At 34.6% G+C, this 55,372-nt stretch overlaps 2 protein-coding genes across 2 annotated transcripts; one reads left to right on the plus strand and one right to left on the minus strand.

The window, feature by feature from the left end:
* Positions 1-280: 280 nt before the first annotated feature.
* On the plus strand, positions 281-21,525 carry LOC149479021 (fatty acid synthase-like). Its single transcript, XM_089708807.1, has 39 exons — positions 281-409; positions 828-1,020; positions 1,918-2,038; positions 2,367-2,570; positions 3,066-3,182; positions 4,146-4,324; positions 4,585-4,727; positions 5,084-5,287; positions 5,468-5,654; positions 5,846-6,008; positions 6,444-6,613; positions 7,411-7,562; positions 7,819-8,002; positions 8,646-8,794; positions 9,366-9,547; positions 10,970-11,089; positions 11,419-11,528; positions 11,634-11,824; positions 12,780-12,943; positions 13,267-13,512; positions 13,754-13,871; positions 13,951-14,193; positions 14,374-14,790; positions 14,905-15,054; positions 15,349-15,461; positions 15,663-15,813; positions 16,081-16,252; positions 16,416-16,528; positions 16,667-16,831; positions 16,997-17,169; positions 17,423-17,572; positions 17,753-17,959; positions 18,142-18,250; positions 18,563-18,701; positions 18,783-18,933; positions 19,141-19,288; positions 19,732-19,905; positions 20,640-20,739; positions 20,936-21,525. The coding sequence occupies exons 1-39, from the start codon at positions 281-283 to the stop codon at positions 21,523-21,525; spliced, it is 6,891 nt and encodes a 2,296-aa protein (XP_089564933.1).
* A 2,411-nt stretch (positions 21,526-23,936) lies between these two features.
* Positions 23,937-54,997, minus strand: LOC149479022 (fatty acid synthase-like). Its single transcript, XM_089709092.1, has 40 exons — positions 54,949-54,997; positions 48,616-48,758; positions 48,091-48,283; positions 47,652-47,775; positions 47,183-47,386; positions 46,777-46,893; positions 46,429-46,607; positions 46,093-46,235; positions 45,794-45,997; positions 45,194-45,380; positions 44,911-45,073; positions 44,593-44,762; positions 44,319-44,470; positions 43,862-44,045; positions 43,619-43,767; positions 43,285-43,466; positions 42,579-42,698; positions 42,255-42,364; positions 41,892-42,082; positions 41,546-41,706; positions 41,068-41,310; positions 39,573-39,690; positions 39,254-39,496; positions 38,737-39,162; positions 38,277-38,426; positions 38,001-38,116; positions 32,345-32,495; positions 31,882-32,053; positions 31,519-31,631; positions 31,099-31,263; positions 30,622-30,794; positions 30,342-30,491; positions 29,976-30,185; positions 29,622-29,730; positions 29,269-29,419; positions 26,722-26,872; positions 25,886-26,033; positions 25,535-25,714; positions 24,836-24,938; positions 23,937-24,554 (listed from the first exon to the last, which is right to left on the minus strand). Exons 2-40 carry the CDS (start codon positions 48,751-48,753, stop codon positions 23,977-23,979), a joined length of 6,921 nt encoding a protein of 2,306 aa, XP_089565218.1. The 5' UTR covers positions 48,754-48,758; positions 54,949-54,997; the 3' UTR covers positions 23,937-23,976.
* Between the last annotated feature and the right edge of the window lie 375 nt (positions 54,998-55,372).

Genomic DNA, 55,372 nt, shown 5'->3' on the forward strand with positions numbered 1-55,372 from the left:
CTTTGCATCATCATCTAATATTTGTTCATACTTCTGAGAAAGTAATTACATATGCTTGTGCCATCATTCACCATGCTGGCCCAGTATGGGCCATCGGGTCATTGAAAATGATTTTTGGGCATGCTCTTTCCCCACGACATTTTCCTTTAACGATACGAACAGTGGTGAAATGGATTTTAATACAATTTCATTTTTTCTACGTCCATCCACATTCAGACCTTCTTAATACCTTCTTAAACTGTTTAAATATATACGATTTATAACTTTTATGCCTAGAAACATGTCGCCCAAACCTCAGAATGGTTCTCCGGATGAAATATCGGCTAATGCCATCGTTATCAGCGGGGTGGCTGGACTCTATCCGCAGTCGCAAAATGTGAAGGATTTCCGTGACATACTCTATAATAAGGTTCGTAGCTTTTTTCTAATAAAATAATGTTTTTAACGTACAACATAAGCGTACATATTTTCCTATTGAATTATAATATCTTAAAACTAAAATCTCTGAATTAAGTTTTTAGGTTGTTATGGAAAGATAATATTATTATGGACTCTATATTAGAAAATTCATAAAAAAATACATATCGTATGATGAAAATTAATTATAGCTAGCAAGTTTTACCTAAAAACACCAGAGTTTTATCTGGAATTGTCAATTTTTTTTAAGAGATTCTAAATGATCTAAAATTATAATAAAAAAGAACAACTCGAACTAATCTTTACATAATATAGAGACACAATTATTTTTTTAGCGATGGTTCATAGAATCAATAAGTTCTCAGTAACTACGAGCTTAATAATTTAAATTACAAATATCAATTCTAAAGGTAAATCCAGTAACATCTGAGGATTGTCGCTGGAAGTATGACCACCCTGAAGTTGCGCAATTTACTGGAAAAGTGCCCGGATTGGCCTTATTCGATGCCCAGTTCTTCAAGGTCCACTACCGTTTGGGCAATACCATGGATTCCATGTCTAGAAAAATGCTTGAACAGGCATTTCAAGCTATTTATGATGCTGGTTAGTATGTTCTTTCTGTGTTTAGAATCTTATGATTCACAAGGACTATAACGAATGTCACGAATCTATACTATACTAATATTATAAAATCTGAAGAGTTTGTTTTAACGCGCTAATCTCAGGAACAGGTCCGATTTAAAAAAAATATTTCGGTGTTGAATGGTTCGGTGTAGCCCATTTATCGAGGAAGGCTATAGGCTATATTATATCATCACGCTAAGACCAACAGGAGCCGAGCAATGCGGGTAAAACGGCGGGGCGCAGCTAGTTAATTATATAAACTCAACATTGTTATATTTTGTAACATTTATTCAGAATAGATAATAGCGTTGTAATAAACATCAGTCAGGGTCATTGTTTTTAATATTATTCAAAGGTTAAAAAAAAATTGGTTGTCTGTAATTAAGTCGGTTTACTGACGATAGTTGAACGTGACAACGTCCGATTGTGCTTCTTTGTCGCTCGTCCCGCGCTCTCGCTTGCACTTCAAGCCTTATTTATTACATGGAACGCCTCAGAGCGAGGTAACGCCGCATGAGTCATGTTTTTTCGTGCGTGCAACCGGCTCTATCGAATTATAAGACGTTGTCACGTCAAAAACAATGTATGTACATGGAAAATTTTAGGTATGAGTTACAATAATATTGTCAGTGTCGTAATGCAATCAATTAATATTTATATATCCTACATACATAATACCATATCCTACATTGTGTGTCTTATAATTTTAAACTTCAATCGACAAGCAAATGTTTAATTCGTGCTTTAAATTATTTGATCAGGAAATGAGAATTTTGAAGAATAGAAAAAAATCAATCACGAGGTGCGGCAGAAAGACGAGGGTTCGAATCCAGCCTCGAATAATGTTCTTATTTATTTATTGCATATAAATTATAGGTGTGAACTCCGATCAGCTAAGCGGCAAAAAAGTTGGCGTATACGTTGGATCAGGCTTGTCAGAGACGGAAAAATATGTCCTCTACATTGCCAATTCGTCAACTGGTTTAGGTATTATGGGGTACGTTAAACATTTTACATAAGAGAATTACAAAATAATAATTTTAATTAGAACATTATATTTTCTCATTAGAAAATATTTAAAATGGTATATTTTGTTAATCTTCTTCATTGATACATCTATATTTTTATCCCACACTGCATTTAACTTTAAAAATGTTTATTTTATCAAATATAATTGAATTTTCCTGTCCATTAAGATTGATTCATTCTCGTCCAGTATTGAAGTATGTTTAAATTGATATTTTACTGATCCTGCGACGGAATCCAATAATATTATTACTAACTCCATCAAGTAAATCATCCATAAATTAAACAATTATTTACAGATCCAGCAAAAGTATGTTTGCCAATCGGGTCTCCTACTGGCTGAATGCGAAGGGTCCGTCGATGTCCATAGACCAGTCCTGCTGCAGCTCTGTACTTGCTCTAGAGCTGGCGTATCAAGCGATGAACCGTGGGGATGTGGATGCAGCTTTAGTTGGAGGCACTAGTTTGTGCTTGCTTCCACAGTCTGCTGTGCATTTGAGAAGGTATAAGATAACATCTGACTGACCGGTTGGCTTGGTTAGTGACCCTGCCTTCTAAGCCAGAGGTCGTGGATTCGATTCCCACCCAGGGCAAATATTTGAATGATGAACATAGTTTTTTGCTCTGTGTATAGGAGTTAATTATCTATATATAAGTATTAATTTAAAATTATATATGTATGTTTATCAGCCATCTGGTTTCCATAACACAAGCGAAAGCTTAGTATGGGATCAGATCGTGCCCTGTGTGAAAATTGTCCTGAAAATATTTATTTATTATCTGCTTTGTTTGAATTTATTGCTTTGTGGAATACTAGTTAGTGTTCTATGTCATGATGTTATTTCCTACCTTGCCCGATAAAATCTAACACACAAATAATCTTCGAATCTTATGTTCCTGCGAAGCACCTTCAAGCAAAAAACTCTTCAGCAGTAAACATAAGCATTTTACTCTATTTTAAGTTATCTAAAAATTCTAAAACGGTTTTTTTTCTTAAGAGTGATGCTGATGAATAGAGACGGAAAGACAAGATCTTTTGATAAGAACGCGTGTGGATGCGCCAAATCTGAAGCTATCAATGTGTTATTCTTACAGAAAGCGAAAGAGGCTCGTAGGTAAGTTAAAAACAATACACACATCGTTTTCACCTCTAACCTACTTCGTTTAATGTAAACTTAGTGTAACAATATTTTGGGGCTTCTTCTTTCTTGGCTACATTATTATAAAATTTTTAATATCCTACTATACAGGGTGTAATCGTTAAGTGTGCACAAGCGATTATTCCGAAACTATTGCAGATATCAAAAAACTTTAAACTTATATCGAAATAACCTAATGAGTAAAATGGCCATAATAATTTTTTTTAAATAAAACGAGAAATATCCAAAAGTGTTAAGCCTTGTTTCCACTTGAGCATGCTCAGGCGAATGAGCGGCTCATTTGACCGAGTCGCTCAAGTGGAGAAGACTGAGCACGCGCGGCCCGAGCATGCTCAGGCGTCTCCACTTGAGCGGCTCGGCCAAATGAGCCGCTCATTCGCCTGAGCATGCTCAAGTGGATACAAGGCTTTACATTAAACGCTCCCATAATATATTGATTTCCCATATATTCTGTATTCATAGCAGATTTTCGACGTGACGCAATACAATACTCTATTTACAGTTTCTAAATGAACTTCCCTTCAAATTTGCGAAGTAATTAAAGCAGAAAAAAAAGAGAAAGCTAAAGTCTTTCATATTACATATAACATGGAATACCTATTCATATCTCATACTAAATGTAAGGGAGGGTTTAAAGATATTTTTTTAAATATTTCTCGTTTTATTTTTAAAAATTTATTATGGCCATTTTATTCATTAGGTTAAGTACTTTCGATATCAGTTTAAAGTTTTTTGTTATCTGTAATAGTTACGGAACAATCGCCTGTGCACACTTAACTATTACACCCTGCATTTAAGATTGTCACCTAGTGTTAGATAATTATAAGCAAAACAGTCAACTACACAAGACTATTTTTATCTGAACCGTATCAAATATTCTACTGATACTATACTGATTCAAAAATTATTCCTCTGTAGAATCTACGCCGAAGTAGTCTACGTAAAATCTGAGTTCTCTGGATTTGTGATCGGACAGAACGGCCCCAGGTACGGTTTCTACCGGGAACCAGAGAAGTTGGAAGGCTACTTGAAACAGTTCTATAAAGAAGCCCAGGTTGACCCGAAAGAAGTTCAATATGTGGAGGCTGTTGGTTCTGGTACGATGGAACATATTTATTTTATCTATTATCATTTTAGATTTTTCTGTTATTTTTTTGTTTCTATAGCTTAATGTTCAATTTATTTCTTTCTTTCACAATAACTCTTCTACTAGTTTGTGACTGATTATGATAATTACGTTATAAATTTACACAAATAAATTAATATCGTGACAATAAAAAATCAGTCTACTTTGGCCAATATTATACTATTTATACTATTAATATTAAATATTTATTTGATAAACTTTCCTAAACAGCGACACCGGAAGCAGATAAAACTGAATTAGAAGCAATCGATAGAGTATTCTGCAAGAACAGAACTAATCCTCTTTATGTTGGAAGCGTGATGTCTAACATTGGATACGGTGAAGCAGCATCTGGTGTATCTGCTATTACTAAGGTTATCTTATTTTTTGGACTATTGCTTATGAAAGTTCAAGAATTTGAGGAATATTTATTTACTATCCACAATCTAGTCATAAATAATATGTTAGTAAAGTAGAATAGAGAGTCGCGGTGTTTTTAACCCGAATAGGACCCGCTTAGCAAAAGACAGAAATACATGGAGTTCTTTAGAGGAAGTCTTTGTCGACAGACAAGCTGTTCCTTATAAACATCCTGTTGCCGATAGTGTAAATAAAAATTAGAATAAGTAGAATTAACTTAGTTTTTAAAAAATTGGCAAGTAATACTTAAGAAAAGTAACAGCAATAAAGGCTAATTTATTTTATTTTATAATGTAGAATAATGTATTAGGTGCTCCTTGGTTACGAGACAGGACTACTAGCATCAAACCTCCACTGTGACAATCTGAGAGACGACGTAGAAGGAATACAGAAGGGAGTCATGCGCTTTGTGACCGACCACCAGCCTTTCGGTCGTGGATACACTGCTATCAACAACTTATCCGTCACTGGTGTTAACGCTCATGTTCTTCTTAAGGGCCATTACAAACCAAAGGTATATTTACTAGCTAAAATTTTCTTTCACGTTTTTTTACCTCCCCATTAATTGATAGTGACTCATTTATTCAGTAAGTATTAGTATTAGTCACTGAATAAAACTGAATCAACCATGCATAACATATTGAGACTACAATGTAGGATTGATGAAAAAGTGTGATGTGTGTGACCTTTCTAGGATCTGAACAGATACAAATCTAACATACCTCATTTAGTCACGATATCTGGAAGGCAACAATCTTCAGTGGAGAAGATATTAAATGACTTGAAGTCCCGTCCCGTTGACCCTGAAGAAATAACACTCCTTCATAGCATTCACCAGAATAAAATTTCTGGACATATGGGAAGAGGATATGTTATTCTCGGTATGTATTTTTTTAATAAGAAATAACGTTTATATATTGTGGTAGACAGTAAAAACTCAAGAATTCAAAAGGAAGATTATGAGTTCAAATCAAATAAAGCGAAAATGATTGAACCTTAAGCATTTGCGCTTACGAAAGTTGAAGATAGTATCTTCAACCGTCATTGTATAAAACTTTTTCTTGTTTTCTAGATACCAATGAAAACAATGAAACTATCACTGTAACAGAAAAGGCAGACTATTTCGACGATGTTACGAACCCGCTATGGTTCGTGTACAGCGGGATGGGTTCGCAGTGGCCCGGGATGGGAGCCGAACTCATGCGCATACCTGTCTTTGCTAAGGCTATACAACGGTGTGTATTTGTCATACTTATTATTTTTCAAAAGCGATTACAGTATTGTAAACATGGTCACAGGTCAGTGTTGGATAATTTTTTGTGTTTTTGAAGTGAAAACTTCTTTAGCGGCGTTAGCACTTTTTCTGTAATGGGTATAAAATCTTAAACTCGCGTCAGGACACGTGACCTGATCGAAAAAGCGTAAGACGGATGGATATCAAACATGCTCAACGTTAATAATCAAGTTTTCACTTCTGCCGGCACTCCCGGAGTGCAACCCGTCTTTTTTTTGTCTAGTATTTCACTTAATGCTTCAGTATTCCTATCAAATTGCAAGTTTCTGGTACAAAAGAGTTTCTAACGGTAATAGAGAGATTGATAAAATATTGATGAACGTCTCTATATTTTCCCTACTCTGAGATTATTTTTACCAAACTTTTTTGCTTTTAGTTGTCACGAAGTGTTGAAGCCCAAAGGAGTGGACCTTATCAATATAATAACTTCATCAGACAAGGCAATCTTTGAGAACATTCTGCATTCCTTCGTCGGAAATGCCGCCGTTCAAATCGGTCTCACAGATGTTCTCACGGCGTTAGGAATTGTTCCTGACAAAATAATAGGTATTTTTAATCTATACAAATATTATAAAGAGGAAAGGTTTGATTTTTTGTTTGTTTGTTTGTTTGTATGAATTGAATAGGCTCCGAAACTACTTGGCAGATTTGAAAAATTCTTTCACTGTTGGAAAGCTACATCATTTCTGAGTGACATAGGCTAGGTTTTATCCCGGAAATCCCACGGGAACGGGAACTATGCGGGTTTTTTTTGAAAACGCGGGCGAAGCCGCAGGCGGAAAGCTAGTTTAGTATACTTAAAGAAGTAGTTGTACAAAATAGTAACAGTGAAATAAATCCTGAAAACTTAATTTTTATTCGCATTCGTTCATTATTATACTCTTTTGATATTCCATTCTTAATACTATTATAAAGGCGAAAGTTTGTAAGAATGGATGTATGGATGTATGGATGTTTGTTACTCTTTCACGTAAAAACTACTGAATGGATTTGAATGAAACTTTACCACAATATAGCTTATACATCAGAATAACATACACATAGGATAGGTTTTATCCCGGAAATCCCACGGGAACGGGAACTATGCGGGTTTTCCTTTGAAAACGCGGGCGAAGCCGCGGGCGGAAATCTAGTTACCTATATTTATGCCATCTTGTATGTTGATTAATTTAACTCTCTTATTGATTCAAACAGTCTTTACTGAATTACAACATTTTTCTTAGAACATAAATATATATTATCCATTTTTTTACTTTATTTATTTATTTTTTACTCTCGACGCTGAGGCGTTTGGCGTATCGTAATTTAGTAGTTTATTAAATGTAGACAATTTAATTTTCTAGGTCATAGTGTAGGCGAGCTGGGATGCGCGTACGCAGACGGTTGCCTCACAGCGGAAGAGATGATCCTCTCCGCGTACAGCCGCGGGCTCGTGTCTGTACAGACACCGTTTATTAAGGGATCTATGGCGGCTGTTGGTTTAGGTTATTCAAAGGTATACATTTTACGTGCTAATATTTGGCTGACGTACATGGGTTTATTAAAAAATCGTTTGCTGTATTCGAAAATAATCAGAAACAATAAAAATCTGGAAGAAAATTGTGCTCTTAGACTACCAATACAAGAGAATGTAGATTATGATATACTGCGTCGACGATTAAATTTGTATGGTATTTATTTGGGCATATTTCAACTTTGCTGTTTCAATTTTATGCTTAATAATTTTAATAAAATGCGTTTTAATGGTTCAGGTTGTCAAGATGTGCCCTCCAGAAATCGAAATCGCGTGCCACAATAGTTCTGAGTCCGCTACAATATCTGGACCAGCCGAAATTATGCAGGAGTTTGTTCAATCTCTCACTGCAAAGGGTATATTCGCTAAAGAAGTGCCTTGTTCCAACATAGCTTACCACTCAAGATATATTGCAGAAGCAGGTAAGAATTTAATTTTAACTTAAATTAATTAACTGAACATGAAATACTTTGACGTTTCATTTTATTTTATTAAGGGCCGATTTTTCAATCCTTGGTTAAAATTTATCCGTCCAATAAAGTATTTATTACACGAATATTTTAGAATGTCATCTGTAAACTGTCTTATACGGACAATTAGAATACACTTTTGAAATGGTAGTTTAATACGTTATTGGATGAATAAGTTTTAACCAAGGATTGAAAAATCAGCCCTTATAATAATATAGTATTCACTGCTTTTTTCACATTTTAAGACATGGTCGATCATTGTGATCAATTAATCATATCAATGTTATTAGAAACTCTTAACAAAAAGCTACGGAGAGTGTCTGAGAGTGGTGAATCTAGAGACTCAAAAAGGAGTAGAGAAAAATCGATAACTAGGTATATCTTACAGATAGTTGTGCCATGTGATATGCCGAAAGACGTAAATACAAATCTTGCCTTTTGGTATACTACCAGGCAAATACAAACATTTATATTTAACGTATAAAACTAATGGTCACTTAACGTGAAAAATAAGTAGTAATAAACTTTTTACACACGTAAATTAAATTTAATGTGCTCTACTTCTATTGCATTAATATAATTCGTATGTTTATAGGTCCTGGTCTATTGAAATGCCTAAAGGAAGTTATTAAGACGCCTGTGGCTCGCTCTAACCGCTGGGTATCCACCTCTATACCACAAGACAAATGGGACTCGCCGGTAGCCAAATATTCTTCAGCTGAATATCACACCAACAACTTACTTGTTAGTATTTGTATTAAATGAAATATAAAAAGAAACAAAAAAGACGTGTGGCACTCGGGGACTGCCGCGGTAAAGCTATTGTATGCTATGCCTTCAAAGTTCAAGCCACACCTCCGCGCCCGTCGGAGTGGGGAGCGTGAGGTTTTTCGTTACTAAATTTCTGGATTCGGTCCCCGCGCTCAAGGCCCGCAATAGAAGCTATGCAATAGCTTAAAAAATTACTTAACAAAACCACATAATATTTACTGTGGCCAAACACGACTATGTTCCTATTTTGTTCGTTGTTTCTGTGTTCGTTTGAAAAACTAATGAAATTATTTTCAATTCGCAGAGATTTATTTTAAAATCTAGAACTATTTATAATAAATAGCGCATGGAAGTTAAGATTATTTTTTTCGGTCTCTAATGACTATGATAGAATATATACAGTAGAATAATAATATATAGTATAATATATAGTAGAATTACGTGAAATATTTTGTTGGTCTATCTATCTATATCTTATGTTCTGAATGGATTCAAACCAAATCGTTTTGCAGTTAAATATAGAAGGTTATCATATCATTAACAGAAGCCAGTGCTATTCGAAGAAACATCAGCGCTGATCCCAGCCAACGCGGTGCTGGTCGAGGTGGCGCCGCACGGGCTGCTGCAGGCGATCCTCAAGCGGTCCCTCACAAGCTGCGTCAACATCCCGCTGACCAACCGTGGGCATAAGGACAATGCGGCGTTTATGCTTGATGCTATTGGCAAGTTAGTACTGGTTTTTATTATTTGGAGTACTGAGAACTTTATTCACAATCTTATTGGTTAAATATTACTAACTCGAAATAGCATCGTCACTGAGAATGCACATTTTATGCCTATATTACATACTAGCGACCCACCCCGGCTTCGCACGGGTGCAATGCTGATACTAAATACACTACAGAAAAACTGTGAACGTTGTATATAAAAACATAGCGGCCCGCTCCGGCTTCGAACGGGGATAAAATATATAGCCGGGCGGCCGGCCGGTACCGCCGCAAACGCTACGTTCCGCAATTTTTAAATCTGTAATATCTTCGAAAATATTCACTTAAATCATACGGTGTAAAGGGCCATATAGATCTATATTAAATGAACAATGTATTCAAGGTATTTAATTGGTTAAGGATTAATGCTGTATTGGTTAAAATCGCTTCGAAAATTAGCCATTATTTGTCGTAAAAAATATTTTTTTTTTTTGATGTTACATATCTGCAATCAGTCAGAAAAACTGTAAGCAGATCGGTTGAAATGTGTGGACGATTGGGCGAAGCTAAGGCCAGTGCCTTAGTTCGTCTTAATTAGCACGTCGGCTCTCTTCAGTCTTTGTATAGCTTTAGGCTGTAGGAGTATGTGTGATAGTGGGTTTGGATGGGATGTCAAACGATCTTTGTATTTAGTTGTAAAGCGATTTGCGTATTGCGGGCGTACCATGGAGCAGCAGATATCACTCTGTGTTCTTTGTAGGCAGTTTATATTTGATTTGCTGGCTGATGACAAAAAAAAGTAAAAAGTAAATGACAAAAAAAAGTTATTGTGGGTTATTCATAAGAGATAGACATATACCATCACGGACTTTTCTGTAGACCTTTTCAATGTGTACAATATTTAGTACATTATTTTGATAAAACTCGTAGGGTTCAGCCTGCGTTTGCAATGTAAGCGTAAAAAATGTAATTATTTACGACATCACATTAGAAACCTCAAAAATAACAGTACTTCTCTACTATTTAATGGATGTTATTATACATATAAACCTTCCTCTTGAATCACTCTATCTATTAAAAAAAAACCGCATCAAAATCCGTTGCGTAGTTTCAAAGATTTAAGCATACAAAGGGACATAGGGACAGAGAAAGCGACTTTGTTTTATACTATGTACTATACTATGTAGTGATTTGCTGGACAATAGCTGTTGATAAACTATGTTGCTAGAAACTTTGTTTTAAAGTTGTCGCTCCCCGGACGAGAACATTTCAACATGTGTTGCCAACAACGGGTTGATTATATCTCTAAATATTGGAATATTTTGGAAATAATGAAACAATAGAAATAAACAGTGTTTGCATTAACTAAAGTTTGAATTTGCAAAGTAATATTAACATAAAATTTGTCTGTACGTTTCTGTATCTTTGGCTTTTTTTACAGATTGTACATGAAAGGATACAATCCAAAGATTCAAGCATTATACCCTAAAGTGGAGTTCCCGGTATCCACTGGCACCCCCATGTTGGGACATTTGATTGAATGGGAACACAGTGAGAAATGGTAAGCAATAATTAAAAAAACTAACAGTAACTGTTACAGTTTTTACAAATTTTTAGTATGTAAAAATATGACACAAACAGGATCATACTCTATTGTCATGAATGACAAATGCACAAAAAACCGAAAGCGAAGAATAAATTCCATTGCTAAGACGAGATCACGAGTAGCTGAGAGACTAGGCGTTGCCCCGGGTTGGAAAAAGTTGCGGGTTCGAATCGGGATCGAATTTTTCTATTCTTTAAAAAAATGTCTCATTTAGAAAGCAAAGTTATAAACAAAAGCTTTAAAACTAAATATTAAATGATTGATGTGCTACTCTACCTTAACAGGGCAGTACCTGTGTACATAGCAGCCTCGATTAAGACAGCTGCTGCATGCAACTTTACTTTATCTCTACATGACGATGAACACAATTTTTTACGAGGACACGTTGTTAAAGGTAAATTTTGAAAAAAAGAATAAAATAAAATAATATGATCTAAAACAAAATTCTTAGATATTATGAATCTTGTCTGTTAATCATATTATGAATGATATCTTATAGGAAAGAACGTATATCCATACTCCGCCGTTCTTATGGCAGTATGGGACACATTCGCTATGAGTCTCAATAACAAGAGAAAGGGTGTCTCCGTACAATTCAAAGACGTCCATCTTTTTGTCCAACCGAGACTGCACGATAAACGACCCTTGAAACTTAGCGTCAGTCTCCATCGAGGAAGTGGAGTTTTTGAGGTAAAGCATAACTCTTAAGAAATATCTAATTTAAGTAATGTTCAAGCAATTAATAATTGAATTTATAATTTAAAATTCTGAATGTCTTTGTTGTCAGGTCCGTAAAAATGTGTACTTAATACATTAACACTAATTAAAGAAATAATAATTAGATTTTTAAGAAATCAGTTCATTCATTTTTTACGTTGAAAAGAGGAAGAACACGAAATTTTATAATTATAAGATTATAAGAGATTTCATTATTCAGAGATTTTTTACAATGTCAGGTACATTCGTAATAGACTACAGGCCCGTGTTGAAAAAATTATGGGTCATTTGACCCACCAGGTGACCTATCTAGAACGATATAAGAGCATAAAATAATAAAATTCAGCACTATGATGTCACTTGTAAGCTGTCCACCTGAGTGCAGATGAGAATTCGAAGGTTCAGGTAGAGATTTTCTCCCCTTGTCTCCATGATTTTTGTACGGCGTTGCGGAATAATTGATTAAAAGTAGTATAGAAATAGTATGACACAGATGCCGTACAAAATCAAATGACCAAATTTACCCCGGCAACTGTCGAAAAATAAAAATAAATTCCGACTTTGTGGACCACCATTTTTGTACGGCATCTGTGTCATACTATTTCTATACTGCTTTTAAGCCATTATTCCGCAACGCCGTACAAAAATCATGGAGACAAGGGGAGAAAATCTCTACCTGAACTTTCGAATTCTCATCTGCACTCAGGTGGACAGCTTACGAGTGACGTCATAGTGCTGAATCTTATTATTTTATGCTCTTATATCATTCTAGATAGGTCAGGTGGTGGGTCAAATGACCCATAATTTTTTCAACATGGGCCTGTAGTCTATAACCTTTATGTTTATACCGTCAGTATCTTTCATTAGTGTAATATAAATAATGTAATATGTAGTAATATAAATAAATTAATAAAGCGATTATCCACAGGTAGCAAATGACGATATTATAGTAGCTAAAGGAACGATATCTTTAAGTGAAAAGAGCAATGACATCAATCGTCTCTTAGGGTTCCCAATTAAACATGAAGATACGATAACACTAAAATCTGACGACATCTACAAATTGCTCTACGCCCGTGGTTATATCTATAGGTTGGTTTATTTATTTTATCATCAAAAATTCAAATATGGAGTTCAATTTAAGTATGTCGAAGTATGTCGTTCTTTTATACTGGGCCATTTATATTTGCTACACGTGAAGTGGTGAAATTCATAGGGTTGCTGGTCAGAATTCGCGACAGCGAACCTAAGACCAGACTCAATGGCGTGCCATAGAAGAGACCAATGTCCAGTAGCGAACAATTATAGGCTGTAAAAGATGATGATTTCTGCTTGCTCATAAAAGCCAAGTTTGAGTTATAAAAGCAAAATGCAACAATCATTCTTATGAAGGTACATCCTTTAATTATTTTCAGTGGTGAATTCCAATCTCTGCAAGGATGTAACGATAGACTCAATGAAGCTGATGTGACGTGGCAAAATAATTGGATTGCTTTTATTGATGGATTGATACAACTTAATATATTACGCCAATCTGGTGATGAAATTTTGTATCCAGATTACATAAGACGGTTAACCATTGATATTGAAAAACATAAAATCGAAAGCGATGGGGTTGATGTCTTAAAAGCTGCTTATATGGACACATTTGATTACACAAGGTTGGTTTAAATTCAAACATTTATTCACTCAACTTAACTTCTAAAAGAAGCGCTTTTCGATTGTCGTAATAATAATATTTAGCACCGGTTAGGGTAGCAATTTGTACAGAATATGCCGGATAGAATTATATAATTTTAATTTAAAATGGTTATTAATGAGAATAATTATTGTTTAATTAATATATTATTCATTGTATTTTGTACAGTAACGTTATAATATTAAATTTAATTATTTTTTCAGATGCGGAGGAGTGATCGTAGAAAACGTCAAATTCCGCGAATTGTCTGTTTTGAAAAATAATAGCATGTCTTTAAAAGCATTGCAGTTTGTACCCCATTTCCCAAATGATCGAACTGATGTAAGTTCTTGTACATCTTTTATCATATTATTTACATTTTCTTATTTTTGTATACAATTATTAATCTACACATTTTTAGGAAACAACGGCGCTTTACATTTATCTTCAAATCATTAATGAGAACATTAATAAAGAAAAAATATCCGTGCTTGAATGTGTTGACGAAGTTACTTGTAAATCGAAGTTCAGTGGTGTTGACAAAATCATAGAAGACATTCCAAAACTCAAGTCTAAATATTCCGTATTACAAGAAGAAAATATGCCTGAAGATTTGGACAACATTGATGTTATCTTCGTGAACGATTTATATTCAAACGAGAAGGTTATATTATATTTCAAATTTATAATTTTTTATTAATCCTTAATAAGATCACGGACAAAATAAAGAAGCGACAATATTATATGAACATATTTTATAAACAGTTCAATATTTAACATAATTTGCAATAACAAACTCTCAAATTATTAAGAACACAAATTAAACTCCTTTAACGTTTTACAGCTACGTGCTGCATTGGGTAAAAAATTACTACCGAATACATTCATCATCAATAAGGAATTTATCAAACCCATCAAGCAAATATCACCCCTATTTACCGTCATTTGTAATTATGACATTGGAAATCAATACATCCAATTATTTCAATGGAATCCAAAAGCAACTGATACTGCTGGAACGAGTGTTTACACACTTGAAAGGGAATCGGATGTAGAACATCTGTACTCTACTATTAACATGCTGCCAGTCCAGCAAAGGATCCTTCTGATAGCGTCATATCCAACTATATCGAACTTGGATAATGCAGCAGAAAACATACGCAAGACTGGACGCTCTGTTAACGTGATAGTGATCAATGATGAACTGAAGGGCACTGAAGAATTCCCGAAGTGTAATTTAGCTAAAGTTATGCTCAATCACGTAAGTTATTTAATAGTAGCAGTACCTAACGCAAATGGTTTTAAAGCCAAAGGTTGATTGTTTAAGTTCGCTCTTATAATTGTATAAAATAACTTTTATATTCTATGTTTTCAGGGTGAATGGGGTGGCCTATATTATTTACCAATAAACGAGTTACCCGAAGCAAATAATAACGTGATGCTGCAAAGTGCACAAATAGGAGACATAAATTCACTAGAGTGGGTTGAAGCACCTGAACCGACGGGTGCCGGAATTAATGTAAACGTAAGTTTTGATAATATTCTTTAAAATATAATTTTTGAAGTGAAAACTTCTTTAGCGGCGTTGGGTATAAAATCTTAAACTCGCGTCAGGACACGTGGCCTGATCGAAAAAGCGTAAGACGGATTTTTTTTTAGCCCTTATATTCCATGCGTAAGACGGATACCATTCCAAAATATCAAACATGCTGAACGTTAATAATCAAGTTTTCACTTCTGCCGGCACTCCCGGAGTGCAACCCGTCTTTTTTTTAAAGCAGAAATAGTAATGAAAGAAATATTATATCGCTTTTCAAAGGTACATTATGCTGGTATTAATGATATTGATATCAAGAGGGCATCAGGTGAAGTTAGTTATGCAAATGTAAAGAAGAATTGTTACGGAATGGACTTCAGTGGTGTAACAGATAAGTAAGTTAAATTAAAAGGATCCCTAATAAAGACAACAATAATAATAGTAGCCACAGAGCAAGTAATATATTATATAGTACTAGTGGTGTTTTACGTCGATCAGTTGATGATGAAGTTATATCGATTTAAAAAATACCTGTAATAAATTTCAGTTATATAGAAATGTAAACAGTGTGTATTAACTATTCATATTTCGTCCAGAGGTGTACGCGTAATGGGGTTAATAGAGGGTGGAGCTATCAGAATAAGAGTGAAGGCAAACCTAAATCTTCTGTGGCCGGTTCCAGAAACATGGAATTTGGAAGACGCAGCAACTGTTCCTCTAGCGTATGCTCAAGCATTTTATTGTCTGGTGAGTTATTTGTGTGTTCTTTATACTATTTCATATACATAATCCAGACATGAATGTTTGGTAAAATTTCAGATGGATGTGGTTTTCTTGCCGCCACATATTTTCTGACAATTTTTTTATTTTAATAATATATTCAAAAATAAAATTGGATTGAATTTCCCTATCCCCTATCTCTATTCTTATCTGCCGTACAATATTTTGGCATTTTTATGAGAAATAACAATTTGTCAGTCAGTCTTAATTATAAAAATTATTTATTTCTTTAAGGCTATCAAGCAAAAACTGGTCCCGGGAATGAATGTTTTGATCCACGGTGGTACTGGCGCTTTAGGCCAAGCTGCTATATCTATTTGCCTCACTTATAATTGCGAAGTGTTTACTACCGTTAGCGATAAAAGCAAGAAACACTTTTTGAAGAGGCTGTTCCCAAAACTGAAAGGTAACTTTTCAATTCTTCAGACATCCGTCCAACTGTTTTTCGAGAAATGTTTGTTTACTCACAACATTATATTTGATTTTTTATATTTTTTCTTGATTTGGTAATGAATCTACGTGCAAATCGAGATTTTTTTATATGCTTAAAAAGAGGTACAATTTTACAGATGACCACATCGGCAACTCTAGAGATGTTACATTTGGAGATATGGTTTTATCGCGCACTCAAGGCTATGGATGTGACATTACCCTTAACTGCGTCAAAGGAGAACTCAAAAATGTAAGCAGAAATTTTATGCTAAATTTTAATCTCATGATAACGATCCCAAGCGTTTAACAAGACTAAAAATCTATATTATCAGTAATTGTATTTGAAATAAAAAAATGTATTTTAACCTTTTCTTTATTTTTATTTAAGATTTCTATCAAATGTTGTGCAGCGTCTGGTATTGTCATAGACACAGGAATGGTTCAAACTAATGAAGACTTCTCATACGGAATGTACAATATGACAAAAGGTAGATCATTTGCTACCGTCGACATCTCGTCCATCTTTAAATACAACAACGAAAGTGATATGAAAGTAAGTTTTTAGTCTAAAACAAGGTATTGAAATAAATTAAGAATGTTTTTTTCTTCTTTCAAATTCGATACAGAATTCGTGCATTATGAAATGAAATGTTAAAATTGTTTTCACCTCTTGTCTCACAGTCTGAGGTATATTGTCTCGTAACAAAATTTTATTTAGCGCCTCCAAGTGCTGATCAGCGAGGGCATAGCGCGCGGCTACGTGCGCCCGCTGACGCGGCTCACGTTCGCGCCGAGCGACGCGGCGCGCGCGTTCCGCCTGCTCGCCGCCAGCCGCCACCGCGGCCGCCTCCTCATCGACATGAACCAGAACATACCCAATACCGAGACTAGGTTAGTTGTAAACTCAAACTTAAACTCAAACATTTATTTATTCAATAGACTTCTTTTAGAAACACTTTCAAATCGTCATTACATATTTTTAACATTTACCAATAGTAAATAGCATAGCGCGCGGCTACGTGCGCCTGCTGACGCAGCTCAAGAAAGTATTGTAATATTCTGACTTTTCCAGACTATATCGTTATTGCGCGATTACTATTTTAATCTGTGTATTTAGTTACAATTTGTAATTTTAATATTACAGAATAAGCAGTTCATCGAACAATTATCACATCGTTATTTCCGATAACGAGGTCCTGGCAATTCGTCTCATTGAACGCCTTATTGAAAAAGGAGTGAGGAAGGTACAACTGATTTGCTCAAAGAATTCAAACAGTTTGGTACATAAAATAAGGTAAGTGTAATATATAAAAACGGCATGCGTCGCCATGCCAGAAATCGGTTTTACGTACGTCTATCGAAGTTTCACATCAATCAAATCCGATGGTTTTTATTTTTTAAATTATTTTTCTTTACGCAAAACATCTTTGCTTTCGATGTAAACCAAAATTTCATTTAACTTGTATGTTTTCAGAGCATGGGAAAAATTAGATGTTCAAATTGAACTCACTATAGAGAGTGTGTGGGAGAAGAATAAAAGTTTCAATGCATTAGTCGATAATCTTGCAAATGAAGTTGAGGGCATTTTCGCAATTATCACGAATAACAGCAATTCGGAAAATGTTGTTTCTAGTTTGGCTAATTTGGATGCTAAGGCGAGGAAGGTCGATTCCAAATTAAAGTGAGTACCAATACATGATGCTAACGTGACAGAGGATTGAATACGAATCAACGTCAACATCTTAAGCAATAAACGTTTCTAGATACTATAGAAATTATAGGACATGAATTTTCTTTACCAATTTAATTGTAATAATTTCATCTTTCTGTTAGCGTTATCCATTCATAAATATTATGTTTCAGATACTTCGCTGTGATCAATGAAAATCATATGACTGGAGAAAAAATTTGTTTAATGAGACGTAATTGTAATCTGCCAGCCACTTTTATCAAGATTCCGTTACTTAATCAGGTATTCATACATACGTATTAATAGTATTAGATGATAAGCTATTTGAAAAAAGAGCTTCACTTCTTTCGACGTACGGTAGACCTCTGCAATGATCCTGCGGTGTTCCCGAATAACTACGACACTGGAACCTTCATAAAAGAGCGTATTTGTTCTTAAAACACTGGCAAACCAATTTACAATTATAGAAGTAGCTATGTACTTAGGCTATGTATTAGTTTGCAATACCAATCGACAAATGGATTAATTTTAAGTTGATGGTTTATTAAAAATAGACTTATAGGTACTCTATTATATAAACATAATATTTTTCAGAATGACAATGGACAGTCGCTGTCAACTAATAATATCATCGATACTATTGAAAGAGCAATATTATCCGAAAAAGCTACCACCATAGCGCACATTTCTTCTCCTAGTACACATTTACTTCAAGAAATTAGTACATTGGCAGGTATGACCCAAGAATCTGATATTAATAATATAATATATTTTTCTATATTGAGTGGTGGTCTAAATCTTTGTCATATTTTAGAAATAAAATTGCCAGAAGTAGTTAATGACGATACAACCTTACAACAGTTACAAGTTGAGCCAGAGAAAGCATTATTGCTGCAAGCTTATTTAAGAGACCAGTATGACACATGGTTTGAGAAGGATACAATTTTGAATCTAACCGTTCAACAGTAAGTTATACAAGTTTATGCCAGACTAGTATTTTGACTAATTATCTGTATAATTACCCATCAATATTATCGTATCGTGTAACTTTTGATGTAACAAACAGACATGCTTCAATACAAAGCTAGAAATAAACTTCAATACCGATGTTAGTTGCAACTTTGTTCTAACAAAATTAATTTTATATTTTCTAACAAAAATATTTTTTACAGATTACGTGAAATACAAGAATCGGTAGTTGAAAAAGATTTTGAACAACCAAAAGGCTTGGCCACGTTTTACTCATCCGTGGATCGAGACGAACTTTTGGCTACAACAGAAATTACTTTCTTGTCAACCTTAACAAACAGTTCAGCTATGGTAAGAAATTCAAGTGTGGTAATAGCCCAATTTCTCAATAATGCAACGCACGCAAACGAAATTATTATTAAAGCTGTTGTTCTTATTAACACTCGTCGTCGTGGGCCTATGCTATTACAGACGGTTTATGGTGTGATGCTTGAGCAATGTTGTCGGTTTCATGTCATTATCAACACTAACGGACCATATAAATATTTCAGTGCAATTTTCACACACGGCACGATCTGATACCATACTAAGCTTTCGCTTGTGTTATGGAAACCAGATGGCTGATAAACATACATATATAATTATAAATAAATACTTATATAGATAATTAACACCCAGACACAGATCAAACATCTATGTTCATCACACAAATGCTCTGGCTTGGAAGGCAGGGTCACTACCAACTAAGCCAACCGGTCAGTCAAAATATATTTTGTTAAATTGTATGATAACAGGCTCACAACGAGTTCAACGCCAGCCAAGTGTTCCTGTGCATGGTGCCAGGAGTAGAGGGGAACCACGCGCGTTTCTCCGTGCTGTGCGAGCGACTCAAGTTGCCCGCGCTTGCGCTGCAACCACCAATCAGATACCCCGAAGACCTTCGCACAATGGCGCAGCGGTTCACTGACGTACGTATAATTCACTATAAATAAATCTTATAGGCCCTCGTTACAATGGACAGCATTGGCCCAACAAATGATCGTCAATGTTTGTCACCATTACGGTGATAATCTACAATGACGGCCGATCGTAGACATTTATGCCCTTTCACACACACATTATCGTGATTGCATCTACGCTGGTCATTGTGAAGAGGGCGCATTAAGAACTAAGAACAACACATATTGACACAAAAACGCTAGTCTTTAATTCGTAAATTCAAACATTATTGTTCCGTAAATTATACTTATACCACACCCCGGACACTCCATACTAATACATAAAAATTATCGTTTTGACAGTGTAGAGACTGCAAATGTGTGTGTTAACACTTTATGGTTGGCACATTTGTGACTAGCGTAAAAAAAATTCGCGTTTTTCTGATGAAATACATCCGTAAACAGCACAATATCTAACCATTTTCTACGAAAAACGATAATCACAAATCCAAAATAATAAAATTATTTTTAGTCAATTTGATTAATGTTGTCAATCTTCGTTCATTATCGTCCTTGCAGAAAAATGTGGCCCATTTTAATCACGATCGCGCGGGGTGGGGTAAGTTTAATTTTGGCGGAAGGCGGAGAGTGTCCGTTCTGTAGCGTTTAGCTACTATCATGTATTCTCTGCTTATACATATCAGGTTTTGTGACATTGATAGATGGATTATAAGATGTTTAATCTAATTTTAATATTATTTCAGAGCTTCTTGCAATTGACCGAACTGAAGAAATTCTATCTTCTTGGCTTCGAATCTGGTGCGATCGTTGCTTTAGAGATGGCTGCTATTTTGGAAAAGCATGGTAAGATTTAAATGAAATAATGAAATCGAAGAGCAACAATGATCAATTATTACAATTAATAATTAAAATTAGATAATATTCGAATAAAAAAGTATACTTATTAGTTATTAGGTACTTATTCATTATAGCATCTATGAAAAGTATGATTAAGGGAATAAGAAAAATAATTTTACTAAAATGTATAATTTACTTTTAGGTCTAACCGGTGTTGTGTTTTGTCTGGGTGGTTTACCAAATGAAATTCAAGCACAGTTTGAAACACAACTAATTGAATACAAAGATGAAAATGCGTTACAAGAAGGAATATGCAGGCACATGATGACGCTGATCACTGAAAACAAAACAGACATGTTCGAGAACACGTTCCAAAAAGCAACGACTTGGCAAGAAAAATTGAATATTTGTGCTCGTAGTCTCTTAGGAAAAGTGGAACATTCAGCTGAATACACTAAAGAACTAATTGAATCTGCATACTCCCGCATCGTTCATGTTCGGAACTATGTGGTTGAGCCTAAAAAACTGAAATCGAAACTTATCTTAATGAGGCCTAAAATGGATATCTCTGATAAATTCCAATCGATGGTTGAAAAGGATTCCCTATCAAAGTATTCTGAACAGCCAATTATTGAATATGAATTAGATGCTCCACTAGGGTACGCCACTCAAGATATAAGATGTGCTGCAATTGTCAATAGACATCTCGAGGAAGGTATCTTGAAAGCTTTTGAACAGAAGAATCTTTGCGAAACCTATGCTCTAGATTTGGATGCGACTACAATGATTTAAAATTATACAATAAACAAGATGCAAATATAATATAATAAGAAGCTTTTTATTTATAAATTTTACATAGGTGATGTGAATAAAAATTAAGAGTTGTTGAGTTTATACTTTGTTTTATTTTTCCAAAAATAAAAAATATGCTACAGAGTTAATGAAAGTCCTTGCCCTATGGTGTTAAGCTCACGTTTAAGATGCGACAATTAAATATTATCTATAGTTCTATAAATAAACAGTATTGAAAGATAATACAGTTTATGAATTTGTGAGTTTGTGACGTTGTATGGAGAAAGCTCTTAATCTACTGAACCGATTTTAATTTTTTTTTAAAGTGAAACTTTTATTACATCATCTCAAACTTTTTGGTCTGTGTAGCGCATGTCGCGTGTATCGCAGCTGCCGAGTAGGTATACCTACTGTCTGACCGTCACGCGACATGCGCTACACAAAGCAGTGTTCGGAACCGTTCGAACAGTTTCACTTTTACCGTGGTTTCATAAAACCACACAACATTTTTTTGCCAATAGCCCCGTTAAGCCCCGAAACGATCATGAAAGATACCTTTTTTTTTAGTACTACTTTCCAGAAAGCAGTGGACGATTTACTTAACTCCACTCAGCATTGAAATCCATCACACCGCTTTGTGGTCGCAAGAGTCAATAAATAAGTACAGGGACAAAGTTTCTTTATTAAGGTATCCTTTTGACGATTGATTTATGAAATACTAGCGACCCGCCCCGGCTTCGCACGGGTTCAATGCTGATACATAATGTACTCTGTGGCTGATACTAAATACACTACAGAAAAACTGTGAACGTTGTATATAAAAACATAGCGGCCCGCTCCGGCTTCGCACGGGTATAAAATATATAGCCGGGCGGCCGGCCGGTACCGCCGCAAACGCAACGTCCCGCAATTTTTAAATCTGTAATATCTTCGAAAATATTCACTTAAATCATACGGTGTAAAGGGCCATATAGATCTATATTAAATGAACAATGTATTCGAAAATTAGCCATTATTTGTCGTAAAAAGTAAATGACAAAAAAAAGTTATTGTGGGTTATCCATAAGAGATAGACATATACCATCGCGGACTTTTCTGTAGACCTTTTCAATGTGTATAATACTTAGTACATTATTTTGATAAAACTCGTAGGGTTCAGCCTGCGTTTGCAATGTAAGCGGAATAAATGTAATTTTTTACGACATCACATTAGAAACCTCAAAAATAGCAGTACTTCTCCACTATTTAATGGATGTTATTATACATATAAACCTTCCTCTTTAATCACTCTATCTATTAAAAAAACCGCATCAAAATCCGTTGCGTAGTTTCAAAGATTTATACAAACAGCGTACAAAGGGACATAGGGACATAGGGACATAGGGACAGAGAAAGCGACTTTGTTTTATACTATGTAGTGATAGTGATTTTTATGTTTTACTAGCTTTCCGCCCGCGGCTTCGCCCACTTGTCTTAAACATAAAAAATTATATACTAAAACCTTCCTCTTGAATCACTCTATCTATTAAAAAAACCGCATCAAAATCCGTTGCGTAGTTTTAAAGATTTAAGCATACATAGGGACATAGGGACAGAGAAAGCGATTTTGTTTTATACTATGTAGTGATAGTCTTCTTCATACATACACTGCAATATACAACGATAAAAATAAAATAGGGTACCACGTTTTTCCATAAATATATTATTACATATTATGTTAAGTACCATTGCAAGTTATAATATTAGAGAATGAATTCATGCCTCACGTATCCATGTTCCCACGGTTCTTTTCCATTGTTTGTTAATAAGTTGTCGTTTCATAGTTTTTGGCGGGAAATCTTTCATCATAGAACATAGAACTGGGATTTGGAAGATCTCTCTTAATATATATAAATCTCGTGTCACAATGTTTGTCCTCAATGGACTCCTAAACCACTTAACCGATTATACCTAATAAAATTCGCACACCATGTGCAGTTCGATCCAACTTGAGAGATAGGATAGTTTAAACATGTAGGTACCACGGGCGAAGCCGGGGCGGACCGCTAGTAGTTTTATAATGCAAAAAAGCTATTTTGACCGCTGATGTGGACGGATGTGTTGACAATTTAAAAACATAAATACTAATCTGCTAAATATCTGTTACTCCCAATTATAAACTGATAGATCAAGGTTTTAGTTATTTTTCAAATTTACATAACAAAATATATAATTGAGTAAATATTGTTATAAATTATATGTTATTGCTTATTTTTGTCCTACTTAATTTATACGTAAGACTATTATTCATAATTAGTTATTAGTATGCTTTTAGTATCTATGTACCTATAGGTAATACGTTTTTGTGGATCAAAGTTTAAAATTTCCTTCTGAAGCTACTTCGAAAGCTACTGTGGTAATAAAACTAATAATAAATTCATAAAACCGTTTATTTATTTAACATAAAGTGAACTAATTATCCATATCAGAGGACATAAAAGTATCCGCATTCATTAGGTACGTCTCACATAGATTCTTATGCTCAAATGCTTCTAATATATCTTCGTCAAGATGTCTGTTTATTATTCCAGCACAACGCAGATCTTGAGCTGCGTAAGCTAATGGTGCTTTAAGTTTGTATTCAACAATCGGTTGCAGAGAATAATCCTGTAAAGAGAACTTTTCCAACCAATCACTAGGTGTCATCACAATTAGCAGCGATCGCAATTTCTGCGGCTTCGATGAATAATTTCTCACTTGTACAATACGTGAATATGCTGTCTCTATGAGCTCTCTAGTATATTGGGCAGAATGATTGACTCGTCCTCTCAAATCACGTAAACAGCTATCTACTTTTTCTTTCCAAGTTGGAGCCTTCTCAAAGGCTGTTTCTAGTGAAGCACTACTTTGCCCCGACATAATATTCACCATGTGTCTGCCCACGGCTTCCTGAAGCGATGTCTCATCTTGGAATTGTTGGAGTTTTGAAGCGAATTGCATTTGAATATCGTTGGGTGCACCTCCAATGCAATATACTATACCCGTCAGACCTTAGAACGAAAGAAAATAAATTTCATTATTTAATTTTGGTACATAATTATAGATGGCATATTATGTAATATGTATTGTACATATTATTGCAATTTGCAGCATACATACACAATCAATTTACACATTCATAAGGAATCAAAACTTCTGACTTTTATTGTATAGAGTAGATTTATTCGTTCCAACATATCTTAGTACATAAATCAATGGAGACTATTATCATTAAGAGAATGCCGTACTTTATTTAGTTTTCAAATCAGTATCTTAGTACTCATTTCCTTACCGTTTTCCTCCAGAATGGCTGCCATTTCTAAAGCAATGATGACTCCTGACTCGTAACCCAGTAGATAGAAGTTTTCTTTTAGTTCGGTCCGTTTTAATAGAGTCTAGAAAGATCCAGTCAGAATTATACATATAATAATCTACGACCATCTGCTGAAGCTTACAAAATTATTGAGATTTATTGTATCTTATTTAGTCCTTGGTACAATGGTTAATGCGTGATTGTAGGACGCAGAAGGCTGCAGATCACCTACTTGCCAGTAAATAAAATCGATCAGTGAAACAGAACATAGATACACGGAACTTCACATCCATTGAAATTTCCACGAGTACAACTAGTTATTTCTTGAAAAATACAATACGTATGAGTTCCTTAAGTATATAATTTACTAAGTTTCCGCCCGCGGCTTCGCCCGCGCAGTCAAAGAAAAACCCGCATAGTTCCCGTTCCCGTGGGATTTCCGGGATTGCGTCATTTTCCCGGGATAAAAAGTAGCCTATGTCCTTTCTCGGGTATCAAAATATCTTCATACCAAATTTCATGAAAATTGGTTCCGTAGTTTAGGCGTGATTGAGTAACAGACAGACAGACAGAGTTACTTTCGCATTTATAGTATTAATATAGTATGGATTTTGTTCATCATTAACTCACAGAGTGCTACTTTTATTAGCTTATGTTTTAGGTAATATTCTTTAATACCTTAGCAAAGCGTAGAGCAACATCTTGTAATGTTTCATTTTTAGCCATTGCTAGACCTGGTTGCAGCACCAGAGCTGGTAACTTTAGTCTTTCACACATTTCCGAGAAGCGCTTGTAGTGTCCTTCCACTCCAGGAACAATACACAGGAACTTTTGACTTGAGTCGAATTCATCATCACGCTAAAAGTATATTAAACATTATAATATTAAAAGTCTTAATAAAAAAAATATATGACTATAATGTTACGGAGGCAATGAGACTTTGCTATAATTTTATAGAATGATAACCTCTATGAAACTACATTATTAAAAATAGAAAGAAAAAGATCAGTAAATGAATAAGGAACATACCATAGATGCGCTGTTGGTCAATGTGGACAAAAAGGCCATCTCAGTTGTAGCAATTAGTTCATCCGAATCTACGTAAGAATAAAATGTTTCCAAACCCGTAGTATCTTTATACTCTGATTCATACAACAGTTCTTCTATTTGGCCAATTCTAAAACAGTGATAAAATATATCAAGAAATAGGTTATTTGAATTCTGACGTACATCCATACCAATGACTCTATTATACTAGTAGACGCGGCATACGCCAACATCATTGCACTAAAAAACAGCGTAATTAATACATACCTACTTACTAACGCATTATCACCAATACAGTTGTTCTCTCTTTCACTCTCACGCACGAGACATAATACATGTCTCACTCATGTACTTCGTAATAACAACTGCCGATTGAAATATAAAAAGAACGTCCAGCCACGACGCTGAATGGTGAGTGACTAAGTGAAACTCGGGCACTTAGCTGAGTTTTTTCTTGCCAAAATAGAGAGCGGGTAACGTATCTAGCTTTTTTATATATCATAGATCCATACTAATATTATAAATGCGAAAGTAACTCTATCTGTCTGTCTGTTACTCAATCACGCCTAAACTACTGAACCAATTTTCGTGAAATTTGGTATAGAGATATTTTGATACCCGAGAAAGGACATAGGATAGGTTTTATCCCGAAAATCCTACGGGAACGGGTTTTTCTCTGAAAACGCGGGCGAAGCCGTGGGCGGAAAGCTAGTTAAGTTATAAAGCTAGTAAAATTTTTAAAATATAGGCTATTCATTTGCATTCTGACTGATTCTGAAGTTGTATATTTGTAGATTATAACGGTATGGTAAATATACCTTTGTATTGTTAGATCGGCTATTTCGTCTTCACGGTAGGATATATTGTACTCATTTTTCAAACCAGCTTGCACGGCCTGTGCTCGGTCTACATCCATGCCTAAATCTGACAGAGTAAGGTTCTCATCTATTTCTACTGGAAGTTTAACTCCTGAAAATATAAATATAAATTTTGTTAATTTTTCCTATTTTTACTGTATGTTTAATGGTTTGCCTGTTTAATAAGTGCTTAATCGGGTTTAATAATATTGCAAATAAGAATCCTCTAGGTATTTTCGTTTTCACTTTAAGTTTTTAATTCAAATTTTAGTTAAAATAAAATTGTAAATAATTTGGAAAATCCAAAAGTGCACGCCTCATAATTTTTTTTTAACCCATTGACCACCGAGCGGCCCGATCGGGCCGAGACACAATAGATTTTCTATTGTGTCTGTGATCCGAGGACTGACGGATTAATAAATATTTATTAATTATTATTTTTGTTTATTCAATAACAATTAAACCACATCGAATCAGACCCTGAAAAATGAAAGGGTTCTATTCCTGAGCATACTCAAGCGTAAGAGAAAAAAAAAGACTCGATTAGTAAAGTATTTCGGTCGCTATCGTGTTAACAAGAAAAAGGATCCGCACATACAGACACACGGACGTCCAAGACAGAACTTTTTTAAACTGTTTTTTAACTAGTTTAAATAACAAAAATGACATCAAAAATATCATGAACGTTAAAAATAGTGTTTTTTCTTAATATGTGTGTGTATGTATTATCTTACAAGTGCAATGTATGATACATAAAGACATTTTAAGTTTGAAAAATCCAAGAAGCTTATATCTAATACACTGGAGATTTCGGTATGAACATTTGACGTGTAACAAGAAAATATTGCCCAGTTCATGTTTTTTATCACTTTCACACCTAACTTGGTATTGCCACTGTTAATACGAAGTTTTCCCAAGGCTACTATGTATGCTGTAATATTCTGTGCAAAAGGTTAGTTTTTGTATATGAGTTTGTTGATAAATTGCCAACAACGTCATTCAGAAGCATTGTTGGATGAGACAATTATTATTTATGCTAAATAAAATAAGTATCTGAACCAATTATTAAAAAGCGATACTCCCTGATTGTGGGTAGTCACCATAATAAAATTGTAGCAACTCTCACTTTGTCAATATGGCATGTGTGTCAAAAAAATTGCGTCGCTTCGAATATTTAAGTTAATATTGTTGCTTATTTAATGAATATTTTCCGAATATCAAGAATGCATTGTATTGTGCAAAATTGCAGAAGTGTTTGGACACCAAATTCTGGCATAGAATTTCACAGGCAAGTGTATATTTACGTTATTTACAATATTCCTCAATACTCCTGCATTTACCTGTTTAGAATCATTTCAATGGCAAAAATTGTCTAATTTAGCATCATTTTAGTAAGCAGTCATGTTAAATTTGTTATTTCCCTAATACTTTATCATTTTTCAACAAGTTTTCAATAAACAAATTTAACAAGTAAGGTAACCATGATGACGAGTTTTTATGGATAGCGAAGAGAATATTTTGTAATAACAATATTATGATGAAAATTTACAACACCATTTTAAAGATTGTTACTAGTAATGAAACAACACACGACATCGGTATTGCACTCACATGTAGTTATAAGATTGTTCGTTGTTGTTTACATTGAAATTTATACTTTTTTAACTTACCTCATATTTTTTTTGTTTTACGTATTTCAGCTTTCCAAAAAGTAAAATAAAAAGAAATATATTATGTGCCCATCAAGGGTAAAATTACTGAGGATTACGACCCAGAAAAAAATACCTTTTGAAAAATAAACTTTGTAAAGTTAGCTGAAATTTGTGCAAGGCTGCTATAAACAGTTTTTCTTTGATGATTTTGGCTTGAAATTGACCCGTCGAAGCAACGCGTTTAAAAAGAAGATCTGAGTAGCTTACAATTTGGTAAACAGCATCTGATGCAAAACACAACTTTCCTCTATTTACAAAGGATGTTAATGCTATATATCGGTTCATATCCAAGCTTTGTAGCCAAAAGTTATTTAAAACTATCATTCTATACCAATTAAAATTGTATGTACCTATAAAGTATGACCAGTAATATTATAATATAAATACTGTTAAAAATATATGTCGTTATTATTTATAGACCATGATTTTTAGTTTTTTCTATTTTGAAAAATCCTGAATTTACAAACCAGCGTGGTCACTCCACAGAAAGAGACAAAAAACATGACTGACGTCATTCTAGGTCATATTTTCTTGTTACAAGTTAATGGTCATAGTGCAATCTCCAGTGTATTAGATATAAGCTTCTTGGAAAAATCAGATGTTTTGCGCGAAGTGACAGTAGTACCCACCTCAACGCTTCGCTTATGAGGCGTGCAATATTTTGACACATTTTACGTTTAAAGTCAAGTAAGAGTTAGAGTTGTATAACGTGTAGAAATAGTAGTGGTATGAAGTAAATATATAATAAAGCAATCTTATTTTATGACTGCTATGGATGGAAATAAATTGAACCTACCAGCCCATTTAGCAACGTCGTCAATCGAAGATTTGTTATCTGCTGGTACAAGTTGTGCTTTGCAGACTGCTTCTTGAGATATCAAAGCTTCTTCAACTGCATCAATAGCACTTTTTATTGACATTTGATGCTGGCCATCGTTGAGTTCATTCTGATAGCAAATTTAGTAAGTAAGAGATTTATTAATCTCCATGTATGGATAAATAAAATTATATAATGATCGTTTAGAACATATTAAATATTTTATGAGTTTTATATTACCCAATACAATATAAAAAGGTAGTCAAAAAATAAAAAAATGTCGAGTAATTATTTGGGTTATATAACTTTGTTAGGCCACACAAATATAGTACCTTTAATAGCGACGGAAGTCGAATGAGAGTAGCAGGATAACCATGTTTTGCCCTCAATAATGTTACCTGTTCGCCAATCACATTTTCGTTGTTTATGATAGCAAAATACCTGAAATAATATAAAAATTGTAGCGTTTTCTTTAATATTTTCATTATTTTCATAATACATATTTATGAAAAAGCGTAAAAATAAAATGTAATACCTATATTTATTTATTTATTTATTAACACTTTGTTGTGCTGGCATGCAAATAAATTCTTAAAATTAAAACTTAAAACTAGTCCAGCACAGAAGGCGGCCTTATCACTTAAGAGTGATCTCTTCCAGGCAACCTACTGTGTGGAGTAATGTACCTTAGCTGAGGACATAAAACTCTCGTTTGTGAATCCAAATCTTCCAAAAATTCATTTACTTTGTCGAATTTGCTATCATTCGTAAGTATGGCATATACTCCTTCAATGTTATTCTTTTTATCGTCTTGTAGAATATTAAGAATTATATTTTTGTCGGCAATATCTTCTTTTTCTTGTATTTTCACCTCAACTCCCGTTTTTCGCCACATTCTGATAGTGAAAAAGTGTTCATAGAGTTCTTATATGAATAGCAATAAAACTAAGAAACTTCAATACCAATTCAAATTCAAATAATGGAACAAAAACTTATATAAAAAACACTATATTCAAAATTGATCACGATGAAAATCAAATAGTACTTTTTACCTTATTTTAAATAGCAAGCTTTCAGATCGACCTTCGTAAATAAGGTTCAAGTTGCGGACTCCTCGGTCGACAAGTCGGTCAACAAGTTGCATTGCTAGTACATCACTGTCCGATAACACTATATGAGCATTATTTGGAGAGCAATTTAATCTGAAACGTAATTGTTAATTATCAGTCGCAATCAATTTTAATCAATTTTTAATCATTATTTGTTATGTGTGATAAAATAAATGTTTATCTTTCTTTATTCTTTCTTCTTAGTTAACTTGTGGATTTTTACCTTGCTTTTTCCATACAAATGTCCTGTTTCATATCGATCAGCACTCGACCGCGATGTTTGCTAGTTGCCACCAAATTGAATGCTCTCAGTACCTCGTTGGGACTGTACACTACACGAGTCAGGGGTCGCACGTAGCCTTTAGCTATACCTTCACTTAATTGCAATTGAAGTTGCTGAAACAATCATGAGTTTGAATATTTATGGTCCCTTGCAGTTATTGTTTTGAAAGATTTTCGATGCCTTGAAATCAGAATAAATGGCGTCTATATATATTTTTTTCTCGTTAAAACTTCATAATTCGCCGTGTCAATGATAATCGCAACTAATAATCATTGGATTATCCAGACAAGTAGAAAGTTGTGGGTAATCGAAATTCTCATCAAGGGAAGAAGTATGCATGTATATTTTATGCAGAAAGCAGTTATTTTAAAATCATACATAGATCCTTCTACTTTAATTACCATGCACAGTACATACCTTTCTTACAAATTCCTTTCCAGGTTCAAATATTGATGAAAAATTAATTATTGTAAATGTTCTGCATTTTGTAAGGCAGTGCATTCCCAAGTTATAATCCTCACGACTGCTTATTAAACTTGTATCAATTGTTACACCAGATAATGCAGAGCATTTCAAAGTTGCCTGTAAATATTAATAGACTACAATTATTATCTTTACATATTATAGCCAAAGCATTTCTGTAGGTACATCAATATTTTTTTCTTATGCAATATGGATTTTTATAGGCCCCAAAACGATGTCTAACTGTTAAAAATACTTTTTTTTTCTGAAAAATCGAAAATTCATTATGTACAACTTCTATACTTCTCGCGAGCCAAGCCACGGGGGTAAAGCTGCCTAAGCCAATCATTATTAATGGGATAAAATATACATTACCTTTTTCAGTTCACCCTTGAGGCTGCCGAGAACTATGTCGCAGCCTGTTCCTTTAGTACTTGAGAGAACCATATCGCCAAATGTAATATCTCTCGAATTTCCGATGTTTTCTTCTGCAAATACAACAGATAATTTTTCAAATAACAGTTCATTTTATCGTCTATATTAATTTGATAACTGATAAACCATGATTTTTTATGATATTGTTTACAGTTTAGGAAAGTGATGACGCTAGACGACCTATATAATATCAGTGTCATTTTTCCACACTAAAAATAATACTGCTTTAAGACATCATAGTACAGGGGCTAATCTTTGGAATATGGTTCCACAATTTTATAGCTATTTAAAAATGTAAAGTACCTTTTAGTTTTGGGAACAACTTTTTGAGGAAGCATTTCTTGCTACAATCGCTCACTGTTGTATATACCTCACAATCGTAAGCTAAACATATGGATATAGCAGCCTGTCCTAAAGCACCGGTACCAGAGTGAATTAAAACTTTCATGCCGGGAGCGAAATTAACTTTAATATTCTGTAAGCAAACCATTCAAATAAGCAACTGATACAACAAGAATAAAATATATTATATGAATGAAATAACCAATATTTTGAAACATGTACATATATTTTTCAAATCAATTAGAAAGAAAATAAAAAAGTTTGTTACACCTTCAATAGTAAAATATACATTTAAATACAAAAATAAAAAATACAGATATAATAGCGAAATAACGAATAAGAATAAACGAAATTGCTCTATCTTCTTTCAATTAGTGTAAGAAATATAACAATTTAACTTAAATAATATAACAATATAACTTACCAAAACGTAAAGTGCCATACAGTAGGCCAAAGGAACGGTTGCTGCATCTTCGAGTGTCCAATGTTCTGGTACGGGCCACAAGAGGTTTGGATTAGCTTTAATTTCATTGCTCACAGAACCTCCATTGATCATGCCCATAACTTTGGTACCACTGCAATGAAAGTACATTTATAATTCACATGTTATTTGAGAAATCAACAAGTCTCTAAAAAGGTCTTGTAGAACATTCTACAGCTTAAAAAAGAACAGAATTCGTTATCTTTGAAGTTTATAAAGTAATTTGTAATGTTATATTGTCGTATTTTAGGTCTTCATTTGATTCAAGGAGTAACGTATTATAAGTAAATTATTATTATTATTATCTCCATAATACACGGGTACCACCAGAAGGAAGATACCCGGTCCTTTGGAAGGCTTACGTGGGGACACAGGTCCAACACGCAGAGGCCCTTTAGAGAATTTAATGTGTTGTGGGACATCAGCCGCAGCCTGCCCATGACTGCACTATAGAGATACAGCCCTGGGCAGTCCGCGGCCAATGTAGGACTATTGCAGAAAAATGGAAATGAACAAAACTGGGTTATGGAAGGGGGTGTTAGATGGACTGGTATATTGGTTCTATGGGGACTATGGACGTCTGCCTTTTCAATATTAAAAATTGAAAATAATGGCAGACGGTGACTCGCCAGTTCGGTCGATGGGCTCCCAAAAAGGTTACCGAGAATGGCAACAAGGGGGCAACATCAGCTGAACGGCTAGGGGTGTAGAGAGGTGCGGCACCGGTTTCACCATCGCGGGCCCGCGGGCCCGGAGCGGGTTTCCCCGCTATTACGCCATTAGACACTTCCACCCCCGAGCATATAGCTCTGGCGGCTCCACTCTGGACGGCCAACAAAGGCAAGCCAGAGGTGGGGGATCCTGAACCTCGTCATTGTTCACTCCGAACTGCCACTGGGACAGCCCAGAGGTGAGGACAGGGACCTCCCCCGGGAGCGCTCGGTTCCCACGGGGTCGCTACTCCCCGACACCTCGCCACAAGGTGCCCTGCGGGGTGACTGACTGCACGGCTGGGATATCTATTGTAGATATGCCAACCGCGGGCGATGGGGTCGTCACATCCCTACGCCATTATTATTATTATTATTATTCTCTTCTTTTCTTTTATTTCTCCCTTTTCAGGGGGTTTGTTTGCTAGGGGCGCGGGCTATTTAGCCAAGAGACCCTAGGTAACTTACGGTTTGATTTAAATATCGGTTACAGTAGTTTCGCTGTCACTAAGAAATTTTCGCACAATACGACAGGTATTTAATATAGCTGCCTTTTGCATAGTAATGTATGTATTTTTTGGTAGATCTAGAAGTTTCAGGCTACGATGTAAATTAGTTGGGATAACTCCAGTACATGACAGAACTATTGGAATAATGTAAACAGTCCTAAGGTTCCAAATTCGGAGGATTTCTTCTTTTAGTTCGGTGTATTTGTGGAGCTTTTCGCTAATTGATTTTTGTATGTTGTGTGTGTTGGGTACAGTGACGTCAATGAGATAAGCAGTTTTTGTGATTTTATTTACGAGGGTTATATCTGGTCTATTAAAATGAATAGTTTTATCGGTAAGAATAGCGCGGTCGAAATAGATTTTAGATGTTGGGCTATCTAATACGGGTTTTGGTTTATAATTGTAATATGGTATGAGCTTTCCTTTATTGAAATTATATTTTACAGCTAACTTTTGATGAAGATAATGAACTACCTGGTTGTGTCGATGTGTGTAATCGTTTTGTGCTAAACTAGAGCATGCTCCCGTAATGTGCTGTATGGTTTCGGGCTGTCTCTGGCATTTGCGGCATCTATCTGTTGGTATATTTTCTTTAAGTATGTATTTTTTGTAGTTTCTGGTATTGATGACTTGGTCTTGTATTGCTATTGCAAAGCCTTCGGTTTCAGGGAACAAGTAGCCTTTTTTCAACCATTCGTTGGACGCTTGTATATCTATGAAGGATTTTTCTAGTTCTTTTAGGTGTCTTCCATGTAATTCTTTTTGTCTCCATGTATCTATTTTCTGTTTTTCTTGTTCTTGTCTAGTTTTAAAATGAATTTCTTTATGTTTAAGGTTAAGCGGAGTAAAGTTGTTGTCTTCTTCAATTGTAGCTGCATGTAATTTGCTTGTTTCACCTTTTTTATAAAAGAAATTCCGAATGTTTTCTATTTGACTTTGCCATAGTCTATTTAGATCAATTAATCCACGTCCCCCTTTTTCTCTATTAACCGTTAATCTTTCTATGGCAGACTTTGGGTGATGGTAATTATACTTTGATAGGATAGCCCTGGTTTTTATTTCAAGACGTCGAATATCGGTTTTAGACCATTTAATAAGTCCAAATGAATAAGTTAAAACTGGGACTGCATATGTATTAATAGATTTAATAAGATTTTTAGAATTTAGTTTCCTTTTGCATAGAACAGTTACTCTCTTGACGTATTCCCTGCTGAAATCTTTCTTAAGTTGTGTATGATGTATCGTATTTGCCTGTAAAATTCCCAAATATTTATATAAATCGTTATCCCCCATGGCAGTTATAATTGTATCTGAATTTAATATTATATCCTCTTTATTGCTGATTTTACCCTTCTTTATATGTATTGCCTTACACTTATCAATGCCAAATGACATATTTATATCAGAGCTAAATTCAGTAGTAATTTCAAGTAAGGTTTTAATTTCTTTTTGAGATTTTCCAAATAATTTAATATCATCCATGTACATCAAGTGAGTAACTGCAGTATCATTTGTGAGTTGATATCCTATTCCTTTTCTAGAGAGAAGGTTTGATAATGGGTTCAATGCCATACAGAACCACAGGGGGCTGAGTGAGTCTCCTTGAAATATACCATTTTTAATTTGAATTTGTTCAGTAGTTATATGAGTGGTTTTTGTTTTTAACCTAAGAGATGTTTTCCAGTTGACCATGCAGTTTTGTAAAAATGTTATTATAGATGAATTTACTTTATAAATTTGAAGGATATGTATTAACCATGAATGAGGTACACTATCAAATGCTTTTTTATAATCTATGTAGGTAATATTCAGATTTCTATTATGATTACTAGCGTGCTTAAGAATTGTGGAGTCTATCACTAATTGCTCTTTGCATCCTCTGTGATTCCGTCTGCATCCCTTCTGTTCTTCGGCTATTATATTATGAGATTCTAAGTGTGTTACTAGTTTATTTGTGATACAAGATGTAATTAATTTGTAAATGGTCGGTAAACAGGTAATTGGTCTGTATTGTGATGGATCTGCAGTTTGTTTGCTTTTGGGTATCATGTAGGTAATTCCAGTAGTTATAAATTCAGGTAGAGTTGTTGTATTTTTAATTAAATCTGTTATTATTTTTGCTAAAATTGTATGGAGAGATGTTAACTTTTTGTACCAAAAGTTATGTATACAATCAATACCTGCAGCTTTCCAGTTTTTCATATTCTGGGTTATTATTTGAATGTCTTGAGTCGTTATTTCTGAAAAATCCATTTCTTCTACTTCACTCCACCGTTCCGTTTCTTCTTTAATCCATTCGGCGCTTTCGTTAAAATTCTTGCTGATTCCCCAAATATCATTCCAGTAGTTTCTGAGCTCATTTTCAGGTGGAGCAAGATCACTACCATTATCTTCATTCGCACTGTGCAAAGTTCGGTAAAATATTTTCTCGTTTGTGTTAAATAGTCGGTTGTCTTGTTTTCGCATTAATGATTTTTTATATCTACTTAGTCTATGTGCTTTTAGAGATAGTTTTTGCTTTAGGGTATCTAAATATTCATCCGGGGTTACATTATTTCTTTCATGTGTGGAGTGTACTTTAGCGTTTTCGAAAATTTTATTGACTTTATTTGTTAGGTTCGGGCTTCTGTCCCCTCTAATATACCTTGTTAACCTCCCTATGTCAGCTCTCAACTGTTGTATATCTAGTTCCAATCTATTTTGCCAAGCCGGTTTTTTCTTAACAGGATTTCTGAGTTGTACATCGGACATATCCATATTAATTTTGTATCCCAATTCTCTGCTGATAATTAATGCGGTGCAGTAGATAATTGTGTGTATGTGACTTAAATCCGAATCTAGGTTATAAAATTTACTGAGAATATAGTGGTTAAAAATATAAATCAATTCGAATAGTTTTTTATTTGCTTTAAGGCGTGGAAGTTTTGGGCGGGTAGTTGGATCTGTATCATAATAAAATGCATACATAATTTCCATTTCTCTTATCAATTTTAATACATAAATGTCATTTTGTGCCAAATCATCTATTTCTAAGTTGTCTTCTGAATGTTCTGGTTCCTGGGGTGAGAGTGTGCATGAATGGTTAATGTTCGTATGTGTTGGTGTGAGAGAACTCGTGGAAATTAAAGGATTGGTATTATAATTATCTGTATATTCTTCCTGTGTTGTTTCATTTGACAATTCCGTTGGTTGGCGATTAAGGTCCTGAGTTTCTATTGTATTTTTAATAGCCTCTCTTTCAGTTACAGATATTCTATTACCATTGAGTATTACTCTAATTTGATCCGATAAACGCTGTTCGTTTAAGAAATTTAATTCTGGGAATGACTCAATAAATTTGGAATATAATAGTGGTCTATATCCTGACTTGTTAGTTTCATTCATTGTGACTATATAGTAGCATCTAAGTAGCTCTTTATTAATTTCATCAGTCCATTGTAGTCTTTGACGTTGTTTGCCTGCTTTTGTTACTAACGGTCTTATATTGTTTAGAACATTTCTAGATGTAGTATTGGTTGCAGTAGTTTTATTTGAATTTTGATTTGATTGATTTTGAGTCAAGCATGATGTTGGTATTTCCGCGTTGTTCTGAGTCCGAAATCCTTTAGATTTTAAAACTTCCTGTTTAATTTGTTCTAAAACGTCAAGTGGTAGCATTTTGTTGTTAATAATGGCTCGTTTTTGGTCTCCAATTCTTTGTTTTGTAACTATAATGTGAGGGAATTTATCAGTGAATGCTTTGTATAACGGGTCAAGATATTGTTTTGTGTTTTGTTCTAAGTTTGTTATTTGTAGATATGTACGCCATATGAACATATTCATTTCTTTAGTCCAGTATATCCGCGTACGTTTATTGCTGGTTGCAGTGGGAGCAGGATCAGTGGCTACTGCCTCCTGCTCAACATCTGCCAGCGTCGGGGGGATAGTTGTATGAGTCGATGATGAAGATGAGTTTATACTGATAGAAGATGAACTGGGTGAATGTATGAGGTCATTGGTGGAAGATGAACGTGATAAATAAGATGGTTCACTTGTCGTTTGACTGACATGACTATAGCTTACAACAGTTTGTGACTGGGTAAGCTGCGATTCGTTGCCCTCCCCCAGAGTACGAAGGGCTCTGCCTGAGCCAGATGGCTCAGGGCGGGATTCTCCTCCACTATTAGCTTCGGTACCCGCCTGGGGTAGTATACGTGTACTTCTTAAACGCATCGCATAACCCTACTTTACTAGCGCTCCGTTGGTCATTGGTTAGTGTGTAGCTTAAGAAAGCTGCCAATGTCCGCCCCTCACGTGGTAACAGGTGTTCGTACCGGACGTGGAGTTAGATTTGTGAGGGGCTTATTATTATTATTATTATATCTTAATTTCTTTACATACTTTTTGGTCACTCCACTGTAGTCCAATCCATAATAACCTTTAGTTGTGTTTTCACTGAATGGAATTATACCATATGCCCTCTTAGCATCCAGATCATTAATTCCAGCATAATGAACCTAGGAAATAATATCAATAGAAGTTATATTGATGGTGAAGGTAACGCAATAATGAATATAAATAGTAGCTAAAATAATGAATTACTTTATTATTATAAATAGAACAGTTATTATAAATAGAATATAATAGAAACATTCCTTATGTTTCTATTTCTCTTACCTGAACATTTATTCCAGAGTCAGAAACTTTAGGTGCTTCGAACCATTTCAGTGACTCAATATCTCCAAGTTTTGAACTTTGTAGCATAGCGCACTGGCCCGTGTGAGTCAGTTGTCTTCCTGGAACGTAGTACTTACCTCCCCAAACGCCCTAAAATAATAAAAAATATATATATATAATTGGGTGTTTGAATATGTTTTTTGTGATAAATGGAAAGATTATATATTAGTTTTATAACAAAACTATTTTTTTTTGCAATAATTCATAAGTTATTTCACAATAAAAATTAATATTTTAATCCAGTACCGAAGACACGCCGACAACTTCCGAAGCGTCACCCGAGCGCGTGTGACGTCATAATGTTAGTTTTCACTCATTGCAGATAGAATTTAATTTTATATGTACTGTATGAGGATAGGCGGAAAATTAATTTTTATATCAAAAACCATGGAATACGTACGTGATCCAAAACATTAACGGCCAAGTCAGATTCAGGTAAATCTTCCATAAACTGACCTTCATTGAATTCATGGTTAATTATACATAAATTCATAATGCGTCCATGCATCCTCCATTGCTTTACCAAATTTTCCAAATAAGATATTGCTGGATATTGAGCAAATACGAGAACTCTTTGTTTTACAGGTAAAGTATCCAGTAGGGATCTTAGATGTAATAAATCGGATTTGTCTGTGATAGTAACAGCTCTTGTTGCTGAAGCGATATTTTTTGGATTCCATTTGATTAATTGTATTTTCTGATTTTCAATTACATGGTCGCAAATTACAGTGTACAAAGAAGAAGGTCGCGTTTTGGCTTCAGCGCAGTATTCTTTATTAATGATAAATGTATTAGGAAGCAGAATTTTATGAAGTTCTTTGCTCATCTGCAATCATAAGTTTTATTAAATATTTTTTTTACTGATAATATAATATTATAATAACATCCAACAAGGACTATTCTCAAAAATTCATTACCTTATCATCACTAGATAAGTCGTTGACAAAGAAGACGTCAACTTTATGCAAAAGCTTTTTTCTTTCTGGCAAAATTAGGTGATCATGTTCAAGAAAGTTAATTTTAACATCAGAACTTTCGTTTTTCATTTCATTAAGCCAGTCAAATTTACCAGCGTTATTATATATTTTAACCGCAGTTATTTCATTATTATTCACATTTTCAGCGACTATTTGAAGAAGTACACATAGCGCAGATGCTTCCTAAAAATATTAAGTATCATATTAAAATATTATATTTGAAAACCTTACAAATGTGTTTTGGTGTATTGTCACCTACATTTAACTGGTTATTTGTAATATGTGGTACAAATTGCAAGTACTTAATGGCAATGCTGTCCTGTTTTGCCAAAGGCAAATCAAGGAATCTTAGATTTTCTATAAGGACCCCACCACACCTGTAAAAAGCTGTGAATTAATATTATGTAAAATTGTAATTAATAACAATTAGCTCTCCGCCTGTAGCGTCACACGCATGGTCTTCGAAGAAAGTAGAGCGTTTTATTTTAGCAAAAAAACTTATTTAGAAACCACATTTAATTATGTATTTGAACTTATTGTTCTCAAATAAAATGTATACCATGATTTAAACTTTATGTTGGTCTATCACCAATAAATTAATGTGTCCAGTGGTTTTTACCTGCTTAAACAGAAAAAAAAAACAGATGAATTAATATGTTTGTTTATGGTTTTAATATTCTCAATTAACCATGATTATTTTTCCGACCCAAATATCGACCAATAGAATTGCACCATTCGACGTCACGTGGTACAACCTACATGGTATTATACTGATAATTTTTTGAAAATTTTCTCTGGTCGTTGACGTCAAACTGACAGGTTCAATTCAATTGTGAAATTATTGGCCGACATTTGGGACGGAAAAATAATCTCCCGAATACCACACGAGCTTCAAAATTATCTGGCATTTCCCTCAAGGTTCCCTGCAAACAAATAAAGTCGTCAAGTTTTTCAGGAAAAATCACTCTCGCTTCGCGCTCGTGATTTTTTAAACTTGACTAAAAACTTGACTCCTTCATTTGTTTGCAACGAACCTACCGGAAAATACCCATAGAAATCTAAATAACAAGACACTAGAAGTCGTAAGCGTGCGTGACCTTGTCGCCACTCAGGTGATGTTCACATCACCAGTGCATTCGTCACTGTTCAGTTGCTCTGGAGACGTATGAGTGTATACATGGTGTGTTTCAGCAATTCCCATTGCGGAAATTCTTCCACAAGTTGTAATTATACTTATAAAGGAATAATATTTCATCGGAAAATATTTTTTTTTAGAAATAATGCCGTTTTTCCTTAAAATTATAGAATATTTACAAGTATTACGAGTGTCACCATAGTAATCGAAATAACAATGAATGACACAGTCGACCATTCTTATTATCACGTTTGTTCGTATTGGAGCAAAAAGTCTCATATACTTAGGGATGTTATTCTAAAATAAACCGTAAATTCGTGCGTTAGGATACATATTCAAAAGCTTAATTTAATAGTTAAGTTAGTTTTCACTAAAATCAAGCTGTCCAATAAAAGGCATAGTTTACTTGTGTGTACTGTTTAGCTTTCGGTTTGAATGTGTTGATTTTGGCGACAGCGGTTTTTATACGAATTATGACATTACAGCACTTCTATGTGTCTTGTTATTTAGATTTCTATGAAAATACCCGATAATTTTGAAGCTCTTGTGGTATTATAAGTGAAAATAAGGTGAAAATATTCATTATGTGTATTGATAATAATATACCTTAATAACGTACCTAGTACAGTCGTAAACTTCAAGAACATCGGCGGTTAGCACTTTGCTGTCGGAATATATCCTATGCTCTTTAATATTTATATTCATCTTCCTTATGGAGTCTAGTTTTGACACGCTACTATTTGGAACTCGTAATGCATTTAACTGTAACAGTCCATCAATCAAGGTAACCCAATTTTTCTTCCAATGAATGTTAGCCTCGGTTAACGACTGGTTTGCTTCGTTAATACTCTGGAAATCGTCCCTGAAATTAAAGTCACTTTTTTAATTAAGACACATTCCTTGGTGTATTGTAAGAAAAATGTTTTTAATCACTGTAGAAATTGCCATTAATTACAACGAAATTAATGGCAATTTCTACTATATTGTCAGAAATATTTATTTATATTTAATTTCGTTTTTGGCGTGGTACATTGGGTGTAATTTAGCCTGAAATGTCTATTAGTGAGAATGTAACTTTAAAAAAATGTAAATTTTACCTGTAGTGATAATCGCGGGTATAAAGTAATTTGTAGATATCTTCAGTCTGGAGGGTCAATGGTTCTTTGTGTTCAGCTGGAAGCTTGAATAGTCGATGGCTATCGCTCTTTTTGACTACTTGAATACTTCCAGTAGCTACGGCAATATCTTCATTAGTAACCTGTAAGTAGTATTGTTTTTCTTTTGTAGGTAAATACAATTGTATCATCTTTTTTTTTCGTAGATTTAATGTTACAGCTAATTTTTTCAGCTTCTATTAAATTTAATATTTGAATAATCGTGTTCTATAAGTCGTGTGTTAACTTTGTAATTGTGTCTACATTATGTTCGAATTTAATGAAACACCTCAAAATTTCCAGTGCCTCTATGTAGAGCTACAGTTAGGCGTAGTTGTCTTCTGTTGTGTAACAAAGGCTGAGATAAAAACAGAATATTCTGGAACTGAACCGATATACTCTTCTTTTTCTGTCCCAAAATCATTGCTAGAGTGTCCCACACCGCTACCAGGGCAGCAGAGAATGGGTAGTAGTTTTTGCCTGAAGATAATATAGACATAAAGTTACTAGAGTGTTATTAAATTGCTAAATTTTATTTTTATAGCCTATTGTATAAATAAATCATCACACTGATAACATTTGATGCAAAATTCGTCACTTTACGGTGCCATAAAACATATGATTTCTCATTATACCGAGTTGTTTGTGTTACCTTTGATAATATGTCCGCGTAAATAGCTGTGTTCATCATCGTGTATGGAAAGAACGAATTTGCAGGCCGCTGCCATCTTTCTATGTGCAGACACGTACAAAGGTAGAGTCCTATAAATGAAATATTGAATTTATCAGACGACCAAAGTAAATTATTTTAAAACCGTAGATAATATCATTATAATGCTGATGTGGAACGTTAAGCTTAGTTCAAGGTATTGGTTTTTTTGGTCTATTAAAAAATTTCTAAACAAAGCTGATACTGAAAATTTAGGATTTAAAGTTATAATATAATAAACTTTTATTTTACTACACTTTAGTATACCATTTTTCCGTTTGTGCCCATTCCACCAAGTGTCCCAGCATCGGTGTTCCCGTAGATACAGGGAATTCTACTTTCGGGTAAAGGTTATGTATCTTTGGGTTGTATCCTTCCATATACAAACTAAAAAATCAAATAATACACATGTTAGAAATATGAATTTAAATTTTATTACTCGGTAGATAGGTGCGACTGGCCGGTTGGCTTGGTTGGTAGTGACCCTGCCTTCCAAACCACTGGTCTTGGGTTCGATTCCCACCCGGGGCAAATATTTGTGTGCTGAACATAGAATATGTTTGCTCTGTGTCTGCGTGTTAATCTTATATATAAAATTCTCGTGTCACAATATTTGTCTGCATACTCCTCCGAAACGGGTGGACCGATTCTCATGAAATTTTCTGTGCATATCGGGTAAGTCTGAGAATCGGCCAACATCTATTTTTCATATGTACCACGGGCGAAGCCGGGGCGGACCGCTAGTTATCTATATAAGTATTTATTTAAAATTATATATGTATGTTTATCAGCGATCTGGTTTCCATAACACAAGCAAAAGCTTAGTATGGGATCAGATCGAGCCGTGTGTGACAATTGTCCCGAAATATTTATTTATTTATATTTAAATATATTAGTGAATATTTCAATGTTTTATAGCGTTGTTGATCACTTTGCAGGTTTTATTAAGTATTGTGAGTTCATCTTAACTTACTTTCCAATGGCTTCCAATAAATGTACGACATTATCGGCATGGCCTCGGCGAGTGAGTGGTATATTTGTACAGTTAGGTAAAGAGCGTTTCAGGATTGCTTGCAGAAGACCGTGTGGTGCTACTTCGACAAGCACTGCATTCTTTGGTATATGTTGAGATGTCTCCTCGAATAGAACTGGATTCTGGAGAAGATAAATATGATTTCTAGTAAATTAAATTCAATTTATTCAATTTATCAATTCTTTGAATTTTAATAGCTGCCAAAAGGACATCTTAGATATACAATAATTATGATACCGAACGTCTCTATGGTGAAAAAAAGAATAAAAATTACAAGCAAGTTATTGGTGTGATATTCCGCTGAGGAGTATTTTGCAAGTGGCTCGTTCCATCGTTCTTCAGGAATGGATGTTGATACCCAGCGTTTGGAGCGCAGTCGCGGAGTCTTTATTACTTCGCTTAAGTATTTTAAAAGACCAGGTCCTGAAAATAATAAAACAGGAAAATAATATACAGATTTTTCATATATGGTAAAACAGATCGTATGCGAAAATGATAAACGAATCATTATTTTTACCTGCGTCAGCAATATATCTTGAGTGATACGCGATGTTGGAACATGGGACTTCCTTAGCAAATATGCCCTTCGCGGTCAGAGACTCAACAAACTCCTTCATAGCATCTGCTGGCCCTGAGATAGTCGATGACTCGGAACTGTTGCGACATGCCACTTCAATTTCAGGTGGACACATTTTGGAAATCTAAAAAGAAATTAACTTTAAATGAAATTCATACCTTTTTCTCTCAATTCGACCGTAACTTTCTATTCTTATACAGTTCTAATTCCAACTACAATCCCAAAAATTGACTTGATAGTAAATGGTGACACTAAAAAGAGTTTTCGTACATATACTTAACTCTAGGAAGCAATTATTAATGGAAGATAGGGATTAATAATATTGACGTTGTTAAAAAATCTAATTTAATTGAGGTCGAGAAAATATTTTTCATTGTTTGTGATAACTATAACGCACCTGTTGATACCCAATTCCAACAGCCGCCATAGATCCCTTAATGAACGGTGTCTGTACAGACACGAGCCCGCGGCTGTACGCGGAGAGGATCATCTCTTCCGCTGTGAGGCAACCGTCTGCGTACGCACATCCTAACTCACCTACACTGTGACCTGTGTTTTTATTAAAGTTATTTTATTAAGTTATATACGTATAAGTTTTATACTTATTTAAGCGAGAAACAATTGACAAGCAGAGTCATTACAGTAAAACAAAGAAGAAATATTTTATTTACCGATAATTTTATCAGGTACAATTCCCAATTCTGTAAGAACATCAGTAAGCCCAATTTGTACTGCAGCAATTCCAACAAACGAATGTAAGATATTGTCGAAGATTTTCTTGTCTGGTGAAGTTATTATATGGATTATGTCCACACCCTTTGGCTCGAGCACTTTTTGGCAGCTGTAAAAAATTTCCTCGTAAGTAAGTAAAATTAAGATGTCCACTGAGTTGTGAAAATTTTCAATGGTTTGACAAAAGACATTGTTAAAAATTAGGAATTTCTTAATTGAAAAATATACTTGAATGTAACATTAATCGCGTAAAGTACCTTTCTATAGCTGCGGCGAAGACAGGTATGCGCATGAGCTGCTTCCCCATCCCGGTCCACTGCGAGCCCATCCCGCTGTACACGAACCACAGCGGACGAGCCGCGTCATCGAAGTAATTGGCTTTTTGGCTAAGGCTTACTGTCTCATTGAATTCATCTGTGTCTAAAATATTCAAATAATATTACAACGATCAAATCAGTTCTGTTTCAATATGCCAGTGTAAGTTCTGTTAAAGTAAATAAGCGGAATCAGCATTGAAATGCAACGTTTAATACTACTTACCTAATATGATATATCCTCTTCCCAAGTGCCCACTGATTCTAGTCTGGTGAATGTTATGGAAAAGGGCAAGTTCCTCTGGATCGATGGGACGGCTCTTCAAGTCCTCTAATATATTTTCAACAGCGGACTGTTGTCTGCCCGAAATAGTTACTAGTCGCGGAATGTTGCTCTTATAGCGATTTAAATCCTAAAAACCATATACCAAATTTACCATGCAAGTTCAGACTTGTGGTTTTTTTTATACCTAATCGATAGTGAAAAATGAATTAAATATTATTTTTTTAATAACGAACTACCCAATGAATTTTTCCTCACTCGGCTAGATATAATGTGGTTATACTAAATCCATACTAATTTTATAAATGCGAAAGTAACTCTGTCTTTCTGTCTGTTACTCAATCACGCCTTAACTACTGAACCAATTTGCATGAAATTTGGTATAGAGATATTTTGATACCCGAGAAAGGACATAGGATAGGTTTTATCCCGGAAATCCCACGGGAACGGGAACTAAGCGGGTTTTTCTTTGACTGCGCGGGCGATGCCGCGGGTGGAAAGCTAGTAATAAATATTTTCATTGTACAATAATAAAAAAATTGCCTTTGGTTTATTGTGCCCACGTAGTAATACATGAGTGTTAACACCAGTCACTGACAATCCATTGATAGCAGCATAACCACCTCCGATCGACTGATGTTCAGTCACAATACGCATTTTTCCCTTCCTCAATGCATCAACATCATTTCTTGGATTCTCACAGTTAAGATTCGCTGCAAGTTTGCCATTTTCATAACCCAATAGTACCTGAATTAGAAAAAAGCAACATTGTTAATGCCTCTGGTCATAAATATTTTATTTTACTCCATAAATTTTATATCAATAATAAGAAAAGCTCGTACTTTGGTTATAGCAGACACTCCAGATGCTGCCTCCCCATAGCCAATGTTAGACATCACACTTCCAACTAAAAGAGGATCATCACGATTTTCACAAAACACTTTACCTACAGCTTCTAATTCTGCTTTATCTGCTTCGGGGGTAGCTGTTAGAATGGAAATATATTATATTATTAAAATGACATAAATTTATAACTGTCATAGTTTCCACCCAAAATACAACGAATTCAACGCTATATAACAATCAATAGAACTTTCATATATGTACCTATGATAATATTCGTTAATGCAAGCCTTTAAATTATTAATTAGATCTAATGCATTTCATAAAGGTCTCACCAGAACCAACTGCCTCGACGTATTCAACAGATTGGGGAGGCACATTTGCTTCTTTGTAAAAGTTTTTCAAGAACACCGCCATGTCATTTGGTTCCCGGTAAAAACCATATTTAGGTCCGTTTTCACCTTCAAGTAAACCGCGGAATTCGGATTTTACGTGAATTACTTCAGCATATATCCTATTAAATAAAAAATAATATAAAATATTTTATATTGTAGTTTTAAAGTACTGAAATGCTTTACAAATATAAATTTAAAGAATAGAAAAAATGCGATCACGAGGCAGAAATCGAACCCACGCCTTAAAAAGTGTGAGTAAAAAAATAATAATTTCTAAACGTTCCTTACCTCAGTGCATTTTTTGCCTTCTGTAGGAACAAAACATTGACGGCTTCAGATTTTGTACATCCACTCGCGTCCTTATCAAAGGATTTTGTTTTTCCATCATTACTTATGGGAATGATTCTGGAAAATCATATAAGGAACACATTTTTTTTTGTTTTATCTGATATTTATTTGGATTCATATCAACGAAAGTTGTAGATTTTTTTGATACCAAACTTATAAACTTCAAAGCTGGGTTTGGAAACTCTTTCACCATTATACGTAACATACGAGTATATTAAAACATATTTGGCATTTGGCTTTTTTTGTATCTCGGAGCGGCTCTTTTATAAAACGAATTAGATTGAATGTTAAAAGAAATATGTCTCAATGTTATAAAAAACATAATTTTGTAAGTTGGATAATTTACCGTCCATAATGCACAGAAGTCTGTGGATGCAAGCAAATATTTGCCCCACCAACAATAGCAGAATCAATTTCTCCGTGCTTAATAGCCTGGTATGCCAGGTCCAAAGCCACAGTAGAACTGCAGCAGGCCTGGTCTACACCCATCGACGGTCCCTTCGCGTTCAACCAGTAGGAAACTCGATTGGCGAACATCGATTTATTGCATCTGAAAGGCAAATAAACTCACTTTAACTAACGAATTTTAAACATCGAATTAGTTTTTTTATTGTCATCAATTAAGCTGGGAAAACGAAGCTTTGAGCGGCACATTCTTGAGAGGCGGCAAATGGGGTAAATATTCTTTTGTCTTATAGAAAATAAATAAGTCATGTGGTGAATAAGTGCTAGTGCATTGTACTTCTTCTCTATTTGTTCCCCTATAGTTTCACATTTTAATACGATGGCAGTTATTGACTATGTTAATAACTTACCCTGCTATACCAAAGCCTTTACTTCTGTTAGCTACATAATAAAAGCAAGCTTTTTCGGTTTCTGAGAAACAAGTACCAACGTAGACTCCAACTTTTGTGCCAGACAGTTGCTCTGGACTCACACCTAAAAGCAAATACACTTAATATAGATGAAATAATTTTAAATAGTCGAAAGTTGAGACACTCTTCTTGTGTGCAAATCTTTTTCGCATTCACGCATGCTTATAATATGCATGGCGTAGAATAATTTTAATAGATTTTTTTACCTGTGGAGGAAGGAAGGTGGAATTCCTCCATCGAAAAAGGGAGGATCCTTGACCAGTCTACTCGACTGGCTGGCCGTTAAGAATGAATGATGTCGGAAAGATGAGGAAAGTATATGTGCTCTGTAGCGAAAACATTTCGCTTGCGTGATTGAGAGCGACGTGTCGCTACAAACCTGCATCATAAATAGCATCGTATGCTTGTTCTAGAATCTTCCTCGCCATGGAGTCCATGGAGTTACCAAAGCGATAGTGCACTTTGAAGAATTGCGCGTCGAAATACTCCAGCTCTGGTACTTTTCCTGTGTATTGAGCTACCTCTGGGTGGTTGTACTGCCAACGAGCATTTTTCGTTGCCGTTGGATTTACCTGATTATTAAAAAAAAAGTTATATTATTTACTCCTTACTTACTTCATTGTTACTTTTTACAGTAATTAAAAAATTTAAACAAAGTCGAGAAATAGGTACAATCATCACACCATATTATGTTATTTATAATATAAGATTTATAATAAAATCTATGTAAATATTATAAAGATGAAAGTTTTTTGGATTGTTGTTGAAATAATAAAAGGAATACTGTAAAGAATAAAAACAGACAGATGACATGTTTTAGGTAAATAATTAAATTGTTATAAAAAGATACAAGCATTCTTACAACAGGAAAAGAAGAGCAAAGAAAAGCAAGAATTCAAGAAACCTTATTGTAAAGAATATCGCGATACTCTTTGACGTTATGCGAGTCAGGGTAAAGGCCCGCCATTCCGGAGATGACGACCCTATCTCCAGAATCTGCGGTGCCTTCGGAGCTGGATACATCTTGCGGTATTGGCGCCATGTTATCTGCTAAATACAATTAATATTTAGTATATAATCGATTCTAATATTCATCATCATCATTAGCATCAGCCCATATTATGTTCCCACTGCAGGGACACGGGCGTCCTGTGAGGGTTCAGGCCATAAACCACCATGCTGGCTGCATTTCGAAAAAATTATATTAAAATATTTGTCATGACTCATCAGATACATTAAAGTGGGGACAACGTTCAACGTTCAGTCTAGTGTTGGTATCCGTGTATGCGAAAATAATAATAATTAGTCATAACTTGTTTACGTGTTTCGAACAATTAGACGTAACAATTCGTAATTCACGCTCACTCGGTTCGATTAGCGGCTCGGTTCGGCTCGGTTTGAATACTGCAGTTGCGGTAGTCTTCTGATATTTTTGACGTGACAACGTCTTATAATTCGATAGAGCCGGCTGCACGCACGAAAAAACATAACTCATGCGGCGTTACCTCGCTCTGAGGCGTTCCATGTAAGGCTTGAAGTGCAAGCGAGAGCGCGGAACGAGCGACAAAGAAGCACAATCGGACGTTGTCACGTTCAACTATCGTCGGTAAACCGACTTTACAGACAATTAATTTTTTTTGACGTGACAACGTCTTATAATTCGATAAAGCCGGCTGCACGCACGAAAAAACATGACTCATGCGGCGTTACCTCGCTCTGAGGCGTTCCATGTAAGGCTTGAAGTGCAAGCGAGAGCGCGGAACGAGCGACAAAGAAGCACAATCGGACGCTGTCACGTTCAACTATCGTCAGTAAACCGACTTTACAGACAACCAATTTTTTTTTAAATTCACATAATATATTTCAAGTTCGTATCGATTAATTCACTATAATCGATGTTTTATAGCAGGTAACCTCTGTTTACGCAAATGAAGTAGATTATGAAGCAGCATGGGATGGATACTATTTGAATGTTCATTGTTCACCAACGTGCTCAGATATGTTGCATTTATTAAAAACTAGCTTTCCGCCCGCGGCTTCGCCCGCTTTGTCTAAAACATAATAAATTATATACTAAAACCTTCCTCTTGAATCACTATCTATTAAAAAAAACCGCATCAAAATCCGTTGCGTAGTTTCAAAGATTTAAGCATACAAAGGGACATAGGGACAGAGAAAGCGACTTTGTTTTATACTATGTAGTGATATCGTGTACCAACAGCCAAGAAAGTTATATAACTTGCAAATTTTCACCAATCTGTTTGTTGGAGGATTATAATATATTTGGATGCTTTGGGAGTTTATTACGTACTTTATCGTCGAAAAACCTTTTGGTTGTAAGACTTTCAATAAAATTTTTTTACCTATATGCAAATATAATTATGGTGTCGTTCTTAAAACTTTTGTAATTATTTGATGAAACATGATCATTCTTTCCAACTTCTATTCTTTACAGGGAAAATGATTATGGATGCTGTTGCATCCAGCATAATATCCTTTATTATAATGATACATACTGTTCTTTACGCTTCAATAATAACATGGATATATTTTGGACTCGTTAATTTGAATACAGGACACAGGTCTTAAAGAGTTGCAACATGGTAAGAAAGAAAACTGATTGTTTGGTTAATTATGATATTGTTATAAATGAAGGATCAAGAATCATTCAAAATATATTTAGATTTGGATAACGAATGTTCCAAGATATATGGTGACACACATTTAGATGTATCTGACTTTTTCCACCGTCGCGTCCATCTTTGAAAAGAAAAGGTATCAATATTTATATTTATGATTAATAATAATAAAAACATTAGCCTGTTCGTCCTCTAGTTGAATAGCCGTTTATATTTCTTTAATTATTATTTTACTAGCGACCCGCCCCGGCTTCGCACGGGTGCATTGCTGATATTAAATACACTACAGAAAAACTGTGAACGTTGTATATAATAACGTAGCGGCCCGCTCCGGCTTCGCACGGGTATAAAATATATAGCCGGGCGACTATTATGAGTTTTACAAATTAAAGTGTTTAACGGATTTTAAACGCGATTTATTTATTATATTATTATTATCAAAAGGAATTTTTGAAGTGAAACTTCTTTATCGGGGGTGGACAAAAATTTTGTGTAACATTTTTGCGTTACGTTACGCCGCGCGCGTGACATTTTTGCGTTACGTCGTACTCGTGACATTTCTGCGTTACGCGCCAACTTTTTCTTATCCCTACCACGCGTGATTCGACGTATACTTTCTCCAGCGGAGTAGGGATAGCGTATCGTTTTAACGTACGTCCAATCACTTTACTTGACCGTTTTTCTATTGCACTCGTATTTATTTCCAACGCTCTATAGTGACGTGGTAATATTATATTAAGTGATCAGCAAAATCTAAGTGTTTATTTTAATTCTAATTCCAGTGAATTTCTAAAAAAAGTAAGTAATTACATCTCTTTTTCTAATACTTAGGTGTAATTATTAATAATTAACCTCACTTTTTGATTGTATTTTTCAATTTTTCAATTTTATTATGTATAGATACACTAACACGTGGGTAAATTTTTTCTAATACTTGAATGTTGATTGTGGTACATATTTGTTTTTCTAATTCTAAAATATTTAAAGTTATTCTCAGTTTTTGATTGAATTTTTTAAAACACCAACACGTGGGCGTGATCATGTTATTTATTTTTCAAGTTATTTAAGCTTAACCTCTGTCTTATTATGTATATATGTATTATGTACTATGTGCGTCATTAATTTCTGACTGTTTCGAGATTTGGTGCAAAATAAAACAGTGTATAAATAAAATTAAACAATTGAGTAAAAGTATAATTTCATAGATCATAACACGTTGAGAAGTTCCCTGTATAAATATATACATATCTTGTATAAATACATACATAATATGCCTATAGATCTTTACTCAATTGTTTTATTTTATTGATTTTTTACAAATTTTATTTACACACTATTTTATTTTGCACCAAATTTCGAAACAGTCAGAAATTAATGACGCACATATTATATATACGTTTTAATATAGAATATTTTATTTTATGCTTTTTTTACTATAATTAATTAATTTTCTTTCATTTGTTCATTTAATTTTACAAATTTTATTTACACACTATTTTATTTTGCACCAAATTTCGTAACAGTCACAAATTAATGACGCACATATTATATATACGGTAGAACCCCGTTGAGTCGAACCTCGATAAGTCAAAAACCTCCAAATCTCGAAAAAATGTTTTGTTCCCTTCCCTTCAAACACCAAAACCTCCATTACTTGAAATCTCTACCCTCTGTTTGTCGAAATAATCACCGAGTCCCTCCAAGCCATTTTGGTAAATATTTTCACTCTATGACTCGAAAAATTAAATTTGAGCTCTGTATGTCGAACATAGCAACGTTTTATTGTACAACCTTTACAACTTAATCATTAGGAATTTATTACCTCTATTGTTCGAACAAAAATAAGTTACCGACTTTAAGAACGTGCCGACAATGTAAGTATACAATTGTTTCTTAGAAAACATAATATTACCTCTATTGTTCGAACAAAAATAAGTTACCGACTTTAAGAACTTGCCGACAATTCTTAGAAAACATTTAAGGAGTAAACGATAATAAATCTATGACTCACGTAAACACGTGTTTGTCGAGTCGAAATCCTTTATAAGTTGAAAACTCTATAACTCGAATTTTAGAACTACCGCACGAGCCGAGCGAGCGAAGCGAGCGAGTTGCAGTAGCGGCCGGTGTAAATATAGCGAGGAGCGAAGCGACGAGCGTGTTAGATTAACATATTTCTGTAATATTGTATATAGTAAATTATTTTTTGAAAAATAAGGTCATAAAGAAGTTTCACTTCTTACGTGTGTACTCTAGTACACGCACACTTTTTATCAGAAAAAATTATTCTAATCAGTATAACTTTTAATTTTTTTTAGCAGTAAAATCCTGTGAAAACCTTAATGAAAAAGTTACATTATTTAACTCCTTTCTTTCACAGCTCTACGACATTCATGCTCCAGCACGTCCGGTGAAGCTCAAACACTTGCCTGCACCTTGGCTTACTGAGGAAATTAAAACGCAATTGAATTTAAAAAACCAAGCTAAATCTCATTTAAAATCGTGTCCTTCTGATGAGGCGAGGGAGAAGTATATCAGACTGAGGAATCGTTGCAATACTGTGTGCCGGGATGCACAGCGCCGCCATATTCATACATCCATTGAAAATGGTGACCCATGTTCTGTATGGAAGTTTCTCAAAACTATTGGCATAGGTAAACAACCTAAAGTCTCGGCTACGAACCTGAATATCGACCAGTTAAATGCACACCTTTCTACTCCTCCCGTCCTGTTTGACAGTGTCGATAAACAGGCTACCCTTGATTTCCTTTCATCCTTACCTTTTTCTTCTAAAAAACCTTTCAACATCTCATCTTTCACCGAATGCGATGTTAAGAAGAACATATTATCCATATCTTCTAAAGCTGTCGGTTGGGACAATATTAGCCGTGCTATGGTCGTCCCTATCCTCGACATCATCCTTCCCACAATCACCAACATCCTTAACCACTCTATTTCGTCCAGCACTTTCCCTGAAGTTTGGAAAGACGCTAATGTTATCCCGCTCCCTAAGAAATCTAATGCTAGCTCACTGTCAGACTACCGTCCTATATCCATCCTTCCTTTCCTCTCCAAAGTTCTTGAAAGACTTATCCATCACCAACTAAGTATCTTCCTAAACTCGAACTCCATACTCAATCCTCTACAATCCGGTTTCCGCCCCGGGCATAGCACGGCTACTGCTTTAGTAAAAATAACTGATGACATTCGGTTAGGTATGGATAATAAGCAGCTCACGTTACTAACATTGCTAGATTTTAGTATTGCATTTAACTCTATTGACTATGACGTACTTTTGAGTGTGCTGCGTTCTATTAACATTTCTGCAGCCTGCAGCCATTAACTCAACAAATACTGATCTCGATTTTATTGTTAGATGGAGCAAGCTGTACGGTATTAAAATTAATCCCCACAAAACGCAAACTATTATTATTGGAAGTCCGCAGTTTGTGTCTAAAATTTGCCATCAATTTACGTCGACAACACTAAGATTCCATTCAGTCTGTCTGTCAAAAATCTTGGTGTCCATTTAGACTCTACACTTTCCTGGCATGATCAAATGAAACATCTCAGTAAAAGGTTATTTGCAGCATCCCACTCCCTTAAGCGATTACGAAACTTTCTTCCGATTCCAACCAAAATTTTGTTAGCGCAAACACTCCTTCTTCCCATCCTCGACTACGCTGACGTCAGTTTCTGTGACCTTACTGAGATCCAGCTCGACAAGCTTGAGCGATTTCAGAACTTGTGCATCCGCTTTATCTTTGGTTTGCGTAAGTATGACCATGTCTCTGCTTATCGTCGCAGGCTGAAATGGCTACCTATCAGATATCGCCGGGATGCTCATGTGCTACATTTGTTGTACGGAATATTATCCGATCCCAGAACCCCACTCTATTTAAAAAATAACTTTGAGTACTCTAGTAATCACGGGTTAAGTCTGAGATCGAATAACACTTATCTCATTAATGTACCTGTACACAAAACTAAATTCTACAATTCCTCATTTACAGTGAAGGCTATTCGACTACGGAATGACTTACCAATAGCCATACGCAAAGAGAGATCCATCGATGCTTTCAAAAACATGCTTTTTGACCACTACATCTCCGTAGTGGCCAAATGATGACTTTAATAATTTTTCCCTTATCTATATGTATTTTGTATATATATTATATATGTATATATATTTATTTATATTATGAATACGTAAATATATAATTATACTGTAATATATGCATTTATTTATTTATTACATATTGTATATTATTTATACTTTTGTTTTTCTAGTAATTTATATTATTAATTTACACTTATTTTATCACTGCTTCATTTTTAGTATACACCGCCTAGAGTATCTCCTCGGAACAGCTATATTATTTTTTGATAGAAGATAAGGACAAATGTACGAATTTGTAACATTTAATTATTAAAATAACGCATTATTGAGTTCAGAATTGATTCTAAAAGAGTCTGTTACATACAAACAGACAGATGAAGCTAATAAAAGCATTTTAAATAAAGTTGAACAAAAAGATATGGTTCTAAAATAAAACTACGTTAAAATTTTTGAAAACGTGCAAAATGCTTCTTCTTACCTGCTTTTTATTGAGGTTAGGAAAAACACTATTTTCCACAAAATCACAGTAACGACTGTGATCTATTAATTGAATGATTTTCTTTTAAATAGGTACGTGAAAATATGCAAACACCTATATATGCATATAATATGAATAAGTTTATAAGCAAAATCAGGAAAATATAGCAATTATTTACATATTAATAAATTGATTTGTTTAAGGTGGGTGTCATAGGTTAAATTTTGTTTTATTTTATTTCTGAATTAATTAACTTTTGAAGCCCCGTTTATTTGAAAATATTGTCCAAAAACAGATACTCTACATAGATACGCCACTTTTGCGAAGCATATGAAGGCCATATAAAATGACATCAAATAATCTTTAAATATAAGTACATAGTAAATATTGTGGCTGTATCACTGAAACAGGTTGTTTAATTTCA

The sequence above is a fragment of the Colias philodice genome, chromosome 21, assembly GCF_061535455.1.
Source record: "Colias philodice isolate Cphi_HAF_F1 chromosome 21, ilColPhil1 Martin Lab GWU primary, whole genome shotgun sequence".
NCBI lineage: Eukaryota > Metazoa > Arthropoda > Insecta > Lepidoptera > Pieridae > Colias > Colias philodice.

Coding starts and splice junctions, on each gene's coding strand:
- LOC149479022 (XM_089709092.1), bottom strand. CDS start 48,753: ATGGCGCCAATACCGCAAGATGTATCCAGCTCCGAAGGCACCGCAGAT. Junction 48,284..48,615: donor GCGATATTCTTTACAATAAG/GTTTCTTGAATT, acceptor TTTAATAATCAG/GTAAATCCAACGGCAACGAA. Junction 46,894..47,182: donor ACTTCTGTGCATTATGGACG/GTAAATTATCCA, acceptor ATGATTTTCCAG/AATCATTCCCATAAGTAATG.
- LOC149479021 (XM_089708807.1), top strand. CDS start 281: ATGTCGCCCAAACCTCAGAATGGTTCTCCGGATGAAATATCGGCTAAT. Junction 18,251..18,562: donor AGATTCCGTTACTTAATCAG/GTATTCATACAT, acceptor AATATTTTTCAG/AATGACAATGGACAGTCGCT. Junction 18,702..18,782: donor AGAAATTAGTACATTGGCAG/GTATGACCCAAG, acceptor GTCATATTTTAG/AAATAAAATTGCCAGAAGTA.